The sequence below is a fragment of the Anopheles merus genome, unplaced genomic scaffold (genome assembly GCF_017562075.2).
Source record: "Anopheles merus strain MAF unplaced genomic scaffold, AmerM5.1 LNR4000091, whole genome shotgun sequence".
In the NCBI taxonomy this organism is placed as follows: Eukaryota; Metazoa; Arthropoda; class Insecta; order Diptera; family Culicidae; genus Anopheles; species Anopheles merus.
Genome location: NW_024427671.1, coordinates 10,265 through 79,748, shown reverse-complemented (window position 1 = coordinate 79,748; position 69,484 = coordinate 10,265). Strand labels below are relative to the sequence as shown.

At 41.5% G+C, this 69,484-nt stretch overlaps 10 protein-coding genes and 1 long non-coding RNA gene across 20 annotated transcripts; 6 read left to right on the top strand and 5 right to left on the bottom strand.

The window, feature by feature from the left end:
* Nucleotides 1–10,079: 10,079 nt before the first annotated feature.
* Nucleotides 10,080–11,117, bottom strand: LOC121601440. The gene is made up of 3 exons (XR_006006101.1): nt 11,102–11,117; nt 10,465–10,530; nt 10,080–10,394 (listed from the first exon to the last, which is right to left on the bottom strand). It is a non-coding gene; the product is annotated as an uncharacterized LOC121601440 (long non-coding RNA).
* A 215-nt stretch (nt 11,118–11,332) lies between these two features.
* Nucleotides 11,333–13,342, bottom strand: LOC121601441 (tigger transposable element-derived protein 1-like). Its single transcript, XM_041930266.1, has one exon. It carries the CDS (start codon nt 13,184–13,186, stop codon nt 11,525–11,527), a length of 1,662 nt encoding a protein of 553 aa, XP_041786200.1. The 5' UTR covers nt 13,187–13,342; the 3' UTR covers nt 11,333–11,524.
* A 16,720-nt stretch (nt 13,343–30,062) lies between these two features.
* Nucleotides 30,063–33,647, top strand: LOC121601439. The gene has a single exon (XM_041930264.1). It carries the CDS (start codon nt 30,063–30,065, stop codon nt 33,645–33,647), a length of 3,585 nt encoding a protein of 1,194 aa, XP_041786198.1.
* Nucleotides 33,648–35,873: 2,226 nt separating this feature from the next.
* Nucleotides 35,874–37,244, top strand: LOC121601437 (dihydrofolate reductase-like). The gene is made up of 2 exons (XM_041930259.1): nt 35,874–36,093; nt 36,163–37,244. Exons 1-2 carry the CDS (start codon nt 36,011–36,013, stop codon nt 36,641–36,643), a joined length of 564 nt encoding a protein of 187 aa, XP_041786193.1. The 5' UTR covers nt 35,874–36,010; the 3' UTR covers nt 36,644–37,244.
* Nucleotides 36,089–37,212, bottom strand: LOC121601438 (succinate dehydrogenase assembly factor 3, mitochondrial-like). Of its 4 annotated transcripts, none has more exons than XM_041930263.1 (4): nt 37,119–37,212; nt 36,927–37,036; nt 36,675–36,846; nt 36,089–36,480 (listed from the first exon to the last, which is right to left on the bottom strand). In XM_041930263.1, exons 1-3 carry the CDS (start codon nt 37,174–37,176, stop codon nt 36,691–36,693), a joined length of 324 nt encoding a protein of 107 aa, XP_041786197.1. In that variant the 5' UTR covers nt 37,177–37,212; the 3' UTR covers nt 36,089–36,480; nt 36,675–36,690. The 4 variants fall into 4 exon arrangements, with proteins under 4 accessions (XP_041786197.1, XP_041786195.1, XP_041786196.1 ...); XM_041930261.1 differs by having other exon boundaries at nt 36,461–36,572; XM_041930262.1 differs by having other exon boundaries at nt 36,461–36,542.
* Nucleotides 37,245–37,336: 92 nt separating the features above from the next.
* Nucleotides 37,337–43,069, top strand: LOC121601436 (pyruvate dehydrogenase (acetyl-transferring) kinase, mitochondrial-like). Of its 5 annotated transcripts, none has more exons than XM_041930255.1 (8): nt 37,337–37,978; nt 38,698–38,905; nt 38,995–39,185; nt 39,271–39,432; nt 39,685–39,981; nt 40,051–40,160; nt 40,209–40,333; nt 42,709–43,069. In XM_041930255.1, exons 1-8 carry the CDS (start codon nt 37,876–37,878, stop codon nt 42,719–42,721), a joined length of 1,209 nt encoding a protein of 402 aa, XP_041786189.1. In that variant the 5' UTR covers nt 37,337–37,875; the 3' UTR covers nt 42,722–43,069. The 5 variants fall into 5 exon arrangements, with proteins under 5 accessions (XP_041786189.1, XP_041786188.1, XP_041786187.1 ...); XM_041930254.1 differs by having other exon boundaries at nt 40,235–40,333; nt 42,709–43,032; XM_041930253.1 differs by lacking the exon at nt 42,709–43,069 and adding an exon at nt 40,923–41,256.
* A 101-nt stretch (nt 43,070–43,170) lies between these two features.
* On the bottom strand, nt 43,171–52,601 carry LOC121601434 (myotubularin-related protein 10-B-like). Of its 3 annotated transcripts, none has more exons than XM_041930251.1 (10): nt 52,586–52,601; nt 46,087–46,286; nt 45,922–45,973; nt 45,699–45,847; nt 45,479–45,631; nt 45,287–45,411; nt 44,979–45,213; nt 44,666–44,896; nt 43,851–44,573; nt 43,171–43,777 (listed from the first exon to the last, which is right to left on the bottom strand). In XM_041930251.1, the coding sequence occupies exons 2-10, from the start codon at nt 46,147–46,149 to the stop codon at nt 43,358–43,360; spliced, it is 2,151 nt and encodes a 716-aa protein (XP_041786185.1). In that variant the 5' UTR covers nt 46,150–46,286; nt 52,586–52,601; the 3' UTR covers nt 43,171–43,357. The 3 variants fall into 3 exon arrangements, with proteins under 3 accessions (XP_041786185.1, XP_041786184.1, XP_041786183.1); XM_041930250.1 differs by lacking the exon at nt 52,586–52,601 and adding an exon at nt 46,373–46,440; XM_041930249.1 differs by lacking the exon at nt 52,586–52,601 and having other exon boundaries at nt 46,087–46,363.
* On the top strand, nt 46,531–49,480 carry LOC121601435 (PP2C-like domain-containing protein CG9801). Its single transcript, XM_041930252.1, has 5 exons — nt 46,531–47,073; nt 47,134–47,699; nt 47,800–47,883; nt 47,948–48,163; nt 48,235–49,480. Exons 1-5 carry the CDS (start codon nt 46,940–46,942, stop codon nt 49,200–49,202), a joined length of 1,968 nt encoding a protein of 655 aa, XP_041786186.1. The 5' UTR covers nt 46,531–46,939; the 3' UTR covers nt 49,203–49,480.
* Nucleotides 52,602–53,611: 1,010 nt separating the features above from the next.
* Nucleotides 53,612–57,608, top strand: LOC121601433 (phosphatidylinositol 3-kinase catalytic subunit type 3-like). The gene is given in 15 exon segments (XM_041930248.1): nt 53,612–53,921; nt 53,994–54,182; nt 54,260–54,387; nt 54,390–54,418; nt 54,483–54,632; nt 54,705–54,827; nt 54,910–55,005; nt 55,075–55,160; nt 55,233–55,496; nt 55,552–55,654; nt 55,721–55,820; nt 55,878–56,111; nt 56,182–56,464; nt 56,644–57,002; nt 57,088–57,608. Coding segments are annotated over 15 exon segments (2,652 nt in total). The 5' UTR covers nt 53,612–53,859; the 3' UTR covers nt 57,534–57,608.
* Nucleotides 57,609–58,100: 492 nt separating this feature from the next.
* Nucleotides 58,101–62,142, top strand: LOC121601432 (ionotropic receptor 25a-like). Its single transcript, XM_041930246.1, is given in 11 exon segments — nt 58,101–58,273; nt 58,381–58,530; nt 58,665–58,870; nt 58,998–59,262; nt 59,336–59,407; nt 59,410–59,572; nt 59,655–60,015; nt 60,090–60,682; nt 60,806–60,991; nt 61,077–61,406; nt 61,469–62,142. Coding segments are annotated over 11 exon segments (2,838 nt in total). The 5' UTR covers nt 58,101–58,167; the 3' UTR covers nt 61,875–62,142.
* A 1,276-nt stretch (nt 62,143–63,418) lies between these two features.
* LOC121601442 (nitric oxide-associated protein 1-like) lies at nt 63,419–64,584 on the bottom strand. Its single transcript, XM_041930267.1, has one exon. The coding sequence runs from the start codon at nt 64,016–64,018 to the stop codon at nt 63,419–63,421; it is 600 nt and encodes a 199-aa protein (XP_041786201.1). The 5' UTR covers nt 64,019–64,584.
* Nucleotides 64,585–69,484: the final 4,900 nt, after the last annotated feature.

The following is a 69,484-nucleotide window of genomic DNA, read 5'->3' as shown; positions in this document are numbered from 1 at the left end:
CTAACCTACGGTACTAGTTTACGACTACCAAGAGAGTTTTTTTATCACAGTAGGCAGATTACCAATGCAACGCCCGAATTTGTAAACAACCTGAGAACGATCATGCGTAAGTTACATCCCATACACACTTCGGATCACAATACAAAGAAAGAGGCTTAGTGAATCGTGGATTAGCGTCGTGTACCCATGTTTTTGTGCGGATAGATAGTGTCAGGCCATCGTTAACACCACCGTACGACGGACCATATAGAGTAATAGCAAAGGACAAAAAACCTACACACTTGAAGCAAAGGGAAAAAACGACAATTTCTATAGATCGTTTAAAGCCTGTTTACGTGAGCGCGACAAATCAAACGAGCGTACCAGATAACGTTTCATATCCTCAGAAGGATACAGTAACCGACAGAAAACCGATACACCAAACGCGTTACGGTAGAAATATTTTCCGTCCACGAAAAATTTAAAGAAAGGGGGAAGTGATGTAGCGGGCGTCTCGATCCCTATTTATAAACATAAGACACACACTTTTATGTTCTTTCGATCGCGGAGGTGGTCTAATAAAACTCACGCGTTACTAATAAACTATATATTGTATATACAACGTTTGACGTTTAACTGTTCGGCCGCACTTTCGTCGCGCTCCGTGATTTTTCAGTAAATTTCTTGTGTTTTCTGCGTCGCATCGCATTGTTGCCTATTCTACGGACTATTAAACTGCTTCACATCATCGTTGCGTGTTGGCGAATTGTTTAGTTGCACCGCAACTGTGGTTTCCTGCTGTTTTTTCCTGCTCGGCTTAGCAGTGTTGTGCTGTGATTACGCGTGATTTCGCGATGGCGGCTATTTGCTTCTCGTGTGCTGAACCGCTAGAGGCCACCGGCTGCATCATCAGTTGTGCATATTGTAACGCTACGTTCCACCGCGGCTGTTGCAAATTGCCCCCCGAGCTGATTGACGCAGTATTGTCCAATGTCGACCTGCACTGGAGCTGCATTGGCTGCACTAACATTCTTAAAAATCCGCGCTGCCGTTCGGTAAAAGAAATAGGCGCCCAGGTCGGTTTCCAAGCCGCCCTCACCTCAGCTGTAGCAGCTATCGGCAAGCTCGTTGAGCCTATTGTCGCCGAAGTTCGCAGTGGTTTTATCCTCCTTCAAACTGCATCCACGCCTCACATTCGGAATCCTGATCCTCGACCGGCTACGGGTAGAAAGCGGAGGCGCGTAATCGAGGATTCGGCATCTCCTGGTGTAAACAGAATTGTAAACAATCGCGGTAACATCCTTTGTGCCGCGTCATCGCCAAACGCATACACCAATACCACGATTGCCGTCCAGCCGGCACCTACACAACCTCATGAACTGGTGGGAACCGATCCGTTATCATCACCGCTTCAAGCTGCACCTCGTGAGCCATTCACAGATAGGATCTGGATCCGCCTATCCCGCTTATCAACAGCCGTCACTGTGGAACAAGTGGTCGCTTCTGTAAAGCGTCGCTTAGCCACCGATGACGTTATAGCGTATTGCCTGCTGAGAAGAGGGGTTAGTGTGGACAGCATGAATTGGCTTTCATTCAAAGTGAGAGTCCCGGCTATCCTTCGAGATGCGGCACTCACACCATCCACTTGGCCAGTCGGTATCGGTGTACGTGAGTTTTTTCCATCCCGTCAACACGACCACCAAACCTCATCTCCTATAGCCGCCCGAAACCGCTTTACAACACGCACACCACTACTAGTACTGATCACCGCTACACCACACGCACACCAACAACGACTCACCGTTTAGCAGCACGCACGTCTACTCCACCTGGTCCTGAAACAACATCATCACAACAGTGTCACCCCCCGGTGAATGATACCTTGGAAGCACCCAACTCAACACTTGTTTCTGGACCGCCCCAAAACCACCGCGCTTCATCTCCGCACCTGCACCAGTCTACAATCGATCGCTTTTTTCTCAACTAGACGAAGTTCCGCTCATTGCACGCAACAAACACGCCAAGCCTCATGCTCTGACAACGCAGCTCAATTGACTTACCGTATACCCGCTTTATCCAACCACCACAATGACAACGCTACCGCTGAGTATTTAAGCTGCTATTATCAAAACGTTAGAGGTTTGCGCACTAAAACAAAAGAATTTCACCTAGCTGTATCGGAGGCTGACTTCGACCATATTGCCCTCACGGAAACTTGGCTTGTTGACAACATTCCATCTGCTCTTCTCTTCAACAACAACTTCTCTGTTTACCGCTGTGATCGCTCTCTCAGCGGCTCTAGCTCTCGCGGTGGTGGTGTTTTGCTAGCCGTTTCTAACGCATACGAGTCCTTCCATAGAATTACCTTCCCGTGATCGTTCTCTCGAGTATATTTGTGTGCGCGTCACCTGCAATAACGCACATCTGTACATCATGGTAGTATACATTCCACCGCAGCTTAGCTCCGAGATATCGACTCTTCGCTCTCTACATGATTGTATCAGCGGCTTCACTCTCACACTGAAGCCTTCGGATCTGCTGTTTGTTATTGGCGATTTCAATCAGCCTAGCATAAGCTGGTCCACAGCTGATCCTTCGTCCTCGCCAGCATACTCATCAATCACGCACTATGAACCAACTGCGCGCTCACTGGCCAACAACACCTTTGTGGATGGATTTAAATTTAACGGATTAGTACAACTTAATCACATCAATAATTCGCACGGACGCATGCTTGACCTGCTCTACGCTAACAATGCTGCAGCTAAATTGTGTTCGCCTGTCTTTCCAAGTGTTGTTCCGCTTGTACCTCTTGACTCCTATCACCCGGCGTTTGACTTCAATATACGTATTAACTCGTCGACCCGACGCAATTCGACGACTCGACAAAACTCGACGACAACCGCATTTTATCGTTATAACTTTGCTAAAGCTGACTATGTGAAACTGAACGACATGATTTCAATGTTTAACAATAGCTTTCATTGTTCCAATTTTATTTCACTTGACGAAGCAGTATGTTCATTCTCGTCCTTCATGCTGCAAGCCTTTGTTGTATGCGTCCCAGTTCAGCGTCCTAAACCTAACCCCCCCTGGGCGGACCGCACACTCAAACGACTCAAACGTGTAAAAAGAGCTGCTTATCGTCACTACCAAACGCGCCGCTGCCAAAGATCTCGCTCGATCTACTTTGACACGCACTCTTTATACTGCAACTATAACAGGTTTCGATATCGCAGATATTTGAGTAAAATCCAACGTAACCTCTGCAGGTGGCCTGACTCGTTTTGGCGCTTCTACCACAGCAAAACAAAATCCACGCATACACCGAAATCCATTACGTACAAAGGAGCAACAAGTGCCAACACTAATGAAATGTGCAATCTCTTCGCGGATCGCTTCGCAGATTGCTTTTCACCGGCCATGAATGATACCGATACCATTGATGCTGCTCTCGTCAACACTCCGGCTGGCGCAATTAACATGAGCACTCCTTTCATCGACAGTGAGATCGTTTTATCTGCCCTAGCGCAACTAAAGCCTTCCTTCGCTCCTGGACCCGACGGAATTCCTTCTACTGTGCTGAAACGCTGTCAAACGACAGTAGCACCTATCCTTGCAAAATTGTTCAATGCATCGCTAGCCAATGGCTACTTTCCCAAAACATGGAGGAAATCTTGGATGGTTCCTATTTACAAAAAGGGCGACAGGACAGATGCCATCAACTACCGGGGTATTACATCTTTGTGTGCCATTGCCAAGAAGTTCGAACTAGTGATATACAAACATCTGCTACATGCATGCCGCAGCTACCTAAGCCCGTATCAACATGGGTTCGTGCCAAAAAAGTCGACTACCACGAACCTGGTTGAATTTGTAACCTATTGCACTAGTCAAATTGATGCCGGAGCTCAAGTCGATGCAATTTATACAGATCTGAAAGCAGCATTCGACTCTCTTCCGCACGCAATTCTTCTCGCTAAACTCGACAAGCTAGGAGTTCCCAGCTCGCTCATACAGTGGCTTAAGTCTTACCTAATTAATCGCACATACATCGTGAAAATTGATAAGCACATGTCCAAAGAAATAGTCAGCAGCTCGGGTGTGCCACAAGGAAGCAATATTGGCCCGCTTCTCTTCATATTGTTTATCAACGATGTTACCCTGGCTTTACCTCCCGACAGTATCAGTCTGTTTGCCGACGACGCAAAAATTTTTGCGCCTATTCACAACACAGGTGATTGTACATTCCTGCAAGACTGCATCGAAATTTTCTGTTCGTGGTGCAAGCGTAATGGACTGACTATCTGCATCGAGAAATGCTACTGTGTGTCTTTTAGTCGATGCAGGAGCCCAGTGACTGGGACCTACTTCATGGACGGCTCTGCAGTTAATCGACAGAATCATGCCAAAGACCTGGGCGTTCTGCTTGACTCTAGTTTGAACTTTAAACAGCATATCGATGACGTTGTAGCCAGAGGAAATCAATTACTTGGCGTGGTTATCCGGACAACTAATGAATTCCGCAACCCCATGTGCATCAAAGCTGTGTACAACTGCATCGTTCGTTCGGTTCTGGAATATTCGTGCGTAGTCTGGAGCCCAACTACCGCTTCTTCAATTGCTCGACTTGAGGCGATTCAACGTAAGCTCACGAGATATGCCCTACGCCTACTTCCCTGGCAGGATCGCAATAATCTTCCTCCGTATGCTGCGCGGTGCCGTCTTCTAGGCCTTGAACCTCTTTCGGTTAGAAGACGCAATGCACAGTGCTCTTTCATCGCTGGATTGCTAAATGGCTCTATCGACTCATCGCCCTTGTTGCATCGAGTCGATATCTATGCACCATCCCGAACACTTAGGTCTAGAGAAACTCTACGGCTCGCTCAACCCCGTTCCAGTGCTGGTCGGTCTGACCCTATGTTCCGCATGTCGGCTGTCTTCAACACTGTCTCGGATTGCTTCGACTTCGACATCTCAACTCAGTGCTTCAAGGAACGTCTCCGGCTTTTGCCGTGGCCGCAGTGAATTGCGATGTAAATCTTATTTTTGCTATGTATTTTTTTTTCTCAATCGAACTGTTACATCTTAATAAGGCCATACGGCCCGTTGAAGATTAAATAAATAATAATATTCAACTTTTTTTGGTTACAATTTGGTGTTAGCTCCGAGCACGCTTCCTTGCTGACCGCTAATTCTTCAGTGCGCGCTGGTGTTTGGCGGTCAACGTCCGTGACCGCGCAACCGATGACCCCCGGCTCGATCACACGCATATACGGACGTCACACGAAGCGTAAACTTTGGCGTAAACTGAATTTCAGCCATACAACCCTATAATCTTTTGACAGTAAGTTTACGCTCTCCTATACAAATCAAGCGTAAACTTTTTGAGTTTACGCCTCGTGTGACGTCTTTAATACATAGACGAACGACCCTTTACTGTCATCCGTGAGTTACCGCCGTGAATGAGTCCGGGTCAGGTTAGCTCACAACACACACCACTATACTAGCATAAGGTTAGATGCCGAACGACGAAGGAGCACGAAGTAGGAAATAAAATATACAGGCAGTCCCCGAGATACACTGTTAATGGGGACCGAAAACGGCCGCAAAATACCGCGTAACTCGAATTTCCGTGTAAGTCGAATCTCGTGGTTTCCAGCTAAAATATCACTAATTTTCGTGTAATTTTACAAGTAGGGGGCGTTTGTTAACGCTAGGGTTATCACACAGCAGACTGTGTGATAACAACACAGCAGTCAGAGCGCCGTATACATACATACGCGTTATATAGATTTGAGGTGTGTGGTGCAAACCCACGAACAAGAGCGCGGACTTACGACTGGAGAGAGGCCGCGTGTTTTTTGACAGATAAAAACATATAGATAGCGAAGAAATCAAGTGAATAAAAACGAGAATATAAAAACAGAGTAGGAGACACATTTAGTTACAGTTTTATTTAATAAACCAGAAATTCCGAAAGCAGTATCCTGCGCAATCATTATTATTCTTTTCATCTTTTCATCTTTTCATCTTTTCAGGACTTGAGTACCGCGTAGCTTGATAGTCACCCCTTGCTACGGCGGACGGTTCATACGCGGTTAGAACCCACGACGGGCATGCAGATGTGCGGAATGATGGCGGTGCCGCGAGACCGCTCCTATCCAGCGTGCAACTTGCATACTGCCACACTGTCTCCTGCTCGATGCATACGCTGCAGGCAGGGGGAAGGATGCACCACCACGATAAAAAAAACACGGCCATGTACCAGCGGCAGACCTAACGATAGGCGGACTAGGCGGTCGCCGAAGATCTCTAGTCTGCAGTATGCCGTATGTCTACAAGTGGACAGATTATTAGCAACAAGGGCCCCCGGAAAGATGGTCTTTAGGGCTCCGTGGCTGGAGAAAACCATTTGCACCTCCCCTCCCCCCATGGCGGCTACAATTTTAGGGCCTGTGACCGATGATCGTAGGGGTCCCATGGCCTTCCCGCCGGCAATTTAAGTATACTGTTCAATCTCCCAACAGCTGTGTGCCAGTACCCCCTCCTCCCTGTCATCAGTTACCATTGACAGGGGCCTCAATTCGTCTTTCCGCCTTTCATGAACACCTTCCTTTCTTTGACCGATGGATCATAACATTTCGGAAAAAAAACACATTTGGAGACACTTTTGCACACACACGCACGCTCATACCCTTGCACAGACGGCTCAGCATATCTGTGTAATCTACAACATACGAAAGCAAAAGCTTAGTGTAACAAAGTTATGCTTAATGCTTAACTCGTTCAGATCGATGGCAGGCCCCACTGCCTGCCAGTGAACTTTCCAGCCTGCGTTCTAGGTGCTGGTGGAAAGGAAAGTTGATGAAAATCAGCGCCGGGATGAACGTGTTAATGCGAATTAGGATTCAGCGCGTTTCACAGCAAACCCTCCAGCGTTAGCTAGCGATTCCTTAGTCATTTTTACATTGCAGCAATTGAACTTATTGCGCTTTTTTTGTTTGATTTGTGAAAATTCAAATGCATCGCAGCAATGTGTGTAAACGGTTTTTTTAAGCGCCACAGCAACTCATGAGCATTGTCCACACGCGAGAAAGAGATAGCGCTATGGAGGGAAAAAGCACGGACGACGGCTGACAGCGATTGGCCGTCTGACGCACCAACACATTCAAACCTTCGACAGCGCGCTCAGGCGAGGGGTACGAGGCGGAGCCAGGGACGGGTAGCTCGACGAGCTGCTTGACAAATTTGCCGTTGGAGGGAAAAAGATGGCATGATAAAATTCTCCGAACGGCATGATCTCTTCCGTCGCTTTGCGCAGCGGGCTGCGCTGGAAACTGCTCGAATTTGCGCAGCGGGCTGCTTCGGGAAGGCCTGGCTTTGCTGGTTTGTAACTTGCGACTGTTGCAATACTTGCGTGATTAGTTGCTGCTGCTGCTGCATCTGTTGCTGCACCTGCTGCTGCTGCTGCATCTGCTGCTGCTGCTGCTGCATCTGTTGTTGCATTAACTGCATCATCTGCATCGCAGAATCGGGTGACTGCGCCGGCACTGATGTTGACGCAGTAAAATGCTGTTGCGATGGCTGCCCTACTGTATTCTGCGATGGCAGATTCACCGTTGGCACTACATTCTCGTTCGCGGGTGGAAAAATTTGCTGTCCCGTAGCAAAACCAGTCGAACGCAGCAATGATGATCTTCGCTGCTCTCCTTCCATGGGGAAATCCGATGCACCGTTTTCGCTGGTGCTCATCCTTCTGCGTTTTGCTCGAGGGCGCGTAATTTTTCGAACAGCACAAAATTTCACTCACAGTCGAATTGCAATTTAAAAAAATCCTTTTTTTACGTCGCTTTTTTTTTACTCGTCGCCACTTTTATGTTCTTTCGATCGCGGAGGTGGTCGAATAAAACTCACGCGTTACTAATAAACTATGTAACGTATATTCAACTTCTTTTGGTTACAATTTGGTGTTAGCTCCGAGCACGCTTCCTTGCTGACCGCTAGTTCTTCAGTGCGCGCTGGTGTTTGGCGGTCAACGTCCGTGACCGCGCAACCGATGACCCTCGGCTCGATCACACGCATATACGGACGTCACACGAAGCGTAAACTTTGGCGTAAACTGAATTTCAGCCATACAACCCTATAATCTTTTGACAGTAAGTTTACGCTCTCCTATACAAATCAAGCGTAAACTTTTTGAGTTTACGCCTCGTGTGACGTCTGTAATACATAGACGGACGACCCTTTACTGTCATCCGTGAGTTACCGCCGTGAATGAGTCCGGGTCAGGTTAGCTCACAACACACACCACTATACTAGCATAAGGTTAGATGCCGAACGACGAAGGAGCACGAAGTAGGAAAAATATACAGGCAGTCCCCGAGATACACTGTTAATGGGGACCGAAAACGGCCGCAAAATACCGCGTAACTCGAATTTCCGTGTAAGTCGAATCTCGTGGTTTCCAGCTAAAATATCACTAATTTTCGTGTAATTTTACAAGTAGGGGGCGTTTTTAGTCACTTTATGAATTATTTGATATGGTTCTGACTGAATATAACAGTTTTAAACCATTTGAAATTGTTTTTAACATTCGATCACAACGGAAATTATTTGGCAATTTACAATTGATGTGTCAAATCAGTACAATTTGCTCAAAGAATTGTCAAATTTAGAAAACCGCGTATCTCCGAATCCGCGTGCAAGAGGTACCGTGTATCTCGGGGACCGCCTGTAGTCAGTAAGATCTCAACCACTAAACCATAAAGAGTTAGAGCATTACCATAATACGATCATCCGAAACCCATCGCGAAAGATTAACCTCCCAAAGATCTTTAGCGTGCCAAAATGAGCTGCTTAAGCAATTCTGGCTATTTGAGTAGCCAATAGTTCGGCAGGTTTTGTGATTCAGAAAACTTTAACAGTAAAACAATGAAAAAGTGGTGTATATGAAAGATTTTATCCATATTTAATTTATTCAAACTTGTTCGGAATTTTAAAATCACGATAAATAAGTTATTTCTCACTTTTAATGCTGCCGAAAATAGGTACACTGTAAATGTTCATTTTTGACAGCTCAATGTTGTGGACTGCTGCCGAAACTTGGAACAATAATACACTTTGGATTTGGCTACATATTCCTTTTAAAATTGATCAGAACACTACAATGCGTATATCGACTAATAAAATGACCTTTCTTGTACCAGGTATCACCAATTTCACGACAAACAATGCACTAACTTAAAAGAAAAATAAATATTTGTAAGCCAGTTCGCGCCGTACGCTATAACTATTAAACTGTCATTTTTCGTCAATGGCTGCTCTGTTTGAATGTCGCATCAAAATGGCTGTCAAAACGGGCCAAAATAAGCAACATAAAATTATTAATTAAAGTGCTTTTTAACATCAATCTTATCAAAGTGATAGTGTTAAAATGATTTAAATAATTTTATCTATCTATTAACATAGATAAAAACATTTTCTGACCCGTATCCGCGATGCCGAAAATAGGAACAAAGCCTGCCGAAAACAGGAACAAACTGCCCAAAATAGGAGCAAAACCAATGTTTGTATTTTCACTAATATTTGTAAAAAAAGTGCTTTGAAACGGCAAATAAAAAAAATCATAAAATACTACGATAGTTTATCAATCAAAATAACATCACTTTCATGAAAAATAATAAAAAAGTAGGTGTATGAGCAGTTTTTGTGAAACTGATGCACTAGCCTGCTGAAAACTGGTACAGTTACCCTATAATACTTTAAGATAAATATTTATAATTTTTTCAACACTTTATTCATCAATTGAATGATAAAAAATAAACTCTGAGCTGTTAATTGGCTAATTTTTGACGCTAAACAATGTCAAAGCGAAATGTTGCCAGCAACATTCATCCCAACCGACATTATCGCGCGACATTTTCTAATTTTGTATGAGAAAAAACGGGCTCAAAACGTTCTCAAATCGTGCTCATTAGCAGCACTAAAGAGCACGTCTCTGCAACGGTGCGACAGCGTGTAACATACAAGTAGTTTCTCTACATTCTCCCTACAAAGACTCTTACTCTCATTTGTACATTCTGCACATGCTTACGCGCTTTATTTTACCTTCTTACTCGCACATACATATTTACAAACTCACACAATTCACACTGCCAAAAACCGGTGTGGGATACACACGTACCCGTCTTGCCTGCCTTCTCTCCTCGTTCTTCTTTTCCTCCAGCTTTGCCTTCGTCGAATGGTGTGTACGCGTCCTGCTTGCCTCCCTCTTGCTGCTCCCACGTGCTGCACTCGCGAGCTGGATGTTCGTCCCTACCTTCCAGCCGCTTCTCCTCCTCATCAGGCGATAGCACGTTGGAGGATCGGATCGTTCCTGCCTTCTTTCCTCTCCTGTTCTGTTTTCGGCACTCCTAGGGATAGAAGGAAATATTAAATGTTTTGCCAACAGCTGTTCAACTTAACGTCAAGCACAATACTTACCAACCAATTGAATATTGCTTCTATCGTGATCCGTGCTCACTTCCGTTCGTGCGTGTGTTACGATATCTATAGAAAACGAATATGATTTGATATCACAATTATCAATATACAGGGTTTACCAGCATAATAAACAACAGTCCACTTGTTTATAACAATAGTCGTTTTGAATAGACACCGCTGTCTACCACTTGCTCACACGTCAGATGGTGTAAGCTACTCTGTCCAATTCAATAACACAATTTTCGCCTTGGATTAGCAACTGTCAGATTCGGCACAGTTTGTTTTGTTGGGACAAATTTTGCCAAAACCAAACATTTTTAAACACGTTTATTTTATTCAAGCAATATGCAGTATAACCCATACATTTCAATAAATCAAAACATTAATTTTGTTAATTACACAACAACCACAATAAACCGTGCCGAATCCGACCGTTGTGCAATCGAAGGCGAAAATTGTGTTATTGAATTGGACAGAGTAGCTTACACCATCTGACGTGTGAGCAAGTGGTAGACAGCGGTGTCTATACAAAACGACTATTGTTATAAACAAGTGAACAGTTGTTTTATATGCTGGTAAACCCTGTAATTCAGTTTGATAAAGATTGATATAACCTTTTATTCAAAACTGTACTTACCAAATAGTTTTTTTTTCCGTACTGGTTTTAACGAGAGAAAAAACGAGCACCCACCGACGCGTCCTACCGCTTGCAAAATTTGATTTCACACTACCACATTTTCATGTGAACACGAAGCAGCGCCTTCCTCGTGTGGCTATACAGGTATTCCCCGATATATGCCATACTCGATGTACAGTCTTTCCCCGAGTTACGCGAATAATGCGTTCCGGAGACATTCGCGTAACTCGGATTTTCGCGTAAGTCGAGTTCTGCTTGACACATGGTTTATACCTAGTATTAAGAGATCGAATATTTAATATCACCGTTAAAAAAACATGAAAAATGACACACAAATTTAAGTCCTCCAATTTATTTAGTCCATTTTATTCGATCACATTCGAATTTTATTCGATCACAAATTCATTATTCATATTTTTTTATTTACAAAGTAATAAGAAAGTTGTCCATCGTTAATTGTTTTGTAGATTTTTTTTTGTCTTCCCAAATTTGTAGATAAATTTTCATATTTTCGCGTACACTCTTGCTCACTCTTGCAAATCTTTCCTCATCACTGTCCATCGCTTCGATGGTTGATAATGCCAATTCCAAATTGCTGAATGCTTCAGCTAAACCTTTTGTTGAGAAACATTTGTTTTCCTCTTCCATGCCCTCACTATCGTCCTCTAAGTACTCTTCGAGTATTTCTAGGGATTGCATTTTAATAAGCTCTTCATTAGATAAAGGCTCTCCCGCACAATTAACGAGCTCCTCCATTTCCTCATAGTTAACTTCTATTTCAAGAAAGTGTGCCAAGGAAACACATTCACCTAACACAGTTGATATAGGTTCCTGACTACTGTCTGGTGGTTCATTGCTAGCAAAAAAATGAGGGTAAATCTTTTTCCATGCCGCTTGCATTGTCGCTTGTTTCACTTCTTTCCAAGATGCTGCAACATTACTTATCGCATTCAAAATGTTAAAAGCTTTCCAAAACTGACTAAGCGTCTTAGACCCAGTTTCTACGATTTTTAATGCTTGTTCGAACGTATGTCGAAGGTAATGGGATTTTAAAGCAGCTACAACACCTTGATCCATTGGCTGCAACAATGACGTTGTTCTCGGAGGCAAAAATAAAATTTCTACATTTGGATGCATGTTGTTTAGTTCAATCGGATGGCCAGGAGCATTGTCAAGCAACAATAGCACTTTAAATGATATTTCCTTTTTTTCGCAGTACTGTTTCACTTCTGGCACAAAACATTCATTGAACCATTCAACGAAAATACAGCGAGTAACCCATCCTTTTGTATTAGATTTCCAATAGACCGGCAGATTGTTAATATTTATGCTTTTAAAAGCTCGTGGCCTTTGCGACCGATAAACGGCTAGTGGCTTTAACTTTAAATCACCTGCTAAATTACCACCAATCATTATAGTTATTCTATCTTTAGCTACCTTATAACCTGGCATTGTATCCATTTCTTTAGAAATATAGCTTCGGGTAGGCATTTTTTTCCAGAAAAGCGCTGTCTCGTCCACGTTAAAAATTTGTTCTGGAATATAAGAATTTTCTTCAACAATTTTGGCAAAAACATCAGGAAAATAGCTAGCGGCGTCATCATCAGCACTAGACGCTTCTCCATGAATTTTTACGTTTCGTAAATTGGTTCGTTTTTTAAAGCGTGAAAACCACCCATTGCTTGCTTTGAATGATTGTTCTTCAATATTCTCCTTATTGGATTTACGTTTAATATCGTGATATAACGATACAGCCTTCTCTTTTATACTTTTTAAACATAAGGGAATTTTTTTAGCTGTTAGATCCTCTATCCAAATTAACAATAAACTCTCCATTTTCAATATCGTTTCATCACGATACGGCGTTACGATTGTACCCTGCATCAGCGCATTGCTTTTCACGGATTCCAGGAAACGCTCCTTTGTTTTCACAATGGTCCTTATTGTCGACTCGGGACGATTTGTAGCACGGGCGATGGCAGTGAAACCTTTCCCACTCTCGAATAACTTCACTATCTCGAGCTTCTCAGCAAAAGTTATCACATTTTTCTTTCTTTTTACGGTATTTTTTCGAATAGACGACATCTTTACTCGCTGAAAATGATTCTGATTTGTTTTGAATGGAGTGAAATGACGATATGAAATTATGCAAATGACAAGTGAAGTTTGATTTGACAATTAAAGTGTGCATCATAAACTCAGCGAACTGTCAAAATTTCAAAACTCGCGTAACTCGAATTCGCGTAACTCGAGTGACGCGTAACTCGGGGAAAGACTGTACACGATTTCGCTATACGCTATTTTCTAAATTTGACAGTTCTTTGAACAAATTGTACTAATTTTAGAAATCGAATGTCAAATGCAAAATAAATTCCCTTTTGGTTGAATATTAAAAACCATTTCAAAAGGTATAAAATTGAAAAATTCAGTTGAAATTAGATCAAATAACTAATTTAGTGGCTAAAACCTACCACTTTATGTTAAATTATACAAAAATTAGCTATAATTTGACTGAAAACCTCGAAATTCGACATTCGCTAATATTCGAGATACGCTATTGCCTCCGGTCCGCATTGATAGCGTATATCGGGGAGTACCTGTATAACGATAGAAAGAGCGGGCGAGAGGAGAACGCTTGCGTGAACGATTGGTGTAGCAAGCAAAATTGGACAAGTCCCAGAAAAGCGAGACGCAAGAGTTTCTCTCTAACGATGGAAAGAGAAGAGCCATATGAAACATGAGGATGTTTGGTGTGACACAGCCAAGTTGCGAGCAAAACCAGACCAACACCCAGAAGAGCGAGGCAGAGAGAAAAATTTTCTGAATCTTAGAATAAGAAAAATGATAGATACACATAAAAATCGCGCGATAATGCCGGTTGGGATAGACCACCTCAGCAATACAACAATGCAACGCAACAATGTTGCGCGCAACAACATTAGACCGCTGCCTAAGCAGCTTCCTTATGCCAGTGTAATGTGTTTGATGACTGTTACGGTTGCCATGTGGTATGTTTTGGGATAGTCACGGTATATTCGATTTTGGGACGGTTGCTATGTAGTAACTTTGAACTCGCGTTGGTCAGGGTGGCCTTCGTCATCGTTTGCCGAATTAAGTAGAACTGAGGTGGATACTGTTTCGAAGCGGACGTTCGACACTTGATCGTCCAGGCGATCATAGAAACCTTTAGGAGGTTTCCCTTACTGGAAACGTTGGAGTTTAGAGGCCTTACCTTGGGCAGGGGGACATATCTAAACTCTTTAAATGAGAACTCGATAGATGTAGGATGGGCATAGTCCTATCCTGACAGTCCGAACGAATCTGACCTGCCATGATCGGAGTTGGTTTTATTTATACTCAAAAGAAGTTAAGGGTTCCTCGGGTTAATAAGGGTTTCTCACATGTGGTTCCGGGTTGTATGTTGGAAAGTTATTGTTTTCACTAAGCTAGTTACGTTTGTCTTTTGTTGACAAGAATGATGGTTCTTGTCACTAAGTTCCTGTTTTGGGTTTAATGCTTATACTGTTCCTGCTTTGGGTTATAATGCATAAAATGTTCCTGCTTTGGGTTATAATGCATAAACTGTTCCTGCTTATGTTGTACGTTTCGGTTGGTTCTGTTAAGTGTGTCACAATTGTTTTTATATGAACGGTGTGGCTTGAGCTCTTCCGGGTGTGTATGGTATGATCTGATTTGCTGAGTGTTTTATAATGGATGTGTTGCAATGGTGTGATTTGGCTTTCCAAAGTGTGTTACTATGTGTCTATGGCTGATAGTGTGTATTACAATATGTTCTGTATAGCAGATATGCTACACCTCCCCCCTTTAATAGAATAACGTAATGAATTACAATGATTGAAGTTATTCTCCTGTGTACTTAATTAGTCTGTTTTTGTGTACTGTAGAGGTTTTCTTTGTTGTATTGTTTTGTATTACGCAATTAGGCCCTTGGTCATTTACTACTGTGAAAGGTCCAATGTAGACTGGATCTAATTTTTTTCTGTTTTCATTTTCCAAATATACCTGATCTCCTATCTTTATAATAAGTGGTACTATATCTTTATTTAAGGTTAAAAAATTAAAAGACAGCAATAATTTTTGCTTTTATCAAATTTTCTCTGGCAATTTCGTTTGATTTTTGGAGTTTATATTTCATTTCGAAATAATATTGGTCAATATTATAAACTGGTTCTATTTTTGTTTTGAATATATCTTGTGGTAAATTCGCCTTTCTTCCAAATACTAGTTCGTATGGTGTGTAGTTTGTGTCTGAGTGTTCTGTTGTATTGTAAACAAATTCGTAAAATTTTGTCCAATCGTCCCAGTCATCATGATGTTCGTTTGTATAACTTCTTAGGTATTCGTTTAGACATCTATGATTTCTTTCTAATGATCCTATTGTCTGTGGGTGGTAAGCTGTGCTAAACGTCTGTTTGATTTTTAAGATTTCTGAGATTTTGTGTAATATTTCATTGTTATATTCTAGTCCTTGATCTGATTTTAATTCGATAAATGTTCCAAATGTAAGAATAAAGTTTTCTACCAATGCTCTTGCTATAGTATTTGCTTCTTTGTTATGGATAGGTATTACTACGATGTATTTCGTTAAGTCACATTGTATGGTTATTGCATACCTGTTGTTTTTGTTAGTTTTTGTTAGTGGTCCTACTGTGTCGATTGATATTATGTTAAAAGGTTTTGTTGGTGTTGTAGTTACAACTGTGTCTTCCTTAGTATGTCTAATCGTCTTATTAACTATGCATGCCTTACAATTTCGTACGTATTTCTTGATATCACCTTTCATATTTTTCCATTTGTATTTTTCCCTTATTTTCTGGTACAGTCTGTACTGGCCTATATGTCCTCCCGAAGGGGTCATATGATAATCTGAAATTATTCTCAGCCTTTCTTTTTCTGTTGTTATCCATCTAGTTGGAGTAAACAGGATTATTTCAAACTTGGTAATGGCTCTATTGGCTATTTCCTTAATAGTTTGTTGGGAATATTCTTCGAATAAATGATCTTCTTCTGACCATGCTAGCTTATTTCTTCCATATTGTTTCGCGATTTTGCACATTTCTAGAAGAGCAAACTCTAATGCTTGACTTCCATCATTTCTCAAAAGAAATTTTCCTAGTGCTTTACTATATGAATGGTTGTATATTATGAATTCAACGTTGTTCTTAATTCTCTGCGTACCTATTTTTAGTACTTTTCTTACTTCTAAAGGTCTATCTGTTTTCCACATCGCGGGGTGATCAGTCCCTGTTGTTGCGATTGGTTTGTCTTTGTTTATATCAGTTTTCTCGTTAGTTTTCTTAACCATGGCTCTTGTATTAACCATTAAAATCGTTTTGGATTTTGGTATTGATGCTTTTAGGTCATCTGAGTTAAGGATAATTCTTGATAGTGCGTCTGCCGCAACATTAGCTTTACCTGCTAAATATTCTATTTCAAAGTCAAATTCTTCTAAATCTAGTCTCATTCTAGTAAGCTTAGAAGTAGGATTTTTCATACCAAATAAGTATGCTAATGGTCTATGATCTGTTCTAACTATAAATTTTTGTCCATATACATAAGGTTTAAAATAATTAATTGCCCAATGTATAGCTGTAAGCTCTTTCTCGATAATTGGCTTATTCTTCTCTCCTGGTGTAAAACTTTTACTCGCAAACGCGACTGGTAAATCGTTTCCATCTGTTATTTGTGATAACACTGCACCACATGCCATATCCGATGCGTCTGTCGTAATTATGAATTGCTTTTTAAAATCTGGATATTGTAAAATTGTGGGTGAGAGTATGCTTTGTTTCAATGTATCGAAAGCTGCTTGACATTCCGAAGTCCATGCAAACTTAACGGCTTTCTTAATCAAATTATTAATTGGTTTAGCTATCTTAGCAAAATTCTGTACAAATTTACGATAATAATTACAAAATGCGACAAAACGTCTTGCTTCATCAGCATTAGTAGGAATCGGGAAGTTTTTAATTGTGTCAAACTTCGCGTCGTCCGGATAAATTCCTTTATCTGTTATTTTATGACCTAAGTACGTTACTTCTGTTTTAAAGAAACAACATTTCTCTGCATTTAGTTTAAGGTTATACTTTCTTAGCCTATCAAAAACTTTACCTAAATTACTGATATGATGCCGTGCACTGCATCCAGTAACTATAATATCATCTATATATACAAATGCTAGCTCTGGTGTTAAACCAGCCATAGCGATAGCCATCATCCTTTGAAAGCTGTTTGGGCTAATGTTGAGTCCAAATGACATTCTTGTAAACTGATAGTGACCTGTAGGCGTGGAAAAAGCTGTATATTTTCTGGAATTTTTATCAAGCTTGATTTGATGAAACCCTGACATCAAATCCAATGTGCTGAAATATTTGGCTCTTCCTAACTGATCTAGTATCGTGTCTATGCGGGGTAAAGGGAATTTGTCTGGTAAAATTTTCTTGTTTAACTGCCGAAAATCCACTACTAAACGCCATTTCTTCTTGCCTTCAACTGATTTCTTTGGTACTAATAGTATCGGTGAATTATATGACGAAACAGAATGTTCAATAATGTTATTTTTCAACATCTTTTCTACCTTTTCTATTGTTAGTAGAGACCGGTTCATCTTCTAAACAAAATATATCCGAGAATTTTGTGATATGGTTTTCTAATTCTTCTCTTGCTATTTGTGGAATATTTTCTATGCGAATTTTGTTATGAATTTTCTGAATTCGTTCCCTAGCTGTGTTTGGTTTTCTCTGTAGCTGCTCATAATCTCTTAAAGGTTCGATTTCTGGTGTATAGGTTTTTATTTCAAAAGAAACATCTTTATCTGTGGTATTAATGAATTTGATATACTGATTACGTTTTGAAACTATTGTGTTTCCGCAAAACACTCCTGGTTGGATTTCCTGTGATAAGATGATTGAATCCTCTGTCAAGTTTGGTATGGTTATTTTTCGAACTACTTCACTTCGTTTTGGTTAAATATAATTTCCATTTACATTGTCTTCTATTGGATGTGAAATCAATCCGTTATCAGATGAGAAGTATATCATCCAATTAACATAATCAACAATACATCTGTGCTTTATAAAGTCTTTTCCTAACAGTCCGTCAGAAAAAATGGATTCTACGTCTTCTATTATATGAAATTCGTGTATAATGGAATAATCGCCAAAGTGAATTGTTGTCATAGCAGTACCTAAAGTCTCTGATTCATGGTCACTAGAGCTTATCAAAGTTAATTTTTTAGATGTATTGATCTTGCAACCTGGTTTTAATTTACTAGCTTTAAGTACGGATACGGTTGCTCCTGTATCTATGATGAGTGTGCTATAGATTTCCTTTGCAATTTCTATTTTAACTTTAACAAAATTATCTGCATCAGTGTTTATGGTTAGTATAGGGTATTTTCTGATACTTGAGAGTGGCCTAAAAAATTATTCTGTTCTTCGGCTGTTACTGTGTTATGAATAGGCGCTCGATTATTTTGCCAATTGCTATTATTTCTATTTGATTGTACGTACTGGTTTCTGTTGGAATAATTTTGTCGATTTGCATGCTGATTTCTGTTGTTGTTAGTGTTATTGTTGTTATATCTGAAGTTATTATTATTTCTGTTGTTGTTCTGTCCATATCTTGCGGGTGGGAACCTGGGTGGGATTTGTGTCTGATATCTATTATTATTTGAGAATTTGTTGAATTTGTTCCTTCCTTGGTAGTTGTTTCCATACCCTCTATTGTTCCTGGTAGCGTTTGAATATAGGATCTTTGTCTGATCATTCTTTCCCTTTTTCGTTCTATCTTCTAGCTCCAACTTTACAGCTTGCTCTATTGCTTCATGCAAGGTTTCGAATTTACTTGATCTCATTATAATTTTGGTCTTGCCATCTTTAAGTCCATAACTCAATGCACTGATTCCTGATTTAGTTGCCTTTTTTCTAGCTACTTCTGGCGCTATCTCTTCTGCAATGTATGCCTCTTCTAGTTGTTGCGTTAATTTTTCAATAACGCTTCCAAAATCTTCTATCGTTCCAGTCTGTTTAGTATTGTCCATTTTTGATACTACGATCTCTGGTGTTACCTTTATGCTGCACCTGTCTTGTAATTTGCTAACTATATCTTCAATTGAAGTTGGGGCTTCCCCTACTACAATTCGTGCTTTTCCTGTTAGACGTCCTAGTACCAGTTCTATTACTGTTTTTTTTTTATTTTCTGGCTTTACTATTTTCTATAATACATTTAAGTTTGACACCACACCTTTCAAATCCTTCTCATTACCATCATACTTTGATATGAGAGAAGTGGTGATTTTAATCAATTCCATAATGTCAGCCATTTTTTCAGGTTTCGTTTCTATTGTTATGTCAAATTGGTTCTCTGATAATGTCGTATTTAACGAATCTGGATGTCTCTCGAAGTGTATTTTTATGCACTTATTTATTTCGTAGTATACGTATCTACTCTTTTTAACTAGCTTTGTTAATATTTCATCTTTAATAGACGATTCGTGCTTTCGTAGGAGTTCTTGTATTTCGTCGTATATTTCCTTAGTATTATCCCTTAATGTTGTTAACACGCAAAGCCTATAACATCTGTTCAGCTGTTTCACCTGATCATAAATTCTATCTAATATTTCTATTTTCTCGAATAGTTTTTGCATATTTATGCAGCCTCATCAGTAAAATTGCATATTTACGGTTGGGAGACTTGTCCATTCTCGTCTGCCGATCCAGATTAGGCAGTGATCTCGCCTTGTCTTTTCGTCTTCCACGTTGGGAACGGTTGTTCCATTCAATCACACTAGTCACATCTCGTATACCGTAGTCTCGTCATTCATTCTATCACCTTTCAAATGAACATCACTTCTACATAGGTATTGCTTATGGTTTCACTGCACTGCTTCTCATTACTCATGACATCATTATTTCCGTTTACTTTAGTTTTGGGGTCGATGCGATGTTCCTCACTTCAAGGTAGCTCTAATTTGCAAACTGATCGCTTAAGGGTTTATTCATAATGTTGTTGCATTTTTGCACGTTGAGGAAGGTTGTCAAAACACTTTTTTTTACATAATTGCTTTATATCACACTTTTTTCGCCCTTCAAACGGTTCATCACTTATATTTTCGATGAGTTGTCATTTTGTACACCACACTGTATTTGCTTTTGGTCGCTCATTCATAGCGATTGTTTTTTTTATATGGGTCACTTGTGCCAGCTGCGTTGTTCAATACAAATTTGCACATTTGACACTTTTATCCGTCGTATACCGGTTATGGTCAAAAACGCACTTTTTTTTACACTATTTGATGCGTTAGCACGACACTGCTGTACGTTACCGTTGTACGTATCACAAATAATTTGTTTATACTTCTGCCCGCCGATTGCAGATTAAGGTCACGGTCGCCATGTAATGTGTTTGATGACTGTTACGGTTGCCATGTGGTATGTTTTGGGATAGTCACGGTATATTCGATTTTGGGACGGTTGCTATGTAGTAACTTTGAACTCGCGTTGGTCAGGGTGGCCTTCGTCATCGTTTGCCGAATTAAGTAGAACTGAGGTGGATACTGTTTCGAAGCGGACGTTCGACACTTGATCGTCCAGGCGATCATAGAAACCTTTAGGAGGTTTCCCTTACTGGAAACGTTGGAGTTTAGAGGCCTTACCTTGGGCAGGGGGACATATCTAAACTCTTTAAATGAGAACTCGATAGATGTAGGATGGGCATAGTCCTATCCTGACAGTCCGAACGAATCTGACCTGCCATGATCGGAGTTGGTTTTATTTATACTCAAAAGAAGTTAAGGGTTCCTCGGGTTAATAAGGGTTTCTCACATGTGGTTCCGGGTTGTATGTTGGAAAGTTATTGTTTTCACTAAGCTAGTTACGTTTGTCTTTTGTTGACAAGAATGATGGTTCTTGTCACTAAGTTCCTGTTTTGGGTTTAATGCTTATACTGTTCCTGCTTTGGGTTATAATGCATAAAATGTTCCTGCTTTGGGTTATAATGCATAAACTGTTCCTGCTTATGTTGTACGTTTCGGTTGGTTCTGTTAAGTGTGTCACAATTGTTTTTATATGAACGGTGTGGCTTGAGCTCTTCCGGGTGTGTATGGTATGATCTGATTTGCTGAGTGTTTTATAATGGATGTGTTGCAATGGTGTGATTTGGCTTTCCAAAGTGTGTTACTATGTGTCTATGGCTGATAGTGTGTATTACAATATGTTCTGTATAGCAGATATGCTACACCAGGATGACGAGGATTATTTTTCTTTGTGTTTTATTTTCAAGCAAGACGTCATCATGGAAATAAACAACACAATTTTGTATTCCATGTATTCTTTATGCGTTCGTTTATTTGTGAACTGTAATTGTCCATAACGTTCACAGAATTTTAAATACTTTACAGTTGAGTCAAAACCACTTCACTTAGTATTATTACTTTAAATAACTAATCTATCAAACTACGAGACGGCGTCTGACTTTGACACTTTGACAAGAGCCACCTTGTACCGATGTCATGCATTAAAAAGCTATAAAGTTCCATCAAGTTTGGTACACATTCTTAAAAAGACTTAAAATTCCATCCTCAACCCTACAGATAGTACTAATCAGCCACAAAGTTCCTGAGAGTGCCGTGTGCTTGTTAAAAAGCATTATGGTTCCACCATGTACCGTTTCATCTCTTAATCACCCACAAAGTTCGACATCGAATGATTTTTCGTTAAACAGCCCCAAATCAGCTATGGAGTTCGAGCTGGCTATTTGGGGATTTTCAGGTCTATCATATTGCGCTCGGCATTCAAGAAAATTCACTCGAACGTTCATTTTGTTCAATTTGCTATCATTCGACATGTTGCTTTTCCGCCGACAGTTTCGAGTTGATGAAACGCGCAAATTTAACCTCACAAAGAATTTAAGCCACTGTCTACATTTGTAATTATGTTCAACACAAGTCTAGTAACACTTTTATCATTCATGTTTGACCCACATGAAAACAAAATATGGAAATTATTGATTTGAAAGAAGGGCTCAATCAGTTTGTTAACACTTACTCCGTTCACCGGTTGCTTCGACCAAGTGTCAAACACACTGGAACAAGAAAAGGTACAGGCAAGTCACAAGTCGACGAAACCTTCATCGATTCGAACGGCAAATATGATACCAGATTTTCTCCCGTTCGATTCTGGAGCTTTCGACGGATTCGAAAGTCGTTCGACGTATATGATGGGCCTGTTTTTCAGAAGGCCTGTCAAAATTTTATATGGGACTAGCTGGCCCGACAAACTTAGTTATTCAAAAAAAAAAATTAAATATTCCATTATTGATTTGTTACTTGGGATAGTTGTATCGTCCCCGTATCCCCTCAGGATCCGATCATCGAGTGTAAACCCCCAGCCACCTTACACCAAGTGTCAAAGTGCTGTATACAACACAACAACAATCCTGCTCTTTGTATGGGAGTTAGGCAATCATTATTAAATTAATTTTAGTGTAATATTTGAACGATTTTTAAGTCTTAAAACCTATTCTCATACCACCATAAGGTGTGTGCAAAGTTTCGTTAAAAATGATCCAGCCCAAGGTGGAATGTATAATGAGGTGTAGTTATAGCGCTTTTGGCGATCCCTCCCCTATATATATATATATATATATATATAGATTTGACAGATAAAGTCGGACGTGCAATTCGTCGGACTCCATGTCCGATTTTATCTGTCATACTAAATGTGTAGTGTTTTGTAGTGCTGCCACTAGCCACAACCAGAACAACATTTCTGCTGGAATTTGCCTTTACGATGGAAAATCCCAATAGAGAAACAGAGAGTTGTTTAAAAAAAAATAATAAGAAAAAAACAAATAAAAAGTAAACAATAACTAGGCAACCGCATACAAAAGAAACAAACAGAACAACAATTCTCTTGCCTCACACAAAACATTACTTACTTACTTATCCGGCACTACAACCGCTTTGCGGTCTTGGCCTGCCTCAGGAGTGTCCGAAACCGCTCACGGTCTCGCGCCTTCGTCTGCCAGTCCGTTATCCCGGCCTTAATGGCGGACGCCTCCACGCCATCTTGCCACCTCAATTTGGGCCTACCACGCCTCCTCTGTCCTTGTGGACGGCCTAAAAAGACTTTACGGGCTGGGTCGTCCGTTTCCATGCGTATAACATGGCCAGCCCACCGGAGCCTGGCAAGCTTTATACGCTGTACGACAGTGAGGTCGCCGTACATCTCGTATAGCTCGTCATTATAGCGGCTCCTCCATTGTCCTTCCACACATACGAGGCCAAGTATCCTTCTGAGCATCTTCCTCTCGAACGCGGCTAAGAGGGTTTCGTCAGATTTGGACAGTGTCCATGTCTCAAAGGCGTATGTGAGTACTGGTACTATATAGGTACTATATAGTCCCAGCTTCGCCCGTCGCGACAGGTTCTTTGAGGTGAACTGATTTTTCAGGCTGTAGAATGACCGGTTGGCAGCCAGCATCCTTGCGCGCAACTCAGCTTCCATGCTGTTGTCGTTGCTGACCTTTGACCCAATATAGGTGAATTGTGGGACGACTTCAAAAGTGCGTTCACGTATCTGCACGTCACGCCTACGTAGACTCTGATTATTTGTTGGTGGGCCCGCTGATGTTGCCACCATCAGTTTGGTCTTTGCCTCGTTTATCTGCAATCCGAGGCTCTCTGCCGCCTGCTCGATCCCTTGGTAGGCTTCTGCTACATAGGAGAGCCGCAGACCAATGATGTCAATATCATCAGCGTATGCCAGGATCTGGGTTGACTTATAGAAGATGGTTCCCGTAGTCTCCACCCTCGAGTCACGGATGGCCCTCTCTAGCGCCAGGTTGAATAAGAGACAAGCAAGCCCGTCCCCCTGGCGCAGACCCTTGGTGGTAGCAAAAGGTCCTGAGAGTTTTCCATCCACCCTCACCTGGCATGTGACGTTGGTCATAGTCATTCTAACTAGCCTTACCAGTTTGGCCGGGATTCCAAAAGAGCTCATAGCGTCATACAGTTTTACCCTGGCTATGCTATCATATGCGGCTTTGAAGTCAATGAAGAGATGGTATGTGTCGTGTCTGTCAGTGGTTGATTTTCCGTTTCGGAATCCTCTTTGATAGTTTCCGACTGTCTCTTCGACGTGCGGGACAAGGCGATCCTGAAGGATCAGGGAGAATATTTTATAGGCGGTATTCAACACCTTAATACCCCTGTAGTTGTTGCAGTCCAACCTATCTCCCTTCTTGTATATGGGATAGATGATGCCGAGATTCCAATCACAAGGCATCGATTCGCTATCCCACACCTCAGTAACAATTTGATGAATCTCGTTTTCTAGTCGTGTACCTCCATTCTTGACCAGTTCGGCTGCAATTCCATCGGTTCCGGGTGCCTTGTTATTTTTCAGCCGACGGATAGCCTTTCGTGTTTCTTCTATGATAGGTGGCAGTAGCATGTCACCATCTGCTAGTGGCGCTTCTAGCTGTTCGCTAAACTGGTCATTGAGTAGTTCATCAAAGTACTGAGCCCACCGCGAGAGGACCTCTGGCTGGTTACTGACCAGATCTCCATCCTTGTTGCGACAGCAGGTTACCTTAGGTACAACGTTGTTTCGGTGACCTGCTATCGCTTGGTAAAACTTTCGTGTCGGTCCGTACGCATCTCTGGTTTGCTCGAGTTCCCGCATGTTTTGCTCTTCCAAAGCATGCTTCTTGGAGCGGTGAACTCTTTTCTCTTCACGTCTGAGCCGTGAATATTCCTCTGCGCATGCCCGCGTTCTATGCCGTTGCTGCATTGCTCGGTATGCAGTATTCTTACGTTCGGTCACTTGTCTGCATTCATCGTCGAACCAGCCAGATTTGGTGTTGCCACGACGTGGTGGGAGTATATTTCTTGCACAGTTTATTATTTTTGTTTTTAGAGCGTTCCACCTCTCGCTCGTAGTTTCATAACTGTTTTCTGGTAGTAGAGACTCGTCTAAAGCGGCTTTGAATTCCTGTTGGACAGTAATGTCCCTTAGAGAGTCCGTGTTGAGCCGAGGCTGCGTGTTTTCTCCACCCCCATTGGCGCGGGGGCGGGCGATTCTACAACGTATCACTAAGCCAACCAAGTAGTGATCGGAATCGATATTGGCTCCTCGATATGTTCTGACATTTAACAGACTCAACTGTCGTCGGCGGCTTATTAACACGTGGTTGATCTAGTTGAAGGATTCGCCATCCGGGTGCGCCCACGTCATATTGTGGATGTCCCTCCGCGCAAATTTGGTACTTCCTACAACCAGATTGTTCGCTGCGGCGAACTGGACCAATCTACTACCATTATCGTTACTGTGCTCATGCAGACTGTGACAGCCAGTGTATTGGCGGTACATTGGCTCCCTACCGACTTTTGCGTTGAAGTCCCCCAGGATGATTTTGAGGTCATGCCTGGGGCACGCATCTACGATTCTATCGAGGCGGCCGTAAAAAAGGTCCTTCTCCTCTTCCTCTTTATCTTCGGTAGGGGCGTGAACGTTTATGAGGCTTATATTGAAGAATTTGCCTCGCATGCGCAGGGTGCATAGCTTATCGTTTATAGCCTTGAAATCCATGATTGCTGGTTTCCTCTGGTTTCTACGGCGAAACCCGTTCCGAGCACGCGGTGGCGGTCGTGGCAGCTGTAGTAAATGTCGTAGCAATGCTTACCACGCCTGTTCTGCACACCGTTCCCTAGCCACCGAATCTCTTGTAGAGCTACGAGGTCCATGCTCAGTGTGGCTAGGGCGTCATCAAGTTTTTTCAAGGCTCCGGCTTCGCTTTGAGTGCGTATGTTCCATGAGCCCATTTTTAGAGTAGTCCGGGGGCATTGCGTAGGGTCGATATCGTTGAATCCGTTTCGAAAATTTATTTGGCTTTCTGTAGTCGGTTGCTTCATGGGACTGGGTGACTGGCCCCGCGCCCACGTGACCGTTTTGTTTAGCGTCGGGTTGCCCCCCCCCCCCCCGACGTTCAGGCAACCGGTTTCCCGGGATACCCACCCCCCTCCTGGTTCGCCATATGCCACCATCCGCCCAAGGGGTTGGGTCAAGCCCGTGTACCCAAGCTTGGATATGTGGTGACACATGTTACCACTCTGCACGACGAGGACGTGTCGGAATAGGAGTTGGATGGGAGAGCCTGTATTATCCCTCAAAGGGGCTTCGGATCCCATCCCATTACAGAGATGCCAATAAAACGATAATCATAAAAAAACCAGCACAACCCACAAACACAAACGAAAAAAAATAACTAATTTATATTGAACTTAATTGAAGACCATGAAATGGGAACCAACTGGAAACATCGCTAAGAGATAATAAACCGAATCCAGCCCGGTATAAGGTAGTCAAAAATACAATACAATACTAACAAAGAAAAAAAAATGAACGGAGGAAATAACGGAAAAAAGACCAAGTACCTAACGACATAATATAAACGAACCTGGATATAAAAAGGAGACATGGATGACAGTCCACTCCAAAATTCAAATGGTACGCCTCTGATTATACCTCCTAAAAAGAATGTATAGGAGGATATAACCCAATTGACATTTTCCAGCACGAATAATAGGGAATTCGAGCAAATCCCCTTAAACTGGAGCCTTAAACTTCCCTTAAACTGCACCAGTTTAAGGGAATTTAGAAAAAATCCTTTAAAATCAACTTTGATGCAGCTTTTTCGTTACTTTCTTCTAGATTCGATCGGAAATGATGTTTCCTATCGTTATAGTAGGTCATGAAGCCATTTTATACTTAAATAATATCGATTTTTTAGGAAATAACGTCACACAAAATTTGATTTTGTTTTTTATCAAATACCAAAGCTATGAATATAAAATAAGCTCGACGGCAGAGTCTATCTATAGAAGAAAGTCTTATTTACGAACACAACAAATCTTGAATCTTGATTGAAAACAATTGATCACACATAAATCAATAATTTCGAGTGTATCGAGTATTAATCGAGCAGATATCGAAAAACAATTTCGAGCAAATGTCACTTGGGAACCCATCAACCTAAATACTCGCTGTGCAAAGCAACGGAAGGCGTTATGGCGTTCTGAGAATTTTATCATGCCTTCCTTTTCTCTCCAACGGCAAATTTGTCAAGCAGCTCGTCGAGCTGCCCGTCCCTGGTTTCGCCTCATTCCCCTCGCCTGAGCGCGCTGCCGAAGGTTTGGATGTGTTGGTGCGTCAGACGGCCAATCGCTGTCAGCCGTCGTCCGTGCTTTTTCCCTCCATAGCGCCATCTCTTTCTCGCGTGTGGTCAATGCTCGCGAGCTGTTGTGGCGCCTAAAAATGCCGTTAACAAACATTGCGGCGATTGTTACGCGTGCGATTATTCAAAAAGTTTCAAACTGTAATTTCGCATGGTGCGCGATCACCTTAAACTAGAAAAGGAATACGCTACGTGTAAAAGCGGAATAAACATGCGTCACAAACACTAACACACGGCACTCACGCGTACGTACACTTATGTAATAATTATCCTCGGAAAGGATACACTAACACCCTAAAAAATGTATGGGCTTCCGGGGTATAAAAGGGACTACACTTCGAATAAAGAACCATTCGGATTTTGCAACTCTAAGAAACTTCGGCTTTTTTAATTTTGCATATTCGGATCAGAAAGAAATCTCTCATCCCTCTTCACCCCCTTCTGCGGCATAGGCTCCTCAAATTACTTGAGAGAGCAACTAGCGGGAAGGTTGATTACTGGTGTCGAACGGTTGAGAAGATCGCTGTTACCCGAGCGGGTTTGACTAACAAGGCCGCATCCTTCGCGTGGCCCACAGATCCGTTCGCCGTCGTAACATTTGGTGGCTCCAGAGAGGAATCTTCCTCACATTTGCTTAGTAGAGAGATTTGCCCGTTGGATGCAAGCTTCCGCAAATTCTCTAGCCCTCCACGTTCTCACCGTAGAGAATTTGCTTCGCTCCTAGACGAACCTATCCTCGCTCCAGAGGAAGCACTCACACTAGGAGGAAGACAGCATCGCTTCCGATAGGATTGCTTCCGCTCTCCATCTACGCTTGTGCACTCACGTATACGGCTCCACTTACACGTGTACAGCTCCAGCGAGCTGCGTATGCGATAGCGTGAGAGAGCACTAAGAGAGAGCTCTAAGGGAGAGCCCTTGCGCACCGTTGAACCAGTGCGACATCGCACACCCATACCACTAATTAAGAATCCGTGCACCATACACGCACACGAATCCGATTAGCTACGTCATGACTACCAAGAGAAATCTTACCCCGTTCGTGGATAACGACAATGGTAGCTGTCGCTTATGCAGCCGGGATGATGATCCCAATATGGTCCAATGCGACGAATGCGATCGCTGGTTCCATATGGCATGTGCCAAACTGAGCCGGTTGCCTAAAGCGGACGAACCATTCTTGTGCATTAAATGCACAAAGGATTATGCAAAAATTAAGGCTCCAGCGCCGACCGGCTCTGGCCAAGACACGGCCATCGCAGCCCTAATCGAAGCGCTGAAAGGTAGTAGCATTGACACTAATACCTATTTAAAACGAACGACGCTAAACCAGCTTCCTCCGTTCGATGGCAAGGCAGGAGAATGGCCCAAATTTAAGCGCGCGTTCGATGAAAGCACGGAAGAAGCAAAATTTTCCAACGTCGAAAATATGAACCGTCTCCAGCATGCGCTCAAAGGGGAAGCCGAGAAACATGTTCGCCGACTATTTTTAGAACCGGCAAACGTACCCGAAATAATCTCCAAATTGGAGGAACAATTCGGTAGAGCGGACCTTGTGTACGATGAACACCTAAAAGACGTGCTAAAAATCAAAATTGATAATCAGCACAAGATTCCTGAACTATCCGACGCGATTCAGGATATGATTACCAACCTCAAAGCAATAAACAAAGCTGCATACTTGCAAGACCATCGGTTGGTAAACGAATTGGCTTGCAAATTACCCACTGATCGACATATAAAATGGATCGAGTACAAAGCATCCAGCATAAAGCCGGGCGAGCTTCCATCGCTAGAAGACTTTGGAAAATGGTTGCTTCCTCAAGCAAAAGTCTTGAAGGAATTGCCAAAGCGGGCGGAACGCGCAAAACAATTATTGAATGTACACCAGCCTCCAGCAAGAACCACCGAAGGGCCGCGTAGAAACCATCGCTTCACTAACGCACGCAACGCACACGGCTCAGCCACTAACACAAATACTGCTCGACCATTTACACACACTGCATCACGACAATGGAACCAAACTTTTTCTTGCCCGTGTTGTCACGGAAGCCACGCACTATACCGATGTGATATATTTAAACGGAGACCGGCACAAGAACGCGTAGAAATCGCACATAGAGGAGAACTATGCTTCGCCTGCCTATCCGGTAATGATCACCGCGCACGAAACTGTAGAGCAGCAAGAGAATGCGGCATACAAGGGTGCAAGGAAATGCACCATCAATTGCTACACTTACCTGTCGCATCCAATACAAACTATCACCAGGCACAGCAAAACATATTCTATCAAATTGTGCCAATTGTTCTGCGAAACGGAGACAAAACGCAGGCCACATTTGCATTTCTAGACGCAGGATCGTCGGTAACATTGATCGAGGAGAAGATTGCAAATGAGCTTCAATTAGAAGGACCGATCGATCCCCTCACGATGACATGGACACAGAATTTGTCCATCCGAGAGGACGAGAGCAAGAGAGTAAGCTGCCTCGTAAGAGGAGAAAAGGAGAAGAGAGAGCATCTCCTAGAGAAGATGAGAACCGTAAAAACGCTCCAGCTCCCGAGCCAATCCATCGACTGCGGTGATCTCGCAGAGAAATATCCTCATCTGAGAGGAATCGAAGTAGGCGAATATAAGAGAGCGAAGCCAACCGTTCTAATTGGCCTTAACCATAGTCATCTACTAATACCATTAGGACGAAAAATGGGCCGAAGTGATGAGCCAATGGCGATTAAGACGAAGTTGGGATGGGTTATCTTCGGGATGGACACCAAACTTCGCGAAGCCTCCGAACATTTTCTGATGATCCACTACGAGGAAAATGCCATGAATAGCATGATGCGAAGCTACTTCAGTACCGAAGACTTTGGAGTGAAACCAGTAGCAACAATAAAGTCGAGCGAGATGGAACGTGCCGAGAAAATCATTGCCAACACCCTGGTGAAATCACAGGGACGTTACGAGATAGGTCTATTATGGAAGACCGACGAAGTGAAGTTTCCGGACAGCTACCAAGCTGCTTTACGACGTCTAGAGAGTCAGGAAAAGCAGCTGAAAAGGAACCCTGAAATGCAGACTTGGTTGTGTGAAACCTTCAAGGAGTACGAGAAGAAGGGATATGTAAGAAAGCTCTCACGGGAAGAAGCAGCACTGCACGGGCCGCGTACCTTTTATTTGCCGCACTTCGTGGTCGTGAATAAAAACAAGCCGGTGCTTAAACCGAGGCTAGTGTTCGACGCTGCCGCAAGGGTTAAGGACGTTTCCTTAAACTCCCAGCTCCTCACTGGACCTGACGAAGTGCCGTCACTGTTCGGCATACTGTTGAGATTCCGTGAAGGGAATATCTGCGTTAGTGGAGACATCAAGGAGATGTTCCACCAAGTGAAAATAAGGAAGGAGGACCAGGACGCACAGCGCATACTGTGGCGTGAAGGAAACGCAGCTCGGCGGCCGGATACGTATGTCATGCAGGTCATGACGTTTGGTGCAACGTGCTCGCCATCATGTGCTCAAGCGGTAAAAAATCGAAACGCCGAAGAGCATCAACTTACTCACCCGCTGGCCCTTAGACCGCTTATCACTCGTCAGCATTATGTGGACGACTACTTGGACAGCTTTTTCTCGCTGGAAGAAGCTATCGAAACGGTGGAACAGGTGAGAAAGGTTCACGCGATGGGTGGATTCCTCATAAGGAATTTTGTGTCGAATAATTCAAAGTTGAGACAAACAATACCGGAAGAACATCAACTCCACCAAAGTCTAGTGGACATCAAGGAAAAAAACCAATGCGTCGAAAAAATATTGGGTGTGCAGTGGAATACGCAGCTGGACACGTTTGGTTATAGAGTGAATATAGCAAGAGCTCGCACCGATGTCGGCGGAGAACTACCCACCAAACGAGAGGTGTTGAGTTTCGTCATGTGTATATATGATCCCCTCGGTCTCATCAGCCACCTTACAATTCAAGGGAGGATTATCATGCAAGCTGTCCACATAGCCGTTGAGGACTGGGACGCAAAGATTCCCGACAATCTCGCAGCAAAATGGCATGAATGGACGACAACCATCAGTGAAGCAAAGGATCTAGCCATTCCTAGACCAATCATCGCGGCAGGAAATGCGCCGATCGATATCCACACCTTTGTGGACGCATCCCTAGATGCATTTGCAGCATGCGTGTACGCAAGAAGCTGCTTTAAAGGGTGCTATGTCGTGAGGCTTGTCGCTGACAAGGCTCGAGTGGCTCCAATCCATGCACTAACGATTCCAAAGCTCGAGTTGCAAGCCGCCATTTTGGGAGCGAGGCTCACCGAAACCGTTGCAAAAGAGCTCAGACTGCCAATCCACCGCACCACGTTCTGGACTGATTCACGAACAGTATTGTCGTGGATCAATAGCGAGCATCGGAAATTCAAACAATTTGTGGCGCACCGAGTAAGCGAAATTTTGGACACGAGCAGCGCCAGCCAATGGAGGTGGGTCCCTTCAAAGGAAAATCCAGCCGATGCCGCCACCAAGGTAACCAACGCAAGCATGTGGTTTAATGGTCCAGCATTTCTATTATCAAAAGAGTGTGATTGGCCCGAGCAGCAGCCTGTCTCAGACACAGAGGAGGAGAAGCGTGTCGCCGCAAATCTAGTGCTTCACCATCACGAGACAGTGGTTCCCGAGCTAAATTATTCAACATGGGAACGCCTGCTTCGCCATCACACATTTTTAAAGAAATTTGTGGATTTTTTGAAAGACCGGAAGGCGTTCAACAAGATGATTGGACGCGAGGACGTAGAACACGCCAAATACGCCTTGTTACGCAAGGCGCAATGGGAAGGGTTCCCGGATGAAATGGAGGCCCTAACGAGGGGGCAGGAAATATCCAGCAAGAGCAGTATCAAAACATTGTTGCCTTATTTAGATCAGCACAATCTCCTGAGGTCGCGAAGCCGTTTAGAGAACGCAACGGCGCTACCAAAAAGCGCGCGCTCACCAATACTTCTGCCGCAAAAACCGCGCATCGTGAAGCTTCTCGTGCGGAACTACCACGAGAAGTATCATCATCAGGCCGACAATGTCGTAATCGGTACCTTGCGACAAACCTACTGGATCGTGCAGCTGCGGAACGTTTTGAAAGCTGTTAAAGGTTGCTGCCAGAGATGTATCCTCAACACCGCTACCCCGCAAACCCCTTTGATGGCACCCCTGCCATCTTTCAGGACACACCCTCACAATCCGCCATTCCTACACTCGGGAGTGGATTATTTTGGGCCCCTCGACGTTACCGTGAAGCGGTCCATCGAGAAACGATGGGGGGCAATATTCACTTGCATGAGCACGCGGGCCGTACACATCGAACTGGCCGAGAAGTTGGACGTCGATAGCTTCTTAATATGCCTGAAGAATTTCACGAACCGACGAGGCAAGATCACCCACTTATACAGCGACAACGGGACCAACTTCATAGGCGCGGATAGGCTGATGAAGAAGTTGGTGGAAGAGATCGGAGAGAGAATGGGAAGAGAAGCCGCCCTGAGACACCAGATTGAATGGAAATTCAATCCGCCGTCCGCTCCCCACTTCGGAGGATCGTGGGAGCGGCTTATTCAAATAGTGAAGAAAGCGCTACACCACATGGCGACTGAGTGGAAGACGCGACACCCCTACCCGGAAACGTTGCGAGCGGCGTTAATAGAGATAGAGGCTATGATCAATGCGCGGCCATTGACGCACATACCATTGTCTAACGAGGAAGACGAGGTTCTAACGCCGTTCCACTTCCTTATTGGACGAGGCGTTGAGAGCCTGCCGCCGGACAGTCTGGACACATCCTATGTATCCAGGCAGCAGTTTAAAGTGGCCCAGCATAACGCCAAGGTTTTCTGGGATCGCTGGAAGAAGGAGTATCTGCCTACACTCATCAAGCGGAACAAGTGGACCAACAAGGCAGAACCAGTGAAGGTGGGCGATGTAGTGGTGCTCACGAACGACAACGCACTCGCGGGACAATGGCTGAAGAGCAAGGTGCTGGAAGTGCACCCAGCTGCGGATGGGCAAGTTCGCGTCGTGTCCGTGAAGACGGCTACCGGAATCCTGAAGCGACCGGCCGTCAAGGTAGCAGTAGTGGACGTGAAGCCCAAGGAGCATCTACTCGTCGTGAAGCAACCGCCATCCAAGACGACCAAGCGGGTGCTGGAAGATGACGTGACTTTGAGGGAGGCCCCGTCAACCAAGCGGATCATCACAGCTGGCGACTGGATAACCAGATTGCTTGCGGACAATTCAGATCGCGAATGAAGAATCGTCACCCGTCTTTTTTTTTTCTTTTGGGTAATTGACCGCGGTAAATTACGAGGAGGAGGATGTTACGCGTGCGATTATTCAAAAAGTTTCAAACTGTAATTTCGCATGGTGCGCGATCACCTTAAACTAGAAAAGGAATACGCTACGTGTAAAAGCGGAATAAACATGCGTCACAAACACTAACACACGGCACTCACGCGTACGTACACTTATGTAATAATTATCCTCGGAAAGGATACACTAACACCCTAAAAAATGTATGGGCTTCCGGGGGTATAAAAGATTTCTATACGACTAGAAATCTTCGTCGACCGCCTAGTCCGCCTACCGTTAGGTCCACCGCTGGTTCATGACGGTGTTTTTTTGTTGTGGAGGTGCATCCTTCCCCCTGCTGCAGCGTATGCATCGAGCAGGAGACAGTGTGGCAGTATGCAAGTTGCACGCTGGATAGGAGCGGGCCCGCGACACCGCCATCATTCCGCACATCTGCATGCGCGTCGTGGGTTCTAACCGCGTATGAACCGTCCGCCGTAGCAAGGGCTGACTATCCGGCTACGTGGTACTCAAGTCCTGAAAAGGCCGGCATGATCGCGTAGACTATTACGCCAATAATAATAATAATAATAAGAAGAACAAGAAGAACTTAGCACAGCAGTCCACACTCGGGGAAGGTTTTTGTTTTGACTTTGGTGCTGCCGGGTCTACCGCTGTGGCGCGACAAATGCACGGAATTCACTCGACTAAAACATGAACCCACCGATCCGAACCCATTCCAAGGCAATGCCGGTCAATCGGCGTCATGATAACTTCTCCAAACCAACAAGCCGCCAGATTCTGGACGGGCAGGTGCAGCACCATATGCGCGAAAGAAATTTGCTACATATCACACGCACGTTTGCTTCGATCGTGTGCCTTTTTAACACCCCCAACAGCAGAACCGATCGCAAAGATCGTGGTGCCAATCCGATAGTTGTGTTGTCTCTCAGGTAGCGAAATCGAAAATGCATGGACTTTGTAGCCGCAGCGGATGAAAATGTACGCATCAGAATCAAATAGTTTTGGGGTTTCCACACGCACGCACACACACACACAAAAACACACACACACGCACGCGAGCACGCACGCACGCACACACACATGCACGTACGCGTGTACGCGGGCAGGCACCCGCGAAAGCGCAAACGCAAGCACGCACCCACGAAAGCGCGAACGCAAGCACGCACTCCCCCCCTCCACCAGACCACCCCCCCCCTCCCCGCATGATCGATTACGGCTACCGTATCGGTAGAACGGCTGGGTCAGCTTTCTTGTATCGCATCCTCATTCAAAGCGCCGGGCGGGGTGGGGGATCGCGACATGATAGAGTGAACGGTCACTTTCCCCGCGCTGTGTGCGTGTGTGTGTCGAGACCCAAAACTCGAGACAGATTTCTGCACATTAAAAAAAAAATTATTGCCACTATACGCCGTGCTACATGATGCTTAGAAGGTCGTTGAAGCATCAAACATGTTCAAATTAAAAAATATTAGATTAGTGTTAGACGTTCTCCTACGCTTGTTTTAAATAGGCTTCTTCATCCTCATTTGGCAGGGGCATCGAATGGTCTCATCAGCAGCGGCACGAAATAAAATAAACCATCAATACACCGATAGCACTTTAAATCCCAATCCAGCTTCTCCCACAGCGTCTCAAGGTCACACACTAATTAATAAATGCTAATAAACACCCACCAATAACAATACATAACCGCAATGCACATATAAGTATCTACGCATACACCACAACACCCAATCAGCTGGCGGCGGAAGGCACGGGCTGAAGCTCAAGTAAGGCAAGCCAGGGTGAAGGAAGGAGAGGAGATGAAGAAGCGGACGAAAAAATGGGCGCCATTTTTTTTTTTTAAATTTTTTGACCGTTTTTTTTTTGCTCCGCCGCCGCCCGAACTTGGCCCGAACTGCCTGAATTGCGCGACCCAGCGCAGGAATCGCTGAAGTCCAGCGCGTGAGACTTGCCAAAATCTGCGCTGGCCAGCGCAGATTTTGGTACATTTTCTGCGCTGGAAACTGCTCGAATTTGCGCAGCGGGATAGAAGAAGAAGCCACTACGCGTGGCGTGCGAGCTCGCAGACTGCTCGAATTTGTTTTGCGTGACGTGTATTTTTTTGGTCGTACACACTACGGTTAATAGTGTATCTCGGGGACTGCCTGTACATTGTTGATTTCAACTGTCGAGGTTTTTTAGTTGCTTGTGCATCCTGGCGTTGCTGTCGGCTTGAGATTTACCTGTTGATTAAAAACCAAACACGAGACCCTACTTTAAACCCACTCACTGGATCTGAAAATTCATTGGACTAAGCTATGTCGAAAAAGTTCAGCTGCATTGTTGCTGTTTGTGAAAATCGTGGTATTGGCATTAACGGAGATTTACCATGGAAATTAAAGTGAATGAAGCATACAGGTCTGTTCCATCCCCAACGCCTCTGAACTTTGTGTATTGGTTATCTTTACAGGCAGGAACTAAAATATTTTTCACATACTACGAAGAAAGTTAATGATGCTGACAAAAGAAATGCGGTTATCATGGGAAGAAAAACGTACTTCGGGGTCCCAGAAAGCAAACGTCCATTGTCGGAGCGTCTAAATATTGTGTTGACGCGAAATGCGGCTGCCTATACTTTTCCGCCGGATGTGTTGGTTTGTGGCAGCCTGCAGGAAGCATTGCACAAGCTGGATTCAACTGACCATGGGGAATACATAGAGAACATTTGGGTTGTCGGAGGTAACAGCGTATATAAGGAAGCCATGGAATCCGATCGTTGCCATCGAATCTATTTGACGGAAATCAAAAAGCAATTCGATTGTGATGCATTCTTCCCAGAAATACCTAATTCTTTTGTGGTGATTGATAATGATCCAGACACTCCAAGTGGTGTGCAAGAAGAAAACGGAATACAGTATGTATACAAGATATATGAGAACAAACAACAATAGGTTGGATATCATAGGTCGAAGCAAAACTTACGGCCCTTTATCATCTATTATCGTTTGGCTTCCTGCAGTAGCTCATACAACTGCGCTATCTGTTCATCTCGAAAATGGTTTAATTGATTTTCAGTCAAATCTTCTCCTATCATTCCTATCGGTCCGGGTTTCCCTCGCAACCCCAGTTGCTCAGCAAGATTTATCGCATATCCCTGTAAGAATAAGGAAAATACGACGTTTTAATGATGTAAAAGTTTCCTGGAAATACAAGTATGGGTAAATAGTAACTTACTGCCCATTCGCTCATAAATTTCTGGCTTTCCATAGGAGAGCAATTCTTGTGGCGTTTAAACTCTTCTTTTACGTAGTTATTACCGAGCTCCTGCAACGCCACCGGCAGTCCTGATGAAACGAAATCATTTCTCGTAAAATTCATGTTAGCAGGATTAATATAACAAATTGTACACGAAATTGCATTACTAACCACGGTGCATACGAAGAATAGTCTTGTACAAAACTCTAACTTTTTGTACGTGGTTCATTTTTATCCAAATATTTTAATTCCGCTTAGCTCCTGTCTGTCCTGTCCTGTCGTTTCTAGCCTGTCAAATGAAGTTACGTAAACATGACCAGTGCTGCCAGAATCAATCATACACATTTTTTACACATCTCAAATCCATGAGGAATCTACCATTTATTTCGTATTAAATGTCCACAACTCCAGAAGTTAGGCTCTTTTTGTCTATTTCATCTGTTTAAAGAACATTTGCCTACATATCTGCACTATGTATTTTTTTTACTGAGTTTTCTTTTAACTGATTTGAACAACTTAAAAAAACTGCCACCACATTATTTGATCCCTAGTGTCAGAAACTTCCCAATGATCTGCATCTGGTTTGGGCGATAAACACAACATTCAATATCAACATATATTGAACGAAATCAGTAAACATTGAATCAGTTACCACATATCGAAAGAAAAATAAATACATATCGAGCAGTGCATCAGCAATTATCAGTACGCACAGTGACAAGTTAACACCTCGCATAAAGCGGTGTGTGTTACCCAAAGTGCCCACTCGTTTTCGAAAAGAAGTGTAAAACTCCCAACACGGAACCTTCTCCACTTGTACCGCAACAACTCTTGACTAGATCTAGAGACTAGATGAGTTCGTTTGGTGTCTGTGTTCTATCAGTGACCTTGTGAGACTACGACATCTAGGAAATACTGTCCCGTGAAAATGAAGCTGTTTCCCGTGCGGCTGTCCAACATCAATAAGATGTTGGATTTTTACTCCCAATTTAATCCATCACCCCTGAGCATTAAGCAATTTATCGACTTCGGTAAGTATTACATCAACAATATTTTTCGCTTTCATACTTTTTACGATTGATTTTTACACTCATAAACGTACGATTCATGAAAACCGGATTTTTTTTATGTATTTCAGTGCGAAATTTGAATGAGTGTAACAATAAAGCAAATATAAACATATCGCTATGCATCAGACTGTGTCGTATAATATCGTAATAACGCAACGTAATAATAAAAAAATCTATTTTTTTTTGTTGGATGCTGGATTTGCGATTAACAACTATATAAAACATTCTTGTAAATAGCTGGAATATACAATATGTACGACTACATAGTACAACTACATGTGTGAGCATACTGCAAACAGAGAATTCGTCGACTATTCAACTCTTTGTTGCTAAGCCATCTTAAATACTGACCCCGGCGAATGTCACTGTGGCTGCCCTTCCTCTCTCCCATGTTTGGGTCAAAATACTTGGTCAACACACGGCAACAACACTGACTTTGATGGATGCGATTGACGCACGCCTGAACAGAATATTAGATTTTCTTGCTTGATTTTGCTTCCATTATTCCTGGGTTTTAGGAGACGTTTGTAGTCCTGAAAACTGAAAGTCTAAAGATCGATGATTTTATGGAAACTAGAATGTGTCTATGTAGATGCAAACGCGCGTTTAATTAACAAATTAAAATACTGAATTCCGCATAATTCATATATATATATTTTTTCCATCCCGGTCCCGTTTAGGGCTTAATGCATGTCCTCGAAAGTCGTTTGTTTTCCTTCGCAAAGAGCTGCCCGTACGTTTGGCGAATATAATGAAAGAGATCACCCTGCTGCCAGAAAGTTTATTACGAATGCCCTCGGTCGGTCTGGTCAGCGCCTGGTATGTGAAAAGCTTCGAGGAAGTGCTAGCATTCGAAAAAACGGATCCTACCGAAAACAATCTAGAGAAGTACTGGGAAGAGAAGCGCTTGTCAAAACTAAAGTACGCATCTTTTGATTGGTTTCCTCTTGCAATCCGGTGTGTATCTCAATTTACAGATTCTGCAAATCGCTCACCCAGATTCGTGACCGCCACTCCGATGTTGTACAAACAATGGCTCAAGGGATACTGGAATTGAAGGAAAGCCGAGATGGAGCGATTGAGCCATCCACTGAGCTCTCGATTCAGTACTTTCTGGATCGTTTGTACATGTCCCGTATCAGTATAAGAATGCTCATCAATCAGCACAGTAAGTAACGGTTGGAGGCTGGTTAGAAGGATGCGCGATGTACTATGTTTTTGATTTTAACACTTCGCTGTTCACATCGTTTTAGCTATACTGTTTGGTGATATACCACAAACAGGACGCCATATCGGTAGCATAGATCCTCTATGTGATCCGCACATGGTCGTACGGGATGCTTACGAAAATGCACGTTTTTTATGTGATCAATATTATCTTGCAAGTCCAGAACTCGAAGTAATAGAGCATAATGGTAAGTAAGGGATGTCCTTAATGTCGTTAGTTTATTGATAAATTTGTCTTCCTCAAGGGTTTCACAAAATAATGACTTAATATTTAGATCTATTTACAATTTACTGAACATTTAAAAGAAGTATAAGACTGATCAGCACGGAAAATCAATTCGATCAAAATAAACATAGACAAATATACTTACTAACCTAAACTTTTCGATATAAATGAAATTAGTGTGTACATAAAACTCTTTTTTGCTGTGTCTTCGCAGAGATTGATAAGGGAAACCCCATAAAAATTGTGTATGTGCCATCGCATCTGTATCACATGCTTTTTGAGCTATTCAAGAACTCAATGCGTGCTGTAATGGAGCATCACGGAACAGAAAATGATGTGCCTCCGATCAAGGTTACTATCGTAAAGGGTAAAGAGGATATATGTGTTAAGATGTCTGATCAAGGGGGCGGTATTCCACGATCGCAAGTGGATCAACTTTTCAAGTACATGTACAGCACTGCACCTCAACCGCCGAAATCTAAAACAGATTTGCCGTTAGTTCCATTGGCTGGTATGCTATGAATGCGTTATGGGTAGTGTTCATAGTATTGATGATTATGTTTTTTTCTAATACTTGTAGGATATGGATACGGGTTGCCCATTTCTAGACTGTATGCTAGATACTTTCATGGTGATCTGGTCCTGTTCTCCTGTGAAGGTTACGGTTCCGATGCAATAATTTATCTCAAGGTACATAGTTATACAATGCTTGTCAATAATGCATTTTAATTTTTCCAGTCGTTTTTTTTACATTACTCAAACAGGCATTTTCAGATGAAGCAAACGAATTGTTACCAATATTCAATAAAACTAGCACCAGATTTTATAAAGCAACCGTACCAACTGGGGATTGGTCCAATCAGGTAAAGGGCAAAAAAATCAAACCTCCTATAGTTATATAATTATTACTTCATCAGTTGCTATGTTCGTTAGCATAATTGAACGCGTTAATCAGAATTGTGCAACATCAGGATCAAATAATTGATGAAAGATATAAATAAATATATATATATATATGCATATACATATATATATATATATATATATATATATATATATATATATATATATATATATATATCTCAATTATGTAATTAAGTAATATAAGCTTTTTAGCTGCCTTCATGGACTTTTATGTCCCATGGACTATTATGGATATTTTGTTAATTATAAAATTCCATGTGCTGTAAGAGATTGTAAATCTTAAAGCATTCACTATATACTATCCGTTGGATTATCCACCATTATACGTAGCATTTGCAGTCCACCTTATCAACATCTTAGGTTTAGTATTAAAAATACAATACTTGTAGGCGGTAATATTGTAGGTATAGTATTTTATGTTGTGGCGTTCTAGCTTGAAAACGTTTGAATAGTTTTCTTTTGTTTCATCTTAGCATCTTCTTATTGTTTATTGTTGCGGGCATTTCCGTTTCTTTTCTATTCTACTAGGGCAAGAACTTTACCAACAGGTTGTTGTAGCCGTTTTACTAACGACTGTTGTACGAATGTGATGTTTAGAGCTCAATTGACAGTACGATGGATCTCAACTGACCGTCGCCCTTTATTTGTCCCAATTAAACGAACTCTATTCTTCCCGCTTACTACTATTACTTCTACGTGTCGCTGAGCTACACTGTTTGGTTTAACGACCATTGTTGACGTTTTTAGCTATTTTGATGATAGTTAGTTAAATGTTCTGTTTCATTTTATTAAATGTATCTTTTTCGTTATAAGATTATATAAAAATTATGAAAATATATTGATGTTCATATTTACACCATTCTAGCATTGTTGCGTTTTAGTGTGTTTTTTTAATAAGTTGTAATATATCTTTAGTTGTGTGCGTTTTATTCATATGATTTTTTATAGGTTTCCTATAGTATTGAGTGGGTCGATTCCAATCAAACTGTCAGAGCCAACCGAAATCGAATCGAAAACTCTGCAAGTCCGGCATTGTGGGTGGATGGTAGGCGTAGCAAACAAATATGATATCAACAAATAGTTCAAACTACAGTATCGTCGGAATACAATGGTTAAATCCGTTTTATTCGAAATAACAATAATTTCAGATATTTTTTTATGGAAACATGTGCCAACTAACAAGCGCAAATATAAAATACGGCCGAAGCCGTAATAATGTGAATCTAAACATAAAAAGCGCAAATTCAATAATTGGCATGTAATTGAGTGGGTTTTTTTCATTGTTGGTTGTTCATTAGTGGCACATCTCAATAGTTGGGTTGTCATCCATCCAACGATTCTGTCAGTAAGAAGTATCGGCAATGTTGTCAATGGAGCTATTATAATTATAAAGTTGAATTTCCGATTTTGAACCAAGGGAGTTGAACAAAATGGTTCAGTGCCGTAGTTATTCATCACATTCACGATCAGTCGTCAAACACTCACCTTCTTCTTCTTTTTATTGGCGTTACAACCTACGCTATCAGGCTTACAGGGTTTTCCAGAAGTTCTCATAGCTGTGGGTCACATTTTTGACTCCTTCTTACGTGAATTGAACCTGCCCAAAAAGGTTGCCATAGAGTCCAATTTCCATCATATGAAGTTCACTTCCCATAAGAAAGAGTCAATGAAGTGGTGTCCCACAACTGCTATGAGAGAACCCCTGGAAAACCCTGTATTAGAACCACTCGGCCGGAATACAATCCGGTCAAAGTCCTTGTTATGGAGAAACGCCCCATATGAAGCTTGAAACTTGAAGAATTTTGTTAGGTGCCATGAAAGCGGTGGCATTCCAACCATCGAGTGCGAATGCATGCACTAGTTAACACGCAATCGTATCCCAACCAGTTAGCTCATACTGTAATTAATTTAGACTTAGCTTTGTAACAAAGCGATCCTGTCCGTAGGTGCAACTAGCTCATACAACTACTTACGATTTCGGGTAATTTATATGTTTAGATGTTTTATAAATAAACCCCCTACGTTTATTTGCGCTGCTAATACCGATACATATGAAACTACGAGAAAAATCTTTTGAATAAGTGGTGAATGAATTCAATTTTGAACTTAATTATGATACAAAATGTAGTATCTTACAACAATGAAAAGATGAGGAAGTGAGAAAAAAATGCATGCATATCATATCATAAGTCTTTTTGTGACGTTTGTTTGTTTCCTATTTTGTTGGTCAATGTATTTCCAAAAACAGTACCTTACACACGCATGAGATAGTATTTACAGTATCATTATCAAAATCTTTGTCACCATTTTACAGAATTCTGATATGAACTCGAAACAAATGAACGCTCAAACGAGACGAGCAGGCTCTCTGGGCACGAACTCATCATGATCTCATCTGATAACAGACGACGAAGATGGCAATACTAGAGAACTAAAGTAACAGCAACAGAATCGAATTTCAAGTGCAAGATGTCATTTAAGCAATGCATAGTAGTAGATAGCAACAGGAGATTAGATTCAATATCATAAATAGTGGTTATGGTTTCGCGAAATCTTGACAACAATTTCATCACGGATTAATGAATAAAAATATTAAGTAAATTGTTTCTGCTCTGTTCTATAATGTTCTGCTATCGGGCAAGATTTGAAGATGACGCTATTTATAACATCAATCGACAACTTTTGTTTCTACCGTTTTTAGTATGCACCTTTGCTACAAAAGCAAAATTATTATACTTTTTTTGAATTTATTATACACAAAAAACTAACACAAATGTACTAGCAATAAAATAGTTATTCATATTTATTCATTAATATTAGTTTCGAAGTAAACATAACAAAAATATTTGATTAATCACGGATCCTATTTCTAACAATTATTGCCTGATCGTTTTTTACTTCTTTTTAAATACTCTTCAATCACGTTCTGCTTGATACTTGCTTTCTTAAAACTATGGTTATGCTCAATCGTTTAACGAAGAAGTTTCATACATCGAATCATGCGAGAAATTTATGTCGTTGCTAGCAATCAATAAATCTGAGCATACTGCCTGCGCTGTTGGTACTATACTAGAAAATGGGAAAAATGAACTGATGGCCAGCGAAGCATCAGTTGCGGCATCGGGATCACGGCTTTGTATTACCATTGCTGATAGAATTTGCTCCAGTACATCCATATGGTCGTTCGCTATCTCGGAAAGTACCGATTGGTCGAGATTTTGACGAAGTTTACATATATTGTTCAACAGTATTCGGTTAAATAGATCGCACTGCGCCATACCACCGTATTTGATCTCGAGATGCGGCATCCAGCGAAAATAACACTGCTGCCACAATTCAATGTCTCGCAGGCAGCATTGCGGCTCCAGGAACTGTTCGTTATTCTGATTGAAAAAGCAAGATTAGGGGGGAAAAATATCTCAATTATTGTGCTAAGAAAAAAACAGTAATACTTGCCTGTGACAGTTGTAATTTGCCAACTACGTTTACTATAGTTTGACCGTTCGAATCTTCCGCTCGACGCGCATTAAACAAATGATTCTGGATAGGATTTTGCGGACTTGAAGAACTACTACTAGCGCTCGGTACTGTTAGCGCCGCATGCGCTTTTTTTGTTTGGTACAGTGGATTTATAAAAAGTGCAAGATCTTTACTTTCAAATTGCTTTTCCCAATCCCATACCGGTCGCAGCACAACATGCTCGGCATGCAGTGCTTGGTATCGTTCGGTTTCTGAATTGAATTGAAACGAGTCAAAAATTGGAACAAACAATGAATCCCACAACGTCGTTAAAAACACATCCGAAAACTCAAATGCATCGGGAAACTGTTGCCAAAGCTGCCATGTGCAGTCAAGGAATAGAAGAAACAGCGGACTGCGTTCGGTACTTTTTACAGTAGACACGTGTCCCAACCGGTCGCTGAATGGATGTCCTAGGATTATCCACTCTTTCTGAATAAGGTTTTGAAAGCCTCGCATCGTACGAAAACTGCTATCCAATAACAATTGCACCAAGCTCGATATCACACAGCTCATATCACGACCATTGATTTCTTGGAGCACCACAGTTTGACCTTCGCGTAGCAACTTCGCAGCAATATCCGAATGCTTCAAACACAGCGAGACGTAGAGTAGCCAGTAGCTTTTTTCCAGAAGGGAATAGAATCTTCCATCCTGCACCTGCAATAAAGCGTTAATAGTAATGCACTGATGAGGACCCTTTGTGCACTCAAAACATGTGGTGTTATCAGTGAAGAATAACTTAAACTGACCATAAATTGTTGATCGTTGTCCGAAGTGCACAGATCTCGCAGTTTCATGTAGCTCAAATTCACATCTTGAATACTGGGTAAAATTTTGTATAACTCCAAAAGCCTAGGCTGTCGTTTTTGCGGATCGCAACGGCGCACGTGTTCCAGCAAAATGTTTTCCACTGTTGTGTTGGTAACGTCTGGATTCAGCTCAGCTAATCGAACCAGCGAAGCATCCTTAAGACCCCAAACCTACAAAAAAATCCAAGGAAAAATATAGGAACGAATAATCATAATATTGGCACGTGCACAAACTTCTTTCATGACCAATTACCCAAATAGCAGAACGATTATTTCGGAAGCTTTTTGATATGTTATCATAGTCGACGTCGCTTAAATGTTTAGGAACAACGAAATGCATCGGTAGGGAACTACTGGAAACACGACAGTCTTTAGAATATACACGCCAACCTCCGGTTGCATTGCAACGTTCCAGCTCCTGGAACCAATCCGACTGCTTGTTGTACATCTTTACGGCTTCACTCATTGGGCTACTGTAATATTTCTCCCTAGAATAGGTATTGCGATAGCATATTCACTGGTTTTGTGGATTATACGAAACATATGAATTCCAACACTTACTTGAACCTGTACAGAAATAATAGATTATGTCGCGCTGGAAAGGCAAACTTTACTAGCGCATCAGCGATATACTTCCCTTTACCGATTTCCGACAGTTGAAACCCAAACGTGAAGGTTTTAAAGTTCTGCACAAGACACAAGAAAGCGAAATTAGAAAGTTCATACAAAAATAATATACTCCATCCTACAAACCTTGCACACAATACGTATTTTATCAATCTTACTGCTGTTTTTCACCTGCGGACTAATAATTCTTTTCTTTTTATCAACGTATTGGTAAATTCTGTCGATATTAGAGAGTGACACGTCTGACGAACCCAGAAATCGATTACTCTGGAAAGAAAGCTTTCGGGATAAACAACCAAATGTTAGAGGAAAAATTACTTGGTATCAACTTAGGCTTCCTGCTTACCTGATCGTCATCCATGTCCAGTGAAACAAACGATAGCCGGAAGTTAGTGATCAGCAAAATTCCCATTTTCTCGCCGCACACTTTGCCATCCTTTAGGTAGGATGTAATGTACATGCATACATTATTCGCCCGAGCAGCCTCTAGTTCACCTGTAATGATGTATCTTATTAAAGATCTCTGTACCTAACTGATTGCATGTGTTAATTCATCCATTGCCACTAACCTGATAGTAGCTTTGGTTTATAGTCATCGTTTACGAAATTTTCGTCTGGAACCTGAAAATTGTGAGAAAAAAAAACATTACGACACATTCAGCGCCAACAAAAGACATACGCCTCCGGTTTCCTCGCTTGGCAGGCAATACGTGGGATTGAACGCACTAACATACCTGGTTTACGTAGCTAGTAAAGTTCTGTTTCGTCTTATTACGACCCTCGGACATGGTTGGCATTTGGTTTGTGTAATGTTTTTCCACATCAACTAATTTGCCGTACGCATCGGATAAAGAACCCGGAAATGGTAAGCGGTACTATTGTATTGCCTCAATCACGGGATACTTGAATTTATTAATACTTGAACGACTTGTGTCTGCGAAGTGGAAAATTGGAAAATTTTATTTACCGAACAACTTTTTACACATGATAAACAACAGATGAGAAAACAAATTATCGTACAGTTGACACGCCACTAGCGAAGTCTTCGCAGAATACGGGGTTGGCTCAATGTGAATATTTTGACAGTAAATCTGTCAAACTGAAATAGCTGTATGTGTGTGTTTGTTTGTTTTTGTAACGGTGTGTGACTGTTTGTGTTTTTATATGTGTGTGTCTTTTATTTTTGCTTGTTCATTTCGACAGCTCCGATTGTCAACACTTTTTTCAGCTCGGTAAAGTGGAAAAGCTAGTCCAAGGCGTTTACGCACGAGGAAAGTCGAAATAAAACTTATAGCATAATAAACTATTATTAAGATCCAACAATTCTTCCGCTTTCTAAAGTGCTGTGCATTGTGCACTGTTCACTATATGTGCGTGTGGCGTTTCGAAAGATATGATGATTGAATTCAAACAAAGGAAATAATTGTCATGTCGTAATTAAAGAAATGGAGTTCTAGAGCTATTCGATGGTGTTAGCTATTCATTTTCAATAACGCAATCTTGGATGATAAAATGATAAGTCATTAATAGAATACGTACAAACACACATACCATAATCAAAGTGGCGAAAAGCGTACAGCAAGAACGATGCCATCTTTCCGCCAGAAGGTTACAACTTACTTCCGGCAACTGAGTTTCGTTTCCGAACGAGACCAGCGGGGCCCAACGCAGCAATGTTCTACGATGGCAGACGGGAGCTTTATGACCAGATATTTAGAAGGGTAAGTCAGAGACGCAACAGAGGAATCATAATTACCTACGTTTTATCTGATTATGTGTAGAGAATGGGACCCGCAAGCTTCGATGGCACCTATTTACAGCGGTAAATTGCCGGAAGACTTGCCGGAGGTACGAATTGGTCAGTATGCTGTAAGTCAAACGGAAAAAGACGCTGCTTATACAGGACCATTCGAAGGTCTCACGGGAGTGAGACGTGCCAAATCGCATCTAACGGCAGGAATTGAAGACGATATTGATTACATCGACGTTCTGCAAGATCAAGCTTCGACATCGCAACAGGACAAATCAAAGAAAATTTCTCCAGCATTTGACTCAAATTCAAATTCAAAATCGTTTGCTCCGTTCACTCCTGCAAAGCATTCCATTGTCTCAAATCAATTGACGAGCGGGGAGAAGAATCCGGAGACGAAAAAAAACAGTGATGATCCTATAGCAAACATCACTGACTGGAACCGTCCAAATGAAGATGCATACGGTATATCTGTATCGTTGTACGAAACACATTTACACACATCCGGAAATGTTGGTGATCCGATTGCAGATTGTTTTGGTATCGTATCCCGGGCAGATTCGTGCATAATGGCAATGGCTGATGGTGTGAACTGGGGTAGGTGACCATACCCATCTTTCGTTCCACTATTTGTATGCTCTTGAGTTACACGATTAATGTATGACATGGATTTAAATTTACTGATATGATTTCACAGGGGAAGGTGCCCGGATTGCAGCGAGATCGGCAATTCAGGGTGCAATAGAATATCTGAGTTCTGCGATTTTTGGCATACACCAAGGTAATGTTTTGCGATGTAACAGTTTTTATTTTGATTTTCAACAATCGATGCATTCATTTTACAGTAACTTCGACCAGAGCCATTTTTGTTAGCTTGATTCGCAGCTTTTGGGAGGCACACAACTACATACTTCAAGTCGGAGGAGCCTTGAGCACGTTGACCGTCGCCATCGTATTACCCATTGAGTCATCAGACCAAAGTATTGTTTGCTGTTGCAATGTAGGGGACTCTCTTGGGTATATATTTTCGAAAAACAATATCGTACGGGAGATAACTATGGGTAAGCGCTAAGTGAAACCAAATTTAAACGGAGTAGTTAACAGTGAAGAACATGCAATTGCTTATTCGTAGGTTCACATGATGTTAGTCTTATGCGCGATATGCGAGATGCCTTAGGTGCATTAGGCCCCGTGTATGGCGATAAACCGGAAATGAGCAATCTCACACTATCTATGTCATACGTCGATGAAGGAGACATTGTGTTTCTTACATCGGATGGCATCAGTGACAATTTTGATCCAGTGGTCGGAAAATTTGCGGAAGCGGTCGGCAGTAAATCTACCAGTACTGCTAATAGTAGCAGTAACGCTGTCAACACCAGCAATCCTCCAACATCCAACCAGCATCATGAACGGAAAAGTAAAGCAGGTCTAGCCCCTAAAAGACAGAACAAAAGTGCACCTATGCTTACATTAGCACAAAACAGTGGTGCATCGGATCCCGAGCAAGGAAACGCGAATCACGCTGCTAGTACGCGTGCCGAACGAAAAATTTCTGTTCCGGTGAGAAAAACAGTACCACCGATCGCTGGAATGCAGGACAAAGGCTATAACTCGAAATATGTAACTAGATCGAAAACGTTCATTGAACCGGCGGCAGTGTTAAGGCGATCGAACAATGTCGTTACAAAGCCACACACTGCAATAGTGCTACCTCAGGTGACAGCACAGCAAAGACACGTTCTAACTCTGTTAAGGATAGCCGACCTGCTCGTTTACGGTATAAATGGTTCACTACGGCCTTGTACGAATGCTAAACAATTATGCCAGCTGTTGATCGACTTTGTGTCCTGTATAACGGCTGCCAAACGCAAGCTCCTGGAGCAACGCGAGTTATATTATAAGGTAGTGTGCTCTCCGGACGGAACCCGAAAGGAAGTTCCACACAGCGCACACGAGCACAAAGCGATACGAAAGCGTATGGTAGATGGTACTACATTTTCGTTGCTCCCTGGAAAACTGGATCATGCTTCGATTGTAGCGTATACCGTTAGCAGACGAAGATCGGAAATTAAACCAACGGCTGAACATATTATCTAATTACCAGTTTAGCAGTGTACGAAAACATTCGTAATATTAAATTTGAGGATTGGCTTGCAAATTGCAGCAAAATTACTTTCTATCTATAGTATAGTATGTAAACTTATTATTTATGAATTCAATTCATCCTGAGTATTTGATTCAAGAGCGCAAAAGCTTCATTACTTGTGCGAATTCTGCTTCATGCTGTTCCACTAGTGTTTCGTGCTGTACCACTAGTGTCGACAATTATTGCCATTATACAAAAATTTGTCCGCTGGCGCTAAGACTTTTTTAAAGAAAAAAAAATGCAATCTTGCAGCAATTTATATTTTTTACAAGCTACCACACGAAAAAAGAATATTAATGTAATAAAATATGTGCCATGAAGGCTCTAAAACAACCCCTGTTTTTAAGGTATGTTTGTGTTGCGTGAGAAATAGTGCAACGTTTTCAATACAGGTGTCCCTGAGATACGACTGTATTTGGGACCGAAAAAATGTCCGAAAGCAAGGCGTATGTCGAATATCTATGAAAATAAAGTTTATAACCGAAGTTAAAGAGTTGATATCTTGTATTTTATTTAAAATAATGTTCGATAATGTAATAATTATATTTTAAAAGCCGTACACAATATAGATATTCAAGATAGGGTAGTTTTGGAATCGTTGGAAATGTGTGTATAACGGTTATCAGCCCAGAAATTCAAAAAAATACATCAATTTCTTGTCAATGACAACTTTTAACTGTCAAAATCAAAATCGTCGTAACTCGAGGCAAAATCGAATACTGCCTGTATTCCACAGAGCCATAATTACCAAAGCTCCTGACCACTCTGGCTTTCGCTGGTCTTTTCGGGAATAATTCGTTAACGAAAAGACCAGCGAGAACCAGCGTGGTCGGGAGCTTGGGTACTCGCAACCCACGCAATGTTTAACGAGGTAGGGTAACTGTACCAGTTTTCGGCAGTGTACCTATTTTCGGCAGTGTAGCTAAAAACGTGAAATTCTGCATAAATGTGGTAAAAATTTCACAAAACACAATTTTGTAGTGAAAGTGTAATTATTTGATATTCACATACGAAGTTTCACACCATTTCATTACGTATTTTTCAAAATATCAAATAAATTGTGCTTTTTTTCGGCAGCTTTGCTGTCAGCCAATGGTTCGGCAGGTTTTGTGATTAAGAGAATCAGAACAGTAAAACAATGAAAAAGTGGTGTGTTTTAAAGATTTTATGCTTATTTAATTTATTCTAACTTGTTCGGAATTTTAAAATCACGATAAACAGGTTATTTTTCACTTTTAATGCTGCCGAAAATAGGTACACAGTAACCAAATGACAATCCAGCCTACTCTCACTATGGCGAGCTTAATGACAGCTGCTTCAACCCATACTGAGAGGCTATCATCGTTTCCTCCTGCGTACTGAGCAAGCTTGTTTTTCCCCTCGCTGGGGTGAGATGATTTGTTTGTATGGTGAGCAAATCTATCGCCGATGATTGCTTTAATGAGATGATCGGGCAACAGCCGCTCACATGATGAAATCATGATGAGGTCGGATTGTGGAGTGAGTAAAAATATCTTCTCCACATCGAGCCGCCATTGTGTTGTGGTTTGAGGAGAACAGTGGATCATCTACGAATTGTTTACATTTTAAAACGTGCAATAATTGTCCGCGGGCTACATTTCTCGATTCTTTGTTGAAAGAGCATATTAAATATCCCAAATCAGTTAAAATATAGTGAAATGTTGTATCAGGCACACGATGCTTAGACGAAAACGTGAGGGCAAACATGGGAAGATGATGAACATCCTCCCTTAATAATAGTTGATTTACAGCCTCTAGGTAAGCGTAAATACCCAACAGAGTACTGTTGTCCATGTAAGAAAAAGTTTTCAAATTGTAGAGGGTGATTCTTTCTCCGTCACAGGCATCAACAACAAATGAAGCAGCGTTTGACGATGAAGAAGATACCCAATTGTGCGATGACCATTGACCGTTAACGTTGAAAATCAAGACGAATATTGGATTGGATGGAACATGGTTTGAAAATACCTAGAGAGCCTAAAACCTATCTAGGAACACCCAGAAATACCGCATTGAGTCGAATTTTAAAACGGAAAATAATGGTCCACAAAAGGCATTATTTTGGATTGTGTGTGATTCACACGAAATTAGAGGCTTGATTGAAGCGTGTAGCAAGAGATTGTATCAGATGTCCTAATCAAAGATGAGTAGCAATTTTACTTGTGAGCGGGGAGTATGTTCCATTTTTGGGGGCCCTGGCCGACGCAGATGTTCGACACTTAAACAATACGATGGAACACATTAAAAATGAGGAAAATACACATCTAATCAATTACTTAAAAAATAGTATAATTGTATTGATTCGAGATGTATTTTGTAGTTTTGACCTGCGTGCACAATTCTAAAACATTCCTATGAATCACAGAAAGGCCTAAAGTCTAAAGGCCTGGCTAATAAGCTTGAAAATTACACGCGACAAAGAACCCTATAAAAGCTAAATAAAATTACTTGCTTTTAATGGTTTGTAGTGTAAATTGAGTGACAGAGCCGACTAGCCACATGTACATAAAAAATTTCCATTATTGTAAATTCATCCATGCTTAGAGAGCGTACACTCCTTTTCCACTACAAGTAACATTGGAATTGCTTCAGTCATTATTGTACTTGGAATATTTATACATTTTGTTTTCAACATTTTCTCCAAATCCTTTTTCTTTGTCTATCCTTTCTTTGTCTGGATCCTAAATCAGTAGCTTCCATTCAAAAAGAATCAAATTAAGTTTCCACAATTCACAAAAAAAAAAATTAATTGCTTGCACTCTCCATCCTTTGCTCGTCATCATCCATTGATGTTTCTCAAACTCCATGCAATCATCCAAGGTAACACGATATCATCGTAAATAATTTCACTGGTACGTTGATCTATTCTGCTTCAAGATTCGATGCGTCTACTGGTGTCCTTTAAACGTCCTAGATTTCGAAGCCTTCAATGGTTTACAAGTTTAATTGAGCTGTTCTGACTTGATGTACTGCGGATCAAATCCAACCACGGCAGTACAACAAGTCAACAGATGAACTGAATAGAAAGGAAGAGTCAGAGTGTACTAGGGATGTAAAGGTGGAAAAAGTGAAAGAGGGGAATACCTTTTTTCGCCATGACTACCATGACGATGATTGCACCGATTTTCCCCTTCCTTTTTTTCTCACAGCACGCTGCTCATAGTGAGATCGCTTTCGTCTGAAAAGCGGAACGGAAAGCGACTTGCATCAAATGTCAACCCGATTTTTCGTGCTGAAATTGTCATCCGGGAAATGTTCATTTTTGACATCTCAATGTTGTGGGCTCCTGCCGAAACTCGGAACAATAACACACCTTGGATTTGGCTGAATATTTCTTTTAAAATTGATCAGAACACTACAATGCGTATATCGACACATAATATGACCTTTCTTGTACCAAATATCACCAATTTTACGACAAACAATGCACTAACTTAAGAGAAAAATAAATATTTGTAAGCCAATTCGCACCGTACGCTATAACCATCAAACTGTCAATGGCTGCTCTGTTTAAACGTCGCATCAAAATGGCTGTCAAAACGGGCCAAAATAAGCAACATAAAATTATTAATTAAAGTGCTTTTTAACATCAGTATTAGGAAAGTAAGAGTGTAAAATTGCTTTAAACATTTTTTTGTACATATTTACATAGAAAATAACATTTTCTGACCCGTATTCGCGCTGCCGAAAATAGGAACACAACCTGCCGAAAATAGGAACAAACTGCCGAAAATAGGAGCAAAAGCAATCTTTGCATTTTTACGAATATTTATGAAAAAGGGCTTTGAACCGGCAAATAAAAAATAGTGTAACATATTATGATAGTTTATCAACCAGAATAACATCACTTTCATGAAAAATAATAAAAAATGTTTATTTGTGAGCAATTTTTGTGAAACTGCTGCACTAGCGTGCCGAAAACTGGTACAGTTACCCTAGGAAGAAGTTTAGTGGGAGGGGCCTGATATCATGGCTCGACCGAACTGCTCTAGGCGGATACGAGACAACTAAAAGAATTGGAGTGAGAGATACCTCAAAAATCCTCGCATTGCATGACGGGGGGCGCTTTAGGCAAGTACAGAAAGGGTAGAGAAAATGAGCGAGATGCAGCGATTTTTAACGTCAAAAACCTTCGCCTTGCCCAACGTACCAAATACCTTAGGCCCGTGGCAGCGCTCATCCGATGCGATTTTATCGGACGAGATTTATATGGGATCTGACAGATAACGTCGGACGTGCGATTTCGTCGTACGACGGAATAAAAAAAAATTGATTCCGTCGGATCGTCGCATCCGATTTTATCTGTCAATGCAATCATGCAGTTTATGTAGGAACAATATCAAATAATTTTTTTATAATGGTTTAACAATTCAAATCATTCGAATTTTCGCAATATGAGCCGAAATAGTGTTTGACAGAAGCGTCCGATAAAATCGCATCGGATGAGCGTTGCCACCGCCCTTAATCATAAACAAACCAAATGACATCGGGGTGCATTTTGGTAAAACATCATTCTTGTGAACATATGCTGGAAAGTATTGCGTTACTCTAAAAAAAATCTCATAGAACAGTGTGGCCACAGTAAATATGGAAAGCGCTTTACGATACATTGGTAGTTCTTCTTTACTCCAAAAAATTTCGATCAAAATGTAAGTTTGTTCGTGCCCTCGATTGTTCTTATTTGATTTGGAGTTGGAATGCACTTATGCATCTGTTTTCAGCGGAACACTGGAGGGAGAAAATGTAGGCTATTCATATGAGAAGCTGATCGAACAACCGTTGCTAAAGTTCTCCGGAATGTATACGGAGAAAACGCCGCCATTGAAAGTGAAATTGCAAATCTTTGATAACGGAGAACCAGTGGGATTGCCAGTGTGCACATCCCACAAACATTTCACAACGCGATGGAGGTTTGTTGCTGCAAATATTTGACACCAAAATTAGAACTGAGCAGTGTATAATAATTGATTTCTACAAATAATTACAGCTGGAATGAATGGGTAACCTTACCTTTGCGCTTCACTGATATTTCTCGCACAGCAGTGCTTGGATTAACCATCTACGATTGTGCAGGAGGAAGAGAACAGTTAACAGTTGTAGGTGGAACGTCGATATCGTTTTTAGCACGAACGGTCTCTTCCGTCAGGTAAAGAGAAAGAGTTTAACGCCTATTAATTGCCTAGATTCAACAACATATTCTATATTTTTAGGGTTTGTACGATCTGAAAGTGTGGCCTCAAATGGAACCGGATGGAGCATGTAATTCAATAACCCCGGGCAAGGCTATCAATACCGGCGTTCATCAAATGCAACGATTATCGAAACTCGCAAAAAAACACAGAAATGGCCAGATGGAAAAGGTATTTTTATGTGCATCATTTATTGCACAGGCGTATTTATAATGTATTTTTTTTTTACAAACACTCTGGTAGATTGATTGGCTCGATCGTCTTACTTTCCGCGAACTTGAGGTTATAAATGAAATGGAGAAACGTAATTCCCAGTTTCTTTACCTAATGGTGGAATTTCCACAGGTATACATCCATGAAAAACTAGTAAGTATCTTGCCAGTTAATAAAACATTAGAGAACGAAAAGTAATCCCTATTTCGTTGCTTTTGTTGTTGGCCAAAAACAGTATTCCGTGATTCACCTGGAGAAAAATTCAAACTCCGTGGTAACATTTATTGCGAAGCCAAAAATAGTAGTGGTTCCAGATTGCGAAATTCATCAGGTAAAGGTTGATCAGTCGATTGCGCTTGGATAAAAAAATAATGTTTTCTTTTGTTCAAAAATGGGACAGGAAAACCTTGTTGAGCGCAAACACCATAGACTTTCCAGATCGGACCGTTCTGGAACATCCGATAGAGATGTTAAGCCTAATGCAATGTATAAAATTTTCCCGTTTGTTATGACATAATTGTACATGATCTTAAGTTTGCCTATTGTTTGATTTTGCAGAGTCCGGGATACATTAAACTCGATCGTGTATCGATACTCCTCTACCTATCCTTTAAGTAGCGAGGAACAAGATATAATCTGGAAGTATCGTTTCTACCTTAGCAGTCATAAGAAAGCGTTAACCAAATTTTTAAAATGTGTGAACTGGGAAACCGCTGCTGAAGTGCGACAGGCTCTAGCATTACTTGAAAGTTGGTCCCCCATGGATGTGGAAGACGCTCTAGAATTGTTGAATTCTACATTCCGCCATCCCATCGTTAGATGGTATAGAGAGTAAGAGTATTACTGTGTACTTCAACTGAAAATCTCTTTCCTTCAGGTACGCGATCACTCGTCTCAATGAAGCTTCCGATGAATATCTACTTTTGTATTTGCTACAACTTGTACAAGCTTTAAAATACGAGCCATTCGATGAGTCCAGTGTATGCACAATTCCGAAAATGTTTGATTATAGAATAGCTTATTAAATGATTGTCTATGTTCCATAGAACTCTGCTACTCGTTCACCAACCGAAGGAAAGGAGATTTTTCAATCTTACGAGGAACCAACAGACGCTCAATTCGATAATCTACAACCAGACAGCACAGGTAAATGAATATGAGATGCATCTTGATATATATGCACAACTTTAATCCATATTACAGGTATCTCTGACAATAACGTCGAAGAAGTGATAAACAATCGATATCAATGTAGTAGTGTCAACAATTTGGCAAATTTTCTTGTTGAACGGGCGTGTCAAAATCCAACTCTCGCCAATTATCTGTACTGGTATTTGACGATAGAATGCGAGGACGAACGAAGCAGTAAAAAGGATCTTAAAATAAGCAAAATGTACTCCAATGTTTTGCGGATGTTTTTGAACTGCTTGTATAAAGGTAATTTGTGTGGATACGTGAGTGTTTTGGTAATGGTGTACATATGTTCATGTTTATTTATATTTTACAGGCACTCCAGAAATGAAAGCAACACACGCGCAATTGAAAGAGCAGCAACACTTTGTGGATCGATTGGTAACTTTAGTGAAGATAGTTGCAAAAGAGTCGGGCAATAGAAAACGAAAGACCGAAAAATTCCAGCAGTTTCTTGCTGAGTCAAGCTTTTCCAACGTTACCAAGTTCAACTTTAATAATTTTGGTCCCATAGTCTTTCCATTAGATCCCAGCATCAAAATAACAGGAATCGCGGCCGAAAAGGTGTCTTTGTTTAAAAGTGCCTTAATGCCGTCAAAGTAAGTACGATGTATAAGTATTTAAAAATATCCGATATATGTGCCCGCTTGGAATTGTTAGCTATTTTTGCATTTTTCCCATCAATTTTACCTTATTTGCTGCATGGAATAGCATAGATTGTCGGCACAAGTGTGTTTAGAATATAAGTATCATCGATTTTTTTTATTATTCAATTTAGATTAACCTTCCGCACCACCAGCGGAACGGATTATGTGGCAATCTTTAAGCACGGAGACGATCTTCGGCAGGATCAACTTATTTTGCAGATGATCACACTAATGGACAAGTTGCTGCAGAAGGAAAATCTTGACCTAAAGCTAACCCCATATCGCGTACTGGCAACCAGTTCTAAACACGGATTTATGCAGTACATTGATTCGGTAACGGTGGCTGAGGTGCTCAATACGGAAGGAAGCATTCATAACTACTTCCGTAAATTTAATCCTTGCGAAACGGGCCCATTTGGTATCTTGCCAGAGATAATGGACACGTACATTAAAAGCTGTGCAGGATATTGCGTAATAACGTATCTGCTGGGTAAGTGTGTCGTCCGAAGCATAGTATTGTGATAAACGTCTCTGGAAAATGTTGTATCGTATTTAATTATTACATTACATTATAGGAATTGGAGATCGGCATCTGGATAACCTGTTATTAACGTCCAGCGGAAAACTGTTTCATATCGATTTTGGATATATACTAGGCCGTGACCCGAAACCTATGCCTCCACCGATGAAGCTGAGCAAGGAGATGGTCGAGGCGATGGGTGGAATTAACTCAGAATATTACAATACCTTTCGGAAACTGTGTTACACTGCATTCCTGCATTTGCGGCGTCATGCAAATGTAATGCTCAATCTGTTTGGGTTGATGGTTGATGCATCCGTCCCCGACATTGCGTTAGAACCGGATAAGTCAGTTAAAAAGGTGGAGGATAATCTTCGACTCGATTTATCCGATGAGGAAGCTGTACAGCATTTGCAAAATCTATTGGATATCTCCATAACGGCCGTAATGCCTGCCTTGGTAGAACAAATACACAAGTTAGCTCAGTACTGGCGAAAGTAACCATGGTGTTACAATATGTGACCGTTTTTATGTATCATCTAAAACGATTTAAATACAAATTTATTTTGAGTTTCTAAAGAATCCAGTCTTATCTGAGAAAGAACCGTAAGAAAGAAATACATAATTCAATTTCAGTCATGCAGCAGGGTTTTGCATTTAACACAGATTGATTTAATTATCATTCGATGAAAAAGATAACTTTTCAATAGCATTCGTTTGTAAATGAACATCTAACCATTCCACTGATTATTATTTACCTGTTATATTTAAATCGAACTTCATTGAAATATGTATTGAGTTAATGCATGCATGTAAGAAAAATCGAAATATGTCAGTCTGATTTATATAGATACATTGACAATCACGTAAGTACACGTGTGACAATGATCTTATACGAATCGATATAGTTGCGCATGCACTTGTGCGAACCAAATGTACCATCGCATTCATCATCCCTAGGTATGGTATCCTTAGGATCTCCTCGGCAACGCTTTGCAACAACAGACCCTTTACATGAGAAAGATGATTGTAGTAAAAGGCTTTTCATATCAGTATGTCGGGAACCGACCGTCGCTTATAGACCGATTCCGCAATACTGTTCGGCTTGGGTATATGTGTGTATTACAAAAATATCATGGATCTTAGGAACGGAAGGCGTTGGCTGATTTTAATCCCTATTCAGCTTGCATCATATGCAATTATAGCGATCATGGGACAAACTACCCAAAATATTAATATATGTAAGCATTTCCATTAATTAACTCCTTTTGCACTAGAAGTAGAGATAATTGTGAACGTGGGAAAAAGCTTAAATTATTTTAAAACGTAAATTTCACTTTATTACCAGTGTTTGTCAATGAGGTAGATAACAATTTGGCTAATGTTGCTGTTGAAGTCGCACTGAACTATGTTAAAAAGAATCCACAACTGGGGCTGTCAGTTGATATGATGTACGTAGAAGGAAACCGCACCGACTCCAAGGATCTGCTACAAGCGCGTAAGAACTATGAACACTTTTGTCGTTGTTGTTGTTGTTATCTCTGTGGTGGTACTGCTTAAGGATACAAAACGTACCATTTAATTGTGTATGATTTTTACCTTTTCAATGTCTAATTTTGGTAAATGAGAAAGTGTGCTCGAAGTATGGCCAGTCTTTGAGCGAAAATCGACCGCCACACTTACTACTGGATACCACGCTGACTGGAGTATCATCGGAAACGGTGAAATCGTTCAGTCTGGCACTTGGCATACCAACCGTATCGGCTTCGTTTGGACAGGAAGGAGATTTACGCCAATGGAGAGACTTGACGCCAACCAAACGCGGCTATTTGCTTCAGGTAAATCATTATTTCTACTGCAGGGTGCGGTTGCAACGGTCGTTTTCAGAGCCTTGCTTAGGCTTCAATCAAAATCGTTATGAAATGAAGCCAGAACTTCATGATACAACATTCTTCATCCATTAAGGTTATGCCACCGGCTGATATGATTCCGCAAGTGATTCGGTCTATCATCATTTACATGAACATAACGAATGCTGCAATTCTGTACGACAACACATTCGTAATGGATCACAAATATAAAGCTTTACTGCAAAATATACCCACGCGCCACGTCATCACCACCATTGCTGACGATCGCGATAGAGCCAGCCAGATTGAAAAGCTTCGCAATTTGGACATAAACAATTTCTTTATACTAGGTTCTTTAGCATCGATCAAGCAAGTATTGGGTAAGTGGTAGTTGTCGTCAGAGGTGCGCGTTTTAATTAACGCTATTCTTGTTTTGGTCACTTGTAATCACAGAATCGGCTAAAAATGAGTATTTTGAACGTAACTTTGCCTGGCATGTAATAACGCAAGAGCAAAAGGATCTGACGTGCAATGTAGAAATGCCACTATCATGTTTCTTCGTCCGATGTCCGATAGTTCAAGCAAAGATCGATTGGGCAGTATACGCACAACATACAATCTTAAGCAGGAGCCTCAAATTACCGGATTTTTCTACTTCGACCTGACACTGCGCGCGTTAATTGCAATTAAGTAATATATCTTGCTTATATGGTTGGCTAGCATTAAATGCTGAAATGAGTATTTTTTTTAATTATTTTCTTTCATTGGCTAGGAATATTTTGCAGTCCGGATCCTGGCCATCAAACATGAAATACATCACGTGTGAGGATTACGACGGGACAAACACACCAAATCACACAATCGACCTTAAATCGGCTTTCATTGAGGTGACCGAGCCAACCACTTTCGGTCCGTTTGAAATACCAAAAGGCGGAAAAATGCAATTCAACGGTAACACTTACATGAAGTTTGATATGGACATTAACGCCGTTTCCATCCGTAGCGGCGCATCCGTTAATACGCGCAGTCTCGGAACATGGGAAGCGAGCTTAAATGCACCGATAAATGTAGCAAATGAGGCGGAAATAAAAAATCTTACTGCCGATGTTGTTTATCGTGTCTATACGGTTGTGGTAAGTGCGAGTGGATAAAATAATATATTTTAAGCGACAACAATGGTAACCAGCGTAAAACCCGTTTATTTCAGCAAGCGCCATTCATAATGCGAGACCCAACGGCACCAAAGGGCTTCAAAGGATACTGCATCGATCTGCTCAACAAAATTGCCGAGATCGTCGAATTTGACTATGAAATACGCGAAGTGGAGGACGGAAAGTTTGGCAACATGAATGAAAACGGCGAGTGGAATGGTATAGTACGGAAGCTGATCGACAAGCAAGCAGATATCGGACTCGGCTCGATGTCTGTAATGGCCGAGCGGGAAACAGTTATAGACTTTACCGTCCCATACTATGATCTAGTTGGGATCAGTATTATGATGCAATTGCCTAGCACGCCGAGTTCGCTGTTTAAATTTTTAACCGTGCTGGAAACGAATGTGTGGCTCTGCATTTTGGCTGCCTACTTCTTTACCAGCTTTCTTATGTGGATATTTGACCGCTATAGTCCATACAGCTACCAGAATAATCGAGAGAAGTACAAGAACGACGACGAAAAACGGGAGTTCAATATTAAAGAATGTCTGTGGTTCTGCATGACATCGTTGACACCGCAAGGTGGCGGAGAAGCACCAAAGAATCTGTCCGGTCGCTTAGTCGCTGCCACATGGTGGTTGTTTGGGTAAGTAGTAGCAGTATTGATAGAAGGAAAATTATGTTTCCATTGTGTGCCGTTTCCATCCGCGAGGTTACACAGCAGGTGTAATTATCATTGCATTTCTGTCATTATGTCATTATTCAACAGATTTATCATCATTGCCTCGTATACGGCTAATTTGGCAGCTTTCTTGACTGTATCCCGACTAGACACGCCAGTTGAATCACTGGATGATTTATCAAAGCAGTACAAAATTCTGTATGCCCCACTGAATGGATCATCGGCTATGACGTACTTCCAGCGAATGGCTGACATTGAAGCTAAATTTTACGAGTAAGAAGTGCCATATACCGGCTCATGTTGCTGAAAGGATATGATCATGTTGCTTACTTATTTTAATACTTTCTGGCAAACGCAGGATTTGGAAGGAGATGTCGCTCAATGACTCTCTGACAGCGGTTGAGCGATCGAAGCTAGCTGTCTGGGACTATCCGGTAAGCGATAAATACACAAAGATGTGGCAAGCCATGCTTGAGGCAGGTTTACCGAATAGTCTCGAAGAAGCCGTACAGCGCATACGAAATTCGACATCTGCCTCTGGATTCGCATTTCTGGGCGACGCAACCGACATACGCTACCAAGTGTTGACAAATTGCGATTTACAGATGGTTGGCGAAGAGTTTTCTCGCAAACCCTACGCGATCGCCGTCCAGCAAGGATCACCGCTGAAGGATCAGTTTAACAATGCGTATGTATTAATTTGTTATTCCTTTTTGCGTTTTCTAACCCACTCTTTTCTTCGCTATTTAGTATACTGATGCTACTGAATCGACGCGAGCTGGAAAAGTTGAAAGAACAATGGTGGAAGAATGATGACGTACAAAACAAGTGCGAAAAGCCAGATGACCAGTCGGATGGCATCTCGATACAAAACATCGGAGGCGTATTCATCGTAATATTTGTGGGGATAGGGATGGCGTGCATTACGTTATTGTTTGAGTTTTGGTATTACAAGTATCGAAATAACTCCAAAGTGATCGATGTTGCCGAATCAACGGACCAGCAACACGGTGGAACAATAGTCAAAAATGTTCGTCCCGCTGGTAAGCTTATGAAGCAAGATTCGTTAAAGGACTCAACAAAAGGTCACAATTATCAAAACCTCCGAACACGCACCTTGATGCCGAATTTGAGCAAGTTTCAACCTCGCTTCTAAAGTAATGCGTTTTTGACTGCGCTTTGGAAGTACAACGAAAACATACTAATGCCTCGTAAGCTTTACGAGGATTAGTACGACTACGGATAGTTATGAACTGTATTTTTTTTTAAATTTTAACATATGAATTTAATGGGGATATATATGTAACTATCTTTACCATTCATGTATAACGATTTGTGCATTTTGAGCAATTCTTTGAATTATGCAACAAAACGCTAACAAATAAATGAAATTGCAATAATAAATACAAATGATAACTGTTGTTTCCGCGGAATTTAAATGTTTAGAGGCTTGAACGTTTATTTACACCTGATCCTGACTGACTATTCGGCTGCTTGGTACTTGCAAATACGCCTCAAAAGCTTTATAGGAAGGCCGGCATGATCGCGTAATCGCAGTGCGGATTAAGGGTATCCCTAGGCAATAAGAGTTGAGGCCCCTTGTAAATGGTTAATGGTGTTCGAGAGAGGTGGAGGATTGAAACTAACTTAAAATGCGTCGCCCCTACGATAATCAGTCACAGGCTAAAATGTTAAATTTTGCTGATGGTGCAAATTCGGCAGCCTCGGGCACTCAACGTATCCTTCCGGGGTCTTGTCGCTAGTACTATGTTCATAGGGCATACTACAGACTAGCGATTACGCCCGTACATGCCCCAGGCGACCGCCTAATCCGCCTACCGTTAGATCGCCACTGGTAAGTCGTAATTGTTGGGAACGATTTCGAGTAGCAATACGTTCAGGACCGCTAAAGGATCCCCGTTACAATCCATAGCTTATCAATCAATTACCGTTGCCCACAAATGCGTAGCTTTAAACCAGCGGTTTTCAACCGGTGGAGAATTTCTCCCAAGGGGGAAATGTTAAGAGGCGAAAGAACTCGGTTGGAGCTAAAGCCTATCTAACTTTACAAACAAACAAACAAACAAACAATCAAGGGAGAAATTTTGCTTTTTTAAGGTGTAATTTTTGTTGAAAATTTCGCAATACTATGGATGGTCACGATCTCGATCGATGAGTGGCACATTCAGTTGAGGAGAACGCTAGAATTACGCTGAACCACAGTAAGAAAGAAAAGTCTGGTTTTATTGTATATCATGTATACTTTATTTATGTTATTTATTTTCATAATTTACTTTAATATGTGTATTCTTCTTGATCTTCTTTCTTTCCCTGTATGGGGAGCTCTAACCGTACGAGATGCGAATCCATGACGTGCATACAACTAGGTTGCGACTTGATGACTGCCTTACGTGATCGTATAAATCTAACGAGGTTTGAAAATGGTACCCGTTCGATAGGTCAGTGATCGACGTATCCGTTTGCCACGCAAAGCTAGTCCGTTAGGTAGTATAGCAGGTTGACGGATATATACGCCCCTTTTCTTAGGCGTCCAGGCATGGAAAATGGCTTCGCTGTTCTTTGGTAAATTAACCCCGATCCATCCTGCGGATGATAACAATATGTCACAGACAGTAAGATGCTTCTCTAGTATACCATGTACGAGAATATTAGGGACGCATTCCAACAATGGAAATTTTTCTAGCCGCTCCTGACTTCCAAAGGAACACCTAGAAATTCCGTGCCGAGGAGCGCCTCGTACAGCGCCGGTGCGTCCAATGTTTGGCAAATGATCGTTGGAAGCATGTTAGAAGCATAAAGAATCACGCGAATTGAATCTGGACCTTCAACAAAATCTAATCGTCCTAAACCACCCAGAAGTAAGGTCATACCCCTTTTCAACAGATAGATCCTAGGTCGGATAATCTGTTTTGGAACTGTAAGAACAATCTCCTCCGTGGTAAGAAGATCCAGTATTTGATCGGGCTGAACAACACCGGGTGTATCGTAGCACCATTTGGAATTGATGTACTTTTCATTTTTCTCGTTCAATGTAAATATCGGTAATGGTGCGTCACTTCTTTGTGTCACTGAGAAATGATCAAACAATTCTCCCTTTTCCTTCTCAAAGGTAAGACCAATGTGACCGAGAAGTGTAGGCTGCTTTGAATCTTTTGTAGCATTTTTCTGTTCACGTCGCAGTTTTTCGTTTGCCTGTTTTATGTAGCGCTCTTGTTGTAATCGTTTCATTCTTAAGAAAAGCCGATGGTCAGACGGCCGCAAAATTGGAAACTTAAGCATTCTTATGGTAGTGCCAGGCCATGGACTTGCCGTTGCCTTTTGAATCAAATCTGTCGCTTGAACCTTGCATAGGTCAGAACGAAGTAAAGCATTAAATAGTGTGCTCTTGCCAACATTCGTGCAACCAACCAAATATACGTCTCCTCGAGTTCCCCAAACATTGTGGATTTTCGTAATTAACTCCTCTACTCCGTATCCTGTGCTGGCTGATATGAGCGAAACATGTTTAATGTTATTCCTAGAAAATCCAGATTCAATAACGCTTCTCGTTAAACATTGTCGTACGTTCTCCAGGTAGCCAGCACTGTCCTGCGGCAAAAGATCGACTTTATTGCCTACCACGATGATGGGTCGTTGCACTCCCAAAATCTCAGAAAGCCCAGGCCATATGGAACATGGAAAATCCAGAACATCTACAAGCAGCACAGCAAGAGCTTTCTTTGTTTTTATCGAAGACAGAATTCCTATATAATCGTTGGCCGAAACTGTAACATTTACAGCAACATTGTAGTGTTTTAGGAAATGACACCGCTGGCAATTAGTTGTCTGTGCAGGAAATAAACAAAATTATCATGAATGAAAACATTAAATAGCATTTTCATCACTAACATTATACGCCTGAACCATCTATGGCGTATATTTGAGATAAACAATGCAGTGTTCCGTACAATCTATCTTCTGATTCTATTAACTCACCAACAGCTGTTCTTTCGATTTTCCTTTGAACAATTGACCAGGTAATAGCCCGGAATGCTTGATTCGATGCAGTGTAGCAAAGCACCGCATCCACCACAAGGAATTGTAGAGGCAGGTTCATTCGGATCAGGTGTACCGTAAAATGATGTAACATTTTCTTCAGTTTCGTCGTAATATTCAAAATCTGACATCCATTCTCCTGTAGATAATTTTCCATTAGGCTCTTGTATCGAGTTTTGGTGTGTTTTCACTTGTAAGGTGAGATGCTGGTAAGGCAATTGATGTGTAGATGGACGGTCTGCAATTTCGACACACGATTCGTAGCAATCTGATCGTTCATCACGCGGTGGGGTTTGCAGTTGCTTTAAAACTAAAGCAAACGGTTTCACAGCAGACGTTTTTTTGAACTCATTTTGTTCGTACTTTTTTAACTTAGATTCTAGTATCTTGTTTTGCTTATAACCCAATTTTAATTGATGTTTTTCTATGAAAGAGCTATACAACAGTTTGTCTTTCCACTTGCTATAGAGTGTATCCGTGTTATTTACATCAGTCGAAATAAGAGTTTTCGATTGATTCACTAATCTACGGTTTAGATTCAATTGACAATATCTTAATCCTGCCACACTTTTCCATTTGAGCAAATCAAATGCTGGAAAACTTCTTAACATTTTGCAAGTCCTCACATGTGCGTTCGAATTGATACAATAACAAATAATATATTCCCAAGAAGCAAAATCCATCAAAACACCGATTGTTGTATAAATTGACATTTGTCAAATCGATTTCCCAACCAACAAAAAAAAACTTCCATACACCCAATATGCACGAGGCCACAAGAGTGACAAAATGCCGCTGGACGGATTATCAAGCTTGCGGATTGAAATGGTGCGGATTACCGAGCGTGAACAGTACAATCGGTCCCCGAGATACACGGAACCTCTTATCGTGTGTTTACATTAGCCCTCTCGAACTAGTGTTGGGAATTCCGTTAAAATAAAGGAACGGAACGGAACTGGTTTATTTTGGAAAATGAATTTTGAGTTGTTTTTTTTTTGTTTCGCTTACCGCAATAAATAATCTTGTGAGCATGTGACAGAGCGCAGGCAACACAGGCTGTGTACGAGAACTACACTGAGACTGCAGGTGAGAGATGGCTGTGAGAGAATTGACAACTAGTTTCTCACGCCGGTGTATGTAGAAGCTCCGAAAAGCGCCGAGATGAGACTTTTAAAATGCTGTTGGAAAAATCCATTTAATCGCTAAAATAAAGTCAAAAAAGTTTCTTTTACCTTTTAATAATATTTCTACGATTATTAGACTGCAAAAATGCAAACTATAATTGATCGTACGCTATAAACTGCCAATTTAATTTTTTCTCAGCTCCATCGTTCTTTGCATGCTGAGGAGATGTCTCTCACCGAAAATGCTGTCACTCGCTGTCAAAGTATGCTGTCAGTTATTTTCTTAGCTGCTTTCTCGGTGAAACGCTCTCATGCAGCAAGCAACAACCGGACCTGTTGTGTCCGCACAAATTCAACATAAAGACGGTGGTGTACGGCACAAACATAATATATATTTAACAACTATCTTTGGTATATGTAATACAATAAACACACGCACGTAATGCGGGGAGAGGACAACTGGTCCTGCTCGCGCCGCGATCCTCACTGAGGACCTCACCGGATGACAGCCCTGCTGTCAACGGCGAGCCCTCAGGGTGAGGCAGCGGTCTGTCCAAAACAGGACCACACCGGTTTTTGAAAAGAACGGAACGCACGAACGATAGCACCTTGCTAACAATATTGAAGCGGCAAAGAACAAAACGGGATGTAATGGAAGGAAAGAACGAAATCAACAGAACGGAATTAACAGAAAAAACGGAAAGAACAAAATGAACGGAACGGAAAGAAGAAATGAACGTAACGAAACAGAATGAACGGAACAGCCAACTAAAAGAACTTTTTACTAGGTTTGAGCCGGAACGGCCAACACTATCTCGAACCTTTCGAAACTGAGCTACTGGATTCCCGCAAGTGATGGAAAACCATCCATCGAATCCATCATACCCTCAACTCCATCAAAGTCAAGGACCGTAAAGATATCAGGTCAAGTTATAAGCCCGTTTTGACAGCTAGGTGGAAGAAGAATCGACGAAGAAAACTGACAGTTAGTTTTCCGTGTTTAGCGAACACTTCAAGTTCTCGAAGGAAAATTTCCATTTTAAATCACGGGCTGTGTTCTAAAGGCCGGGCTACATTGATCGTACTCGCAAGTGTAATTTTATATTCACTAGCGCATCTGGCGGCGACCAGCGCAAGCTAGATGTGGGTATAATTTAATTGCCAAAATTATTCATGCTTGGTGTCTCATCAAGTTTCGACCAGGCTACCTGTTTGCCGTAGGAAATGTTGATAAACGTCCATAAATTGCAACAAAGTAGGCCGTTAATTGTTGTTGTTGGACAAATCGTCATTCATACAAAGCGCTGGGCAACATTTTTCCCCATCTTCCATTCTCTATCCATCATTGGGTAAAATTATAGCCTCGTCGACCCAAAACGTTTTTTGACAGATAAATTATGCCAGCATTTAGCTTCCACCCGTCACCGCTAGATGGCGTACGCGTTCACAAAAATATACTACGGAGTACGATCGATGTAGCCCGGCCTTAATAAACTATAATATTTACCCAAATTGATCTCCACCAAATATTGACCATGCAAAACGTAAACAATCCATCAATACATATACAAGCGGAAAACCATCTGTCAAAATCGGAGCCCAGGGGGGGGATCGCCAAAAGCGCTATAACTAGGCCCTACCCGCAAATTTCCGTTAAATGCCTTCTTATCGCCTTGTAATCGCCGGCGAATTGAAGGCGATCAGCAGTGCATTTAGCAGTAATTAAATGCCTTTGAAATATGTCAATGAAAATTTCGCTTTTAATTTGAAATTTGAAATTGCAACTGTCAAAAGAAAACCTTACAAGCGTCTTCAGCACTGCACTGTTGTAGTGTTCCCAGATATGAGCGTGAGATTCGATAGCACGATTTACGTGTTATGTTCTCTTGCGTTAAGCTCTGAGCTATTTCACTTTATTAAAGATAGTCTACATTATTCGGTTGTTAAATACCAACTCATTGAAAGGTAATAATATATCAAACTCATTTCGATAACTAAAATAAAAGGAAAAATGAGATACATATTTCTCCCATCCTGATAATGAACGGTGAACATAGTGTAATTATTATGTTTTTTTAAAAAAGTATTATTTTAATTTCGCTTCACATAAATTTTGTTTCAAGTAATTATAGTAAGAAAAAATTAATTTAAAAAGAAATAAACGCAAAAAAAAGATCATAAAAATCTGGATTTGAACACACGCTTTCTCGGTTCGGAACCAAAAGCGTTGTCACTGCTCTATTTGGCAGTTACATTGGTATAGGTGCAAATTCAGTATATAAACAAACTAAGATGGCGGCAAGCTATCTGTTCTCCTTGAATCAAAAAGTTGAAAGATTTCGAAGAGAACCCGTTACAGCCGTGAAAGTTTCGGTTGAAATCTTTATTCGCCTTCTAAGGCGACTAAGGCCTTAAATGCCTTCTGAATGCCTTCAAAGCCGTTTAATGCTGGTAGGGGGGTAACTGTACCAGTTTTCGGCACACTAGTGCAGCAGTTTCACAAAAACTGCTCACAAATAAACATTTTTTATTATTTTTCATGAAAGTGATGTTATTCTGGTTGATAAACTATCATAATATGTTACACTATTTTTTATTTGCCGGTTCAAAGCCCTTTTTCATAAATACAGTAGAACGTCGATTATCCGGGGGCGGGTTAACCGGCGGGCGGCTTAACCGTGCGCATAAATGTGACAGCTGTTCAAACGTACGGCGAACATTTGCAGCCATAGTCAAGTGGGCAACCAGTTTGTTGTGCAGCTTTGTAGTGTCTAGTGGAATTTTCGAAATTCATTTTTGTTCATGAACAGCTGTTAAACCTATAGTTATTGATTAAAATAATATTCTACTAACGATTAATCGATTGATTCAAGGTGAATTAATCATAAAACTAGTGGATTTTATAATTTTTATATGAATTTGACATTTCTTGGACCATTATCCGTGCAAATCGATTAACCGGCAACCGTCCGGTCCCGAGCTGCCCGGATAATCGACGTTCTACTGTATTTGCTAATTTTAGCATCCCATCTCAAGTCCCGGGGACATTGATCATAATCACTGGTGTAATTGCAATTTTCACTAGCGCATCTGGCGGCGGCTGGTGGAAGCTATTTTGGCCATCGATAGACAAGACCATTCCCTTGTCGGACTCAAAATTTAGTAGTATTTTCATCGTTTTTTGACGCGGTGGCTGAAATACGTGTGTAACACATATAACATGTGTATTACAAAACTTTTCCAACCCGGCTTAAGTAAAAATTACGGAAAAATAACGTATTTTCTGAATCGGTTTGAATTTTGTGCCAAAATACTTCGGTCAGCCGCCGCCAGATGCGCTAGATAAATCGAAATTACACTAGCGATTACGAACAATGTACCTGTACCTTAAGGCCGGGGGTCACTGTCCGTACTCGCTAGTGTAAAGGCCGGGCTACATTGATCGTACTCGCAAGAGTAATTTTTATATTCACTAGCGCATCTGGCGGCGACCAGCGCAAGCTAGATGTGGGTATAATTTAATTGCCAAAATTATTCATGCTTGGTGTCTCATCAAGTTTCGACCAGGCTACCTGTTTGCCGTAGA

Bases quoted from the DNA above. Each gene is read 5' to 3' on its own strand.
- LOC121601441 (XM_041930266.1), bottom strand. From the start codon at position 13,186: ATGTCGTCTATTCGAAAAAATACCGTAAAAAGAAAGAAAAATGTGATA.
- LOC121601439 (XM_041930264.1), top strand. From the start codon at position 30,063: ATGGGCCGAAGTGATGAGCCAATGGCGATTAAGACGAAGTTGGGATGG.
- LOC121601437 (XM_041930259.1), top strand. From the start codon at position 36,011: ATGTCGAAAAAGTTCAGCTGCATTGTTGCTGTTTGTGAAAATCGTGGT. The intron at 36,094-36,162 runs GTGAATGAAGCA...TTATCTTTACAG, and splicing joins GATTTACCATGGAAATTAAA to GCAGGAACTAAAATATTTTT.
- LOC121601438 (XM_041930263.1), bottom strand. From the start codon at position 37,176: ATGAACCACGTACAAAAAGTTAGAGTTTTGTACAAGACTATTCTTCGT. The intron at 37,037-37,118 runs GTTAGTAATGCA...TCGTTTCATCAG, and splicing joins TATTCTTCGTATGCACCGTG to GACTGCCGGTGGCGTTGCAG. The intron at 36,847-36,926 runs GTAAGTTACTAT...TTATTCTTACAG, and splicing joins AATTTATGAGCGAATGGGCA to GGATATGCGATAAATCTTGC.
- LOC121601436 (XM_041930253.1), top strand. From the start codon at position 37,876: ATGAAGCTGTTTCCCGTGCGGCTGTCCAACATCAATAAGATGTTGGAT. The intron at 37,979-38,697 runs GTAAGTATTACA...GGTCCCGTTTAG, and splicing joins TAAGCAATTTATCGACTTCG to GGCTTAATGCATGTCCTCGA. The intron at 40,161-40,208 runs GTACATAGTTAT...TAATTTTTCCAG, and splicing joins ATGCAATAATTTATCTCAAG to TCGTTTTTTTTACATTACTC.
- LOC121601434 (XM_041930251.1), bottom strand. From the start codon at position 46,149: ATGCCAACCATGTCCGAGGGTCGTAATAAGACGAAACAGAACTTTACT. The intron at 45,412-45,478 runs GTTTGTAGGATG...TGTCTTGTGCAG, and splicing joins AAATACGTATTGTGTGCAAG to AACTTTAAAACCTTCACGTT. The intron at 44,897-44,978 runs GTAATTGGTCAT...ATTTTTTTGTAG, and splicing joins ATAATCGTTCTGCTATTTGG to GTTTGGGGTCTTAAGGATGC.
- LOC121601435 (XM_041930252.1), top strand. From the start codon at position 46,940: ATGCCATCTTTCCGCCAGAAGGTTACAACTTACTTCCGGCAACTGAGT. The intron at 47,700-47,799 runs GTAGGTGACCAT...ATGATTTCACAG, and splicing joins GGCTGATGGTGTGAACTGGG to GGGAAGGTGCCCGGATTGCA. The intron at 48,164-48,234 runs GTAAGCGCTAAG...GCTTATTCGTAG, and splicing joins CGTACGGGAGATAACTATGG to GTTCACATGATGTTAGTCTT.
- LOC121601442 (XM_041930267.1), bottom strand. From the start codon at position 64,018: ATGCTTAAGTTTCCAATTTTGCGGCCGTCTGACCATCGGCTTTTCTTA.